The sequence below is a fragment of the Musa acuminata genome, chromosome BXJ2-3, assembly GCF_036884655.1.
Source record: "Musa acuminata AAA Group cultivar baxijiao chromosome BXJ2-3, Cavendish_Baxijiao_AAA, whole genome shotgun sequence".
NCBI classification, from domain to species: Eukaryota; Viridiplantae; Streptophyta; class Magnoliopsida; order Zingiberales; family Musaceae; genus Musa; species Musa acuminata.
In genome coordinates, this window is record NC_088340.1 from 12,963,193 (window position 1) to 13,024,140 (window position 60,948).

General features: G+C 37.1%; 6 protein-coding genes across 10 annotated transcripts; 4 read left to right on the plus strand and 2 right to left on the minus strand.

The window, feature by feature from the left end:
- The first annotated feature begins 4,870 nt into the window (after positions 1-4,870).
- Positions 4,871-16,407, plus strand: LOC103978262 (signal peptide peptidase-like 1). 3 transcript variants are annotated; one of them, XM_009393994.3, is made up of 5 exons: positions 4,871-5,011; positions 5,133-5,157; positions 5,512-6,345; positions 15,688-15,888; positions 15,990-16,407. In XM_009393994.3, the coding sequence occupies exons 3-5, from the start codon at positions 5,545-5,547 to the stop codon at positions 16,104-16,106; spliced, it is 1,119 nt and encodes a 372-aa protein (XP_009392269.2). In that variant the 5' UTR covers positions 4,871-5,011; positions 5,133-5,157; positions 5,512-5,544; the 3' UTR covers positions 16,107-16,407. The 3 variants fall into 3 exon arrangements, with proteins under 3 accessions (XP_009392269.2, XP_009392268.2, XP_009392267.2); XM_009393992.3 differs by having other exon boundaries at positions 4,872-5,011; positions 5,388-6,345; XM_009393993.3 differs by lacking the exon at positions 5,133-5,157 and having other exon boundaries at positions 5,388-6,345.
- Positions 16,408-17,468: 1,061 nt separating this feature from the next.
- On the plus strand, positions 17,469-22,263 carry LOC135607433 (uncharacterized). Its single transcript, XM_065099243.1, has 6 exons — positions 17,469-18,111; positions 19,419-19,669; positions 19,762-20,137; positions 20,264-20,395; positions 20,482-20,657; positions 21,914-22,263. Exons 1-6 carry the CDS (start codon positions 17,530-17,532, stop codon positions 22,035-22,037), a joined length of 1,641 nt encoding a protein of 546 aa, XP_064955315.1. The 5' UTR covers positions 17,469-17,529; the 3' UTR covers positions 22,038-22,263.
- A 905-nt stretch (positions 22,264-23,168) lies between these two features.
- Positions 23,169-24,972, minus strand: LOC135583563 (5-amino-6-(5-phospho-D-ribitylamino)uracil phosphatase, chloroplastic-like). Its single transcript, XM_065099244.1, has 2 exons — positions 24,816-24,972; positions 23,169-24,634 (listed from the first exon to the last, which is right to left on the minus strand). Exon 2 carries the CDS (start codon positions 24,521-24,523, stop codon positions 23,360-23,362), a length of 1,164 nt encoding a protein of 387 aa, XP_064955316.1. The 5' UTR covers positions 24,524-24,634; positions 24,816-24,972; the 3' UTR covers positions 23,169-23,359.
- Positions 24,973-29,257: 4,285 nt separating this feature from the next.
- LOC135583560 (protein REPRESSOR OF VERNALIZATION 1-like) lies at positions 29,258-36,253 on the plus strand. Of its 3 annotated transcripts, XM_065099245.1 has the most exons (8): positions 29,258-29,695; positions 29,777-29,839; positions 32,298-33,032; positions 33,461-33,595; positions 34,873-34,956; positions 35,106-35,165; positions 35,400-35,489; positions 35,790-36,253. In XM_065099245.1, the coding sequence occupies exons 1-8, from the start codon at positions 29,303-29,305 to the stop codon at positions 35,862-35,864; spliced, it is 1,635 nt and encodes a 544-aa protein (XP_064955317.1). In that variant the 5' UTR covers positions 29,258-29,302; the 3' UTR covers positions 35,865-36,253. The 3 variants fall into 3 exon arrangements, with proteins under 3 accessions (XP_064955317.1, XP_064955318.1, XP_064955319.1); XM_065099246.1 differs by lacking the exon at positions 33,461-33,595; XM_065099247.1 differs by lacking the exons at positions 35,106-35,165; positions 35,400-35,489; positions 35,790-36,253 and having other exon boundaries at positions 33,810-34,956.
- Positions 36,254-40,285: 4,032 nt separating this feature from the next.
- LOC103978259 (remorin) lies at positions 40,286-41,981 on the plus strand. The gene is made up of 5 exons (XM_065099250.1): positions 40,286-40,442; positions 40,552-40,596; positions 40,686-40,773; positions 41,380-41,461; positions 41,556-41,981. The coding sequence occupies exons 1-5, from the start codon at positions 40,367-40,369 to the stop codon at positions 41,757-41,759; spliced, it is 495 nt and encodes a 164-aa protein (XP_064955322.1). The 5' UTR covers positions 40,286-40,366; the 3' UTR covers positions 41,760-41,981.
- An 8,977-nt stretch (positions 41,982-50,958) lies between these two features.
- On the minus strand, positions 50,959-60,022 carry LOC135607434 (acetyl-coenzyme A carboxylase carboxyl transferase subunit alpha, chloroplastic-like). Its single transcript, XM_065099249.1, has 9 exons — positions 59,890-60,022; positions 59,702-59,821; positions 57,513-57,587; positions 55,970-56,077; positions 55,716-55,876; positions 54,207-54,321; positions 53,958-54,112; positions 53,187-53,238; positions 50,959-51,376 (listed from the first exon to the last, which is right to left on the minus strand). Exons 1-9 carry the CDS (start codon positions 59,989-59,991, stop codon positions 51,215-51,217), a joined length of 1,050 nt encoding a protein of 349 aa, XP_064955321.1. The 5' UTR covers positions 59,992-60,022; the 3' UTR covers positions 50,959-51,214.
- Between the last annotated feature and the right edge of the window lie 926 nt (positions 60,023-60,948).

The window sequence follows — 60,948 nt, forward strand, 5'->3', positions numbered from 1 at the left end:
GCAAGTCCTTGAATATGATCCTTGCCAACAAGGGTCACATTCATAAAAAAGACAGAATCGGATTTATAAGTAGTTCTCACCAAAATCAACCACCTTTGTTAGAGGCTCTATTTTGCATGTTTCATCCCGAAATAAATGCAACTTTTGTTTTAAATTTGGGCATATAGCTTATCATTGTCCATTCAAGAAATATCTACATAAATTGATTTGGGTTCCTAAAAGAACCTCAAATAACTCAATGCTACATAATAAGCTATGTAGATCGATTTTTGAGGTACTCAAGGTCAAATATATACCTAAAAATTATCCTTTTTTATAGAAAAATGTACCATCACAAGCTATAAGCAAGAGATGATACCTTGATAGTGAATGCTCAAGGTGTATGACCGGAGATCCATCTTAATTCTCTAAGCTCACTAGCATAGACGAAGGATATGTCACCTTCGGAGATAACAACAAGGGTAAAATCATTAGCAAAGGAACTATAAGTAATAAATCTAACGTCTTTATTGAAGATGTGTTATTGGTTGATGACTTAAAGCATAACCTCTTAAGCATTAGTCAATTATGTGATAAAGGATATATTGTTAAATTTGAATCTAATGCTTACATTATTGAAAAACTATACAAAAACACATCTTTGATTGCACTAAAACAAAATAACATATACACTATTGACATTAATAATCTTTGCAATGAAATATGTTTTTCGGTTTTGAATGATGATGCTTGGCTTTGGCATAGGAGATTGGGTCATGCTAGCATGAAACTAATCTCTCAAATCTCATCTAAAAAACTTGTAGGAGGAATTCCTCACATTAAATTCGTTAAAGACAATATATATGATGCATGTCAACTAGGAAATAAATAAAAGGTAGTTTCAAACTAAAGAATCAAATAAGCACCTCTAGATCATTGCAATTGATCCATATGGACTTGTTTGGACCAATTGCTATATCAAGCCTAGGAGGTAGCAAATATGCCTTTGTTATTGTTGACGATTATAGTAGATATACTTGGACTTACTTCTTAGTATACAAAAATAATTGCTTTAGGTATTTCTCTAAGTTTTGTAAACTTGTTCAAAATGAAAAAGGTTTTATGATTTCATCAACTCAAGGTGATCACGATGGTGAATTTCAAAACTATGATTTCCAAGAATTTTGTAAATCTAATGGATACAACCATAACTTCTCTACTCCAAGAAATCCTCAACAAAATGGAGTAGTAGAAAGAAAGAATAGAAACTTATAAGAAATGGCTAAAACCATGTTAAATGAACATAGCCTACCCAAATATTTTTAGGCCGAAGCCGTAAATACGACATGCTATGTTATGAATAGAGTTCTAGTAAGACCATTACTTTCCAAAACTCCTTATGAGTTGTGGAACAACAAAAAGCCCAACGTTTCATACTTTAAAGTTTTCGGGTATAAATATTTTATTTTGAATGAAAAAGATACCTTATGAAAGTTTGATGCAAAATCCAATGAAGGAATTTTTCTTAGTTATTCTTCTATTTCAAAGGCTTTTCGAATCTTCAATAAAAGAACTTTAGTTATAGAAGAATCTATTTATGTTGTTTTTAATGAAATTTTTAAAGTTAACAAAATGATTTTGATGATGATCTTAAATTTGATACTTTAAATTTAAATGAATCCTTTTCTGCATCTAGCAACTTGGAGGCATCTTCTTTCGAACCTTTTTTACTGAAGGAATGGAAGTATGTAGATGCTCATCCTAAGGAGCTAATTATATGAGACACATCGAAAGGGGTTCAAACTCATTCTTCTCTTAAGAATTTTTATGCCAATGCTGCTTTTCTCTCCCAGATTGAATCTAAATACATTGATAAAGTCATGAAAGGTGATTCATGGGTTATCGTAATGCAAGAAGAATTGAATCAATTTGAGAGAAATAAAGTGTGGAAGCTTGTTCCAAGGTCAAATGATCATTTAGTTATTAGTACTAAATGGGTCTTTAGAAACAAGCAAGATGAATTTGGTATCATGGTTAAAAACAAGGCTAGATTAGTAGCTAAGGTTTTCAACCAAGAAAAATGTATTGATTATAAAGAAACTTTCACTCCTATGGCATAATTAGAAGTCATAAAGATGCTCCTTGCCTATGATAGTAGTAATAATTTTAAGTTATTTCAAATGGATGTTAATGCTTTTCTTAATGGCTTTATCTCCAAAGAAGTTTATGTTGAACAACCTCCCAGATTTGAGAATGATAATTTTCCTAATCATGTGTTTAAATTGACTAAAGCTCTCTATGAATTGAAACAAGCCCCAAGGGCTTAGTATAAGAGACTTAGCTCATTTCTAATTTATAATAATTTCTCTAAATGCAAGGTCGATACTATATTGTTTATTAAAAATTTTAAAAATAATTTTTTTATTGTTCAAATTTATATTGATGATATTATTTTTTATTCTACAAATGAATCCTTATGTGAATCATTTGCCAAAAGTATAAGTCTAGAATTTGAAATGAGCCTAATGGGGGAACTAACCTTTTTTTTAAGCTTACAAATCAATTTAGCAATGATATTTTTCTTAATCAAATAAAGACTTGCTAAAAAGATTTAATATAGATAGTTCAAATGCTATCAACACTCCTATGAGTATCTCCACTAAGTTATACATTGATGTGAAGAAAGCTTTAATCAAAAAGCTTATAAGGGTATGATAGGTAATTTGCTTTACCTCACCATAACTAGACTGAACATCATGTTAAGCGTAGGACTTTATGCTAGATTTCAATCTAACCCTAAGCAATCTCATTTAAAAGTTGTTAAAAGAATATATAGATACCTAAAATGAACTCCTAAACTAAGTATACTAAATCTCATTTAAATTAAGATTATGGTATCCTAAATCTAAGAATTTTGAATTGCTCGGTTATGCTGATGTAGATTTTGCTATAGTTTAGATAGAAAAAGCACATCAGGAACGTGTCAATTGTTAGGACACGCACTCATTTCTTGATCTTCCAAGAAACAAAACTCGGTTACATTATCTACAACCGAAGCGGAGTACATAGCAGTTGGTGCATGTTGTGCTCAAGTTATATGGATGAAAAATACTTTAAAGGATTATGGAATTGACCTGAAAAACGTACCTATAAAATGTGATAACACTAGTGTAATATGCTTAGCAAAAAATCCTATTCAACACTCTAGAACTAAACACGTTAACATTAGGCATCACTTCATACAAGATCTTGTTAATAATCATGATGTAATATTAGAGTTTATTAATATGAAACATCAATTAGCCGATATATTTATAAAACCATTAATGAAGAACAATTTGATTTCATTAGAAGGGAATTAGGGATGTTAAATTGTCCAAATGCATGAATATTATTGAATTTTATTTTTGGACTTTCTCGATTTTTATTTTATAAAGTTCGCTCACTTGATTCATGAACTTATAGTATGCATTTTACGAGTTTTGTATGATGAATCAGGTATATATTTTATGAGTTTTATATGATGTTTTGATATGGATCTTCTCCTCTTATGATGTAAATTTTACATAATGATGTGTGTGAGTGTGTGTGCTTTATGAGCAGTGCTCACTACTTGTAGGCAGTGGCACCGCCCAGCTGGTGGTAGCACCGCCAGTTGTCACATGTTGTAGGCGGTAGCACCGCCCAGCCAACAGTGCCACCGCCTGCAACTTGCCCCCTTATAAACACAAGTTAGGATCGACGGTAGAACTGACCCCAACACATTTTACACTCCTCCAAACAGCTCCAAACATATTGCTCTCCCTCTAGTAACTCAAAAATCCCCACTTCCCACTAGATCAAGGATCAATCTCCGACATTCTTTTAAAGATCACTAGAAAAGGAGAACTACTAAGGTAATCTCTACACCAAATTGTTTCCCCTTTGTATTACTTATTCTTGCTCCTTATTTATCTTTATTATTGTAGTCTCAATGGGTTCTAGAAGATCCTCCAGGGACAAAGGGAAGAGGAGATTAGATGAAAATTACGACTCCCCGCTTTTCGATTCTAATCAACATGCCCTAAAATTTTCTTCCATAGAACCTAGACATATTTAAAGGGTAAATATATTGATTTAGATGAATTAAGTGATTTAGAACATATTCAATAGTTTACTAATCTATACATTCTCCCAATCCTTCAAATGAGTCAACCTATCTACCTTAGATTTGTTAGGCTATTTTATAATAATTTACATGTAGATGAAGACGAAAATGTATCTACCTATCTATTAGGACATCATATACCCATTACGGATAGAACCATTTGCAACATCATAGGAATTCTGATAATATTATATTTTTATACTTATAGTTAGTTGAATTTTTATAGATGTTATGAAAATATTATAGATGTTATTAAAATATTATTGATGTATTGAAAACATTATAGATGTTATTAAAATATTATAGATGATATTATCATTATTCGTAGAAAATTATAATATTATATTTTTATACTTATAGTTAGTTGAATTGAGGTTGGAATATTTTAATACTTATAGTTAGTTGAAAATTATAATATTATAGATGATATAGTTAGTAAAATTATAATATTATATTTTTATAATGATAATATTATCATTACTCATTTATAATATTTTAAATAGGTTTTACAGTATTTTGATTATCGTGATCAAAATACTATAATAAATAAAAAATTGAGGGACGAGTATTTTTAATTAAAAATATTATTTGAAAAAAAATAAAATAGGAGGTACCGATAAGGAAAATATCTAAGATAAGAATATTTTCTAAAAAATCATTCAATATTTTTTAATAGATCATTTTAATTTTATATTTTATATAAAAGGAAACGGCGGATTAAAGAGTCTGCGGTGGGTGGTGATATGGGCAGCTCATCGCCTCGGAACCCAAGTCAACCCCATTGCGGTGCTTGGTCGTGGGAACAGTTTCGGGAGTCTCCGCCTCGCGAGTCCTCTTCCGTGGCGGAAAGCCTTCAAAACCTGATCGATCGGAAGTCCTGATCAGGTTCTCTCGAAAACTCACTCGATGCCCTAAAATTCCCTCATATTCACAAACCCTAATCCAAAATCTGATCTCTGGCCCTCTTCTCCGCGACACCTCTTGGTTCGTCTTCTCCTCGTGGCAGAGGCAACGGATTTCTTCTTGCACAGGTAAATATCCGTGGATCCCTCTTCTTGTCCATCTAAAACATGCGCTCTGTGTCTTGTTTCTTCTATTCTTTGGATATGATTTCTCATCTCGGACTTCGTCTTGAACATTAGTTTAATACCGTCTTAATCTTCATCGATTCTCACGTAATTTAAAGGCCGAATATGTAAACTTTTCAATTTGATGTGACGATGTATGTAACTTAGGAGCGATAACCTTTTGATCTATCCAGGACATTCAGCTGTATCCACCAAGAAATTTTGGAGTATTCATATTGAAAAACATGAGACAAAGATCTGTACTTCTGATTACTGATTCATGGAAGTCCCATTGATGTGTCTATAGTGTGACAGCAGATAAAGACGGGATCTTGTGTTACTATTACTAAAATGGAGTCCCTGTGGAAGCTTGCTTACTTACTTGAACCGGCGTCCCTCACTCTCATTGCAACTGCGATCTTTGTGACTTTTGCATCAGCCTCCAGAGCTCTGGATCATGGCAAGGAAATGGCAAGGAACCTGGATTTTTCAGAGTCGTCGATCACATTAGACCGATCTCAAGCACTTATGATCCCCCTTGCTAGCTCTTGTAGCCTCTTATTGATGTTCTATCTCTTTTCATCAGTATCCCAGTTTATAACTGCCTTCACGGCTGTTGCTTCGGCATCTGCTCTCTATTTCTGTCTCTCCCCGTACATGGCCTTCATCAGATCGCAGTTTGGTTTAATGGACCCTCTTGTTTCTAGGTGCTGTCCCAAGCCGCTCACACGCAGCCAAGGAATTTTATTGCTGCTTTGTACAGGAACTGTGGCAGCTTGGCTAGTTACTGGAAATTGGATTCTGAACAATATCCTGGGGATTTGCATATGTATAGCTTTTGTCAGCCATGTGCGACTACCTAATATCAAGATATGTGCACTGCTTCTTGTTTGCTTGTTTTTGTATGATATTTTCTGGGTCTTCTTCTCGGAGAGGTTTTTTGGAGCAAATGTTATGGTCTCAGTTGCAACACAAAAGGCATCTAACCCTGTTCACAAAGTGGCAACTAGCTTGAGCCTTCCAGGATTACATCTAATCACAAAGAAGCTGGAGCTTCCTGTTAAGCTTGTGTTCCCAAGAAATTTGATCGGTGGGCAGGTAATTACTGGGAGCGGTCATGGAGAGTACATGATGCTCGGACTAGGCGACATGGTATGTTACATTTTGCACTTGACATTGTTATGACATTTATAAGTTAGCTTATTTTGTTATGAATGATAAGTGTTTAGAGTGCCCTGTGTAATTCAAATATTTTCAGTAATGGTAGCCAAGTAGTCACTTTATTATCTTTCTATTTTTGAAATGATATTCTAGACGTGGTAAACATTTTTGTGGTCATGATCTTCTCACTTTTCATAATGTATGCCAAATGTGATGATCTTTGGCACTGTTCTTATGAATTTGAAACTAGAAAGAGTTTGATAATGCTGAATGTTTATGGCGATCTAATGTCATATTAGAATAGATTTAATCTTCCATTAGAGTTGTTTGGCTTCAAAATCAGGTATTGGAGAGCTGCTGCACTGGACAGCAATGTTTAGCGTTTGGGGATTGGTAGATGAAGTAGCAGAATACTCGAGATAACGGACTGGACCATCTTCAGTCTTGTAATAATTGGAAGTTAAAATTATGGCTCAACTTCCCTGGGATGAGAACTATGATACATTGATATCTTCTTTTAAGAAAATGGTACCGATGACTGTGGATTGAGAATCAAATACTTGAACTAAAGGACTTGATATGAAAAGACTTAAGTGCAAAAGGTATCATAAGGCACCTAATTGGTTTAGTTGAAGGTCTAGGACTTGGTGTTAGTCGTGTTCTCATTTTATATTCCATATTTAGTTTTCTTTTAAGTTGGTTTCTATTAGTTGTTACAAATTCAGCTTAAGACATTCTAGAGTCAATCTCATCTTGACTTACGCCTAGTTTTGGTTTGGATTTATATTCAATTTAGAGTCCATTTATAGTTGAACCACCAGTCCTACTTAGGGTGCACAAGATTAGCTAATTACTGCATTGGAATAGGCATTTGGTTGGATTAGAAAAAGTCCTTGTTATAAATTTTAGGGTTGAGGTCCATTTTAGTCCTTCTGATTTTGACCATGGATCACTTAAGTCTTAAGTCCTTATGATTTACTTATGTCTAAAATAATCCCTATATTTTCAAAAAAATAGCATATAAGCTTCCCTCGTCAAGTCTATGTTAATAAACATTAGAGTCTGCTTACGTGGCATGTTAACTCATAATAAACTATTAATATGATGACATGTGTAATTTAAGTTTTTGAAAAAAATTCATTTTAGCCCTTGTGATTTTGGTCATGAATCACTTAAGCTCTTATGGTTTTACTTGTGTTTAAAATAACCTTTATATTTTCAAAAACATAGCATATAAGCCCCTTCTATCAAGTCTGAGTTAATAGACGTTGGAGTCTGCTTGCGTGGCATGCTGACTCACAATAAACCATTAATATGATAACACGTGTAATTTAAATTAAAAAAATTGAGACTACCATCAATGGCGGGAGGAGGCATTGTCATGGAAATGACCGCCACCAGCAGCATCAAGCCATTATAACCTAGCAGGGCGTTGTATGCACATGGCCTCTCCCACGCTGATGATAAGCTCAGGAGCTTTCTGTCCTACCTCAGGTGGATGTGCATCGACGGGTCTGATGCTAGGCATACAATAGTCTCTTGGTCCCTCTTACTCCTCTTGGGCGTCTTCGTCTCCATTGCCTCCCACTTCGTCCTCTCCTGCACCTTTAATCGTCACGCCTACGACGTGAGGTCCAGCTCTCCTTCACCTCTACCTCCGGCCTTTGCGACCTCTGCCTCTCCACCTTTGTTCATCACTACGGCCTCTGCCATTTCCTCTTCATCGTCAAGATAGATTTTTTTAAAAAAACTTAAATTACACATATCATTATATTAATGATTTATTGTGAGTCAGCAAGTTACGTAAGCAGACTCTAATGTCTGTTAACTCAGACTTGATGGGAGGAGCTTATATGCTATGTTTTTAAAAATGTATGGGTTATTTAAGATACAAACAAAACCATAAGGAATTAAGTGGTCCATGGCCAAAAGTATAGGAGCTAAAATGAATCTTTTTTTAAAATTTAAATTACACATGTCATTATATTAATAGTTTATTATGAGTCAACATGCCACATAAGCAAACTCTAAAGTCTGTTAACTCAGACTTAACGGGGGGGGGGGGGGGGGGTTTAAAATGTATGAGTTATTTTAGATACGAGTAAATCATAAGGGTTTAAGTGGTCCATGGTCAAAACCACATGGGCTAAAATAAACCTTAACCCTAAATTTTATTATAGTCTAGATATAAAAATATTTCACTCAATTCTTTTCTTCAGTTATTGTTGGTTAGGCAATGATATAAAATAACTGAGTCTTTATTTAGATTTATGTTTAGACTCGTGGTCTTGTATGATACTAAGATAGTTCTTGTATGCAAGGTTCGCAATACCGTATCGTACCGGTATTTCGACCTGGGCTCGGTACCGGTACGGTAGGTATACCGAGCGGTACACCCAGGTTTGCCGAGTACTGTAGCGCTGCTACAGTGCTACAGTGCACTCGGACCGGTAACAGGCGGTCTGCGTACCGACAACCTGTCGGACCGGTACGTACCGCCCGTACCGGGCGGTACGGTTCGATACGGCAGACCCTGCTTGTATGTACCTTTTCGATTAAAGAAGGTATACTAATTGATGTTGAAGCTTCTTTCTTTACCTCCTATATTCTTTTTCCTAATCTATTTTCTCTCTGTTACAGACATTACTAATCCTCATTGATATTTTCAATTTATTATCATTTGCCTACTCTATACTTGGATTTTGATGACATTGACTTGTTATTTTATTCCTGATGACAAATTTACAGACTTCTCTTTTCTAGATCTGTAATACCATACTAATACGAGTCCTTATAATGCAGCATGCATTTCCTTGTTGATCCTTTTCTATGTTGTCGTGTATAACTTGAGCCATACTTTTCTTCTAATGTGCCTTAGCTAGAGAGTGGTGGTGGATGTTATATGATCACTGTGCAATTCTAGTGGGTTTCTGTTATGTGCATGGTTCTTGTTGCTTTCAGTCCCACATGGTAAATGTATTTATGCATTCTACTCCTTTTCTGCTTTGACTTCCAGTTAAAATTTCTGGGCATGTTTTTAAGTGTTTTTATTTTTTAAAGTTTGGGCACAAAAATTGGCCTTGATCACTAAATTGCTGCTCTATATTCATAGAGATGGAGATTTTCTTCCACCTTTCTTCCACCACACTATATGTGGCCTGATCTTGATTCTGTTTTTCGATGGTGTAGCACCCACTTTGGTTCAGATCCCACACAATCCTTTTTTTTAAGACAAAGACATGTAGCTCTACCAGTATTCTAAATGAGACAAATGGCACAGGGAAGATCACTTTGTTGGTCTTTCTTTATTGTGTACAACTTGCCTTTTGAGAAATTTTACATAGCTCCACCATGTAGGAACACAGGATACACGAAGAGGAACTATTGGGTATTGATAAGAGAGATTCTGTTTTTAAATTTCTTCATTTAACTCCAAGAATGAGCTGATAGCCAATCTTTCTCTTGCTATAAGAAAAGATCATATTTGTTTAAGCTCAAGTTTGTAATGCCTTACTTTCATAGCTTATGAAGAACCAAAATTATGTTAGGACTCTAGCTAGGAGAGTCCTAATTTAGAGGGGCATTCATTTAAAATCTACTTAAGCCGACCCCTATTAAAGAGGTGAAGAGGCCGGCTAGGGTTTAGATGTTATTCCTTAAAGAAGAATTAGGAGTTGTAAAGGAATAGGAGTCTTGAGTATGAGTCCTATTAGGAGTCTTGAGTATGAGTCTTAATTGAGTAGGAGTCCTATTAGGATTTAGGGTTTAGAAATCCTATAAATAGCCATGTATTTATCCTCTTTTGATAAGCAATAGATGAATCTTTTCTGCAGCTTTTGAGCAGCAACTTAGAGGGAGGAACCCCTATAGAGTTCCAAGGAGGCCGATCGCCTAAAGAGATCAACCCCAAGTTTAGAATCTGCAAGGGTTCTAACACCTGGTATCAGAGTAGCATTCTTGGCGTCTCACTGTCATTCCACAGCCATCCATCAACCCTCCACAGTCGCTCAAAGCAATTCCCACAATTGCTTAAAAGATCGTCGTTAAATTCCGCCGTCATCTCCACCATCACGGATCATCCTTTGATCTCCCCGTGAATTGCAACAGGTTCTGATTTCCTACCTTACTACTGTTGCAATTTAGTTATCCTTATTCAAAAATCCAAAAAAAAATTGTTCCAAAATTGTTGCATAAACTTTTCATCGCAAAGTTTTTATCTCTACGACGAAAGATACATTGTAGAATTCCAGCCGCAAAGCACAGTCTGTTTGATCTTGCTACTACGTTTTTTCTATCCAAATCTCTATGAAATTTTTATGACAGCTTTGACACTTCCTAACAGCAGATTTCCCTTTGGTTTTGTCAAAAAATTCTCAATATAAACCATTGATCTTTTACGGCTAAACTGCTATACTTGAAAATCTGCACTGTAAAATTCCAACTGCATAGCACAGTTTGTTTAATCTTGCTACTATGTTTTTTCTGTCCAAATCTCTATGAAATTTTTATAATAGCTTTGACACTTCCTAATAGTGGATTCCCCTTTCGCTTCGACGAAAAGTTTTTAATATAAACCACTGATCTTTTACGTCCAATCTGCTATACTTGAAAATCTGCAAAAAATTTCAGCCTCATATTGTTGTCTTAACCGATCTATTTGCAATCATTTTTTAACGAAATTTCTTATACACTTTATAAATCATCTTGGCTTTCATCTAATATTGATCTATTAAGGAATTCATCTCTAAAAACGATTTTGTGTTGCTGCAAATTTTCGTCGCAAACTGCTGAAATTTTTTGACGAGAATTCTGTTATCGCAACTTGCACCAATTTCCTTGCTGCTATATTGCCAAAATTTTCTTGATTAAATTGGACATCCTTGCTGTCATATAAATTGAGATTTTGCTGTCGATTCCCTCCTCAAATCTCTAAGTTTTTTGTGGAAATTTCGTCGAGAAACCGTTGTTTCTTCGACGATAATTCTGCTCTTACAAGACAGCACATATTTGCAGCAACTTCCACTGATTTCTATCAAACCTTTGCTGTCATCTACCACAGATCCAAAACTTTTATCCACAGCCCTAAAACTCCACCAAACCACACCCTCAAACTGCACCCAAAACAGCCACAAAACAAGCCTAAACCGCAGCCTACATCCACCGATCCACCAACCCTTTCGACCATCACTTCTCTCAACCTATACATGCCTTTAACCCGACAACAAAAGAGAGATCTTAATATCACATATTGGGAGGCATATACTATGGTATCTGAGGAGGCAATTAATGCTAAATTCGAAGCCTTCGAGGCGCAAATGGAGGTTAAGATTCGGACGCTCTTTGTCGAACTCAGATTGGGCCGACCACTAAGCCCGAAGAAATCACATCAAGGAGAGAGCTTTGCCCAATCGTACCAAGCCTGAAGAGATGACTTCCAAGGGAGAGGAGGCTTTATGACCGACCCCAACTATCCACGCATGAGGGTGGACTTCCCTAGATGGGAAGAAGGAGACTCGATTTATTAGATCTCGCGCGCGGAGCGATATTTTCGGTACCACAAAACCACGGACGCATCTATGGTGAAAATTGCAGCTATACATCTTGAAGGGGATACCATACAATGGTTTGATTGGTTTGAACACACTCATGGAGTCCTCTTATGGCGACAATTCAAAGAAGGACTGCTGATCCGCTTCGGACCAACCGATTACGAGAACATTGACGGACAACTAACAAAGATCCGACAAACCTCCACCATTCAAGAGTACCAAACCAGGTTTGAAAGGTTATCTAATCAAACTCGTGATTGGTCTCAAAAACAGCTATTGGGGACCTTCATTGAGGGCTTGAAGTCGGAGATCCGGGGAGAAGTTAAAGCGTGACAATCGTACACGCTTATGGCGGCCATCTCTTTCGCACGACATCAAGAGGAGCAATTGAACCATGAAGCTCGGAGGACTAGGGTCGCTCCTCGACCAACAATACTGAAGCCCTCAGCCCCCCCTATTGTCGACCGAGTCCCTACACCAAAGAGGTTGACAAGAGAAGAGCTTCGGGAACGATATGCGAAGGGGTTATGTTGGCATTGTGACGAGCCGTGGAGCCATGAGCATCGTTGTAGTAAAAGGAGACTTCTTATGATTGAACCAGTAGAAGAAGAGGTCATTGAACATCCAGAAGAGAGCCTTGAACATGAAGAAGAAGATGCAGAAGAAGAGCCACAACCGATCGAAGTTACGGTACATGCACTAGCCGGCTACTCAAACCCGCAAATGATGAAAGTTGGAGGTCTTCTTAAACAACAACCGATCATTGTTCTCATCAACACGGGCAGTACTAATAACTTCATAAATAATAAGGTTGCTATCCGGATGGCCTTACCTATCATAAATAATATGGATTTTGAAGTATGATCGTAAGCGCCTGCGAGTGAAACTGTTGCTGCAGGACCAAGAGATAATTGCATATTTCTTCCTCCTCCCTCTTAATGATCATGAGGCCATACTCAGAATTAAATGGTTGACGATATTAGGTGATGTTTTTTTGAATTTTATGCAACTAATTATGAAATTTTACAGTAAGGAGAAACAAGTGATACTGCATGGGAAACGTGGGGACGACGTAACGATGATTTGCACACAACAAATTGAGAAGGTTTTGCATAAAGCATGCAGTGGCTTTTTGGTACAACTTGAGCAGCAAACTAAGGGAGAGGTAATAGAATTTAAAGATTCAAACCTACTCCCTTTGCTTGCTGAATTTTCAGATATATTTAACGAACCGCACAACCTACCTCTTTACCCGTTGGCATGATCATTATATAACGATTCTTCCAGGCAAACCTCCAACAAATACTCGGCCATATCAGTATCTACATCTCCAGAAGGATGAAATAGAAAGGATTATAAAAGAGATGCTTGAAACAGGAGTTATTCGGCCAAGTTGCAGCCTCTACTCTTCACCGGTGCTACTTGTACGCAAGGACGAAACAAGGCGAATATGTGTTGATTACCGAGCTCTCAATGGCATAACCATTAAGGATAAATACCCTATTCCAGTAGTAGATGAATTGCTAGATGAAAGGGAGCACAAATCTTCACAAAGCTGGACCTTCGATCCGGGTATCATCAAATACGAGTGTGCGAAAAAGACATACCGAAAACTGCCTTTCGAACACACAACGACCACTACGAATTTTTGCTTTCTTTAACAAAAGATGGAATATCTTGGGCATATCATATCAGAGGTAGGTGTGATGGTGGACCCCTCCAAAATAGAAGCAATGCAGAACTGGCTGACCCCGTGGAACATAAAATTGCTACATGGCTTTCTGGGTTTAACAGGCTACTACCGCAAGTTCGTGAAAAACTATGGAAAGATCAGTGCACCACTTCCTTTCTGAAAAATAATGTCTTCCAATGGTCGGACAAAGCCTCCGCTGCCTTCGACAAACTTAAGGCAGCCATGATGACGACGCCGATGCTAGCACTACTAGATTTCAGCCGACCCTTCATTATTGAGGCCGACGCATCTGGAGTCGGAATTGGAGCATTCTTATGCAAGATGGTCGACCACTCGCATACACTAACAAGGCATTATCTCCCTCCCATCAAGATATGTCAATATATGATAAGGAGATGCTCGTCATTGTGCACGCAGCAACGAGGTGGAGACCCTATTGATCGGTCGACGATTTCAAATTAAAACCGACCATAGAAGACTTAAGTACTTTTTGGAGCAAAAGATATCATCCCCTGAGCAGCAAAAATGGGTAACAAAACTTCTTGAATTGATTATGAAATAACATTACAAAAAGGGAAAAGAGAATGTTGTTGCAGATACGCTTTCGCGGCTACCCGAGCAAGCTGAATTTTTTATCGTTTCACTTCCGACCAATGACTTCCTTGAGGATATTAAGATGGAATGGCAGGAAGATTCGGAGACCAGTAAGATCATAAAAAAATTGAAGGAAACACCAAGCCCCGTGGCTCATTACAGTTGGGACTCAAAAGAATTGCGCTACAAGGGACGCATTGTGCTTGTGCCAAATTCTACTTGCATCTTCACGAGCAAATTTTGGACAAAGTTATTCCAGATGCAGGGCACTAAATTGAAAAGGAGTATGGCGTATCACCCACAAACTGACGGCCAGACGGAAATGGTGATCAGGTGCTTGGAGATAGCCCAAAGCCATCCACTAAATATAACTACCCAAGAAGAACTCTCGACCCAATCAAGTGCCATTATTGATCGATGAATCGTGACTCGACGACGACGACCCACTATTGAAGTGCTAATACAATGGGCGAACTTACCAGCAGAAGGTGCCACTTGGGAGAACTATGACGACTTGAAGATCAAATTCCCAGAATTCATGGATCGTTAGCCTCGAGGACAAGGCTGATTTGAAGAGGACGGGTCTGTTAGGACTCTAGCTATGAGAGTCCTAATTGAGAGGGGTATTTATGTAAAATCTACCTAAGTCGACCCCTATTAAAGAGGTGAAGAGGCCGGCTAGGGTTTGGAAATTATTTCTTAAAGAAGAATTAGAAGTTGTAAAGGAATAAGAGTCATGAGTAGGAGTCATATTAGGAGTCTTGAATAGGAGTCCTATTATGAGTTAGGCTTTAGAAACCCTATAAATAGTCATGTATTCATCTTCTTTTGATAAGCAATAGATGAATCTTTTCTGCAGCCTTTGAGCAGCAACTTAGAGAGAGGAACCCCTATAGAGTTCCACGGAGGCTGATCCCCTAAAGAGATCAACTCCAAGTTTAGAATCTGCAAGGGTTCTAGCAAATTACCGTTTTCTTTTGTCTAAAACAGATAAACATGTTCAATCACTTTGCTGTTCAAGTACTGTGCATGTCATAATCATTACCATCTGTGGAACATTTGTATGCTTATAAAATAATTTTTTGTCACATTGCTAACCTTGTATTATTTAGATCTTGCAGTTCTTCATGTTGAATAAGGTAACTCATATTTGGCTTTAATAAGATGGCACCTTGTTTTGGGATCATGTTATCCTTAAGAAATTGAAGATTGTTTTTCATTTTATTACCAATATCTGCATGTATGAGTGTCTTAAATTATAGGGTTTCAGGATTTCATTTTTGCCCATGGCATTACAATATTTAGCTGGAGACCCTCTAATTTTCATTTGCATGAGAAATGACAGTTGAATTGGCATTACTTAATACTGTTGAGCACTGTGAGACAGTGAGCCATTCCACAGCTCCTCGAAAATGTGCTAGTGAACCATATCTGTAAAAACCGATGATTATGATGCCCATTACAAAACCAATCACAGTGTGTTTGCTGATTCTGTAGGCTATCCCTGGTATGCTTCTAGCTTTGGTTCTCTGTTTTGACCATAGGAAGACTAGAGATATGGCTACTCCAATAGAAAAATCTCGGTCAAGCGGGGACAAATACTTATGGTGTTCACTCTCTGGATATGCAATTGGGTTGGTTAGTGCCTTGTCTGCTGGGATATTAACTCAGTCGCCTCAACCTGCTCTACTTTATCTGGTAAGATGAAACATCATACGGCATCTCACTTTAAGCTTTCTAAATTTTGATCAAGTAAAAGAAATTGTAAATTACTTTCTCACAAAGTGATGTTACTGCAGGTACCATCGACTCTGGGGCCTGTTATTTTCCTTTCTTGGAGAAGAAATGAGCTGAGGGAGTTGTGGGATGGAGCTTGCCCAGTCTCCAGTGAAAAGGCTCACTCTATGGAGGTCTAAATCCTGTCAGGCCCCGACTGTATTGCCAATCTTTTGTAATTTGATTTATGGCAACACAAATGTGATGCTTCTACTTGAGAGATATTTATGAAATTCCAGTATATATCTGCCAAATTAATCATTCGAGTTGCTGAATCATTCATTCTATATTCTTGATGGAGTTATCCAGCAACAGAGGCATTAAGGGAATGCTGGGTTCTTGTTGTAACAGCTGCAAGATAGGAGAGAAGATGAAAGCAGAGAAGAAATCATTGTAAATGGATTATTTTGCTACATAAATCATAAATATACTTGCAGTACATGAGTGAGGTGTCCGTGTATTATTTGCTACAATGACTTGCAAGTAGTGCATTCACAACAATCAAACACCACTTTTTAGTTCACAAAACTTTCGGTTTTACACTAATAAAATAATTTCCTTGATGGTAGAAATAAGAATTTCAAATATAGAGGAGAGAGAAATTAAAAATAGAAAGAAATAATACTCTATCATTGCCTAAATAATTCTTCTCAAGTTTTTCATAAATTCTTGGGCAATTTCCCTAGAAAAAATTGAAGTATTTGTCAATCGATGCCTTTTCTTTTTATTTTTTTTCAAATAATATCTCTAATTTTAAAAATAATCAAATCGTCATTCAAAAACTTTTTCATCTGTTACCGTGTTTTAGACTAATGTAGTGTTTTGATTACTACAATAAAATAACTATAAATGAGTCCATTGAATCAAAATATACTAAATATTATTTGATACATAATATTATGATTCACATAGGTATTTACAATATTTTATAAACAACATTACCTAAATAAAGATCAAGAATTAGTTTGTTATGACTACCACAATGAAAACATCATAAATGATTTAAATAAATTTATAATTTCAATTAAACAAATTATAAATTTAAAAATATTATATTGTAATAGTCTATAAGCAGATAATAAAACATCACTTATAGTATTTTTTTTTAATAGCATCAACAGTATTTTATTACCTCAATAAAAATACTGAAAATGCCAATGAAAAATACTATAGACGAGCTAAATAAAAACAGCATAACCATTAGAAAATACTAAAAACATGAATTTTTTTTATAAAAAAACAGCCCTAAAATATTGATAATTTTCAACATAATTCATCAATTCACATAACAGAAAAAAAAACAAAAACAAAAACAAAATACTCAGATAAAAAGGTTAGCCCATATAGTGCGACGATCCCCGGAGCGTGGTTGGGCGACAGGTGCGCATGAGCCGTCCATCTGATGGTTCCTTATGGTCGATCAGATCAACGGCTCTGATCCAATGTATCATACAATCTACCGTCATGATCAAGGGTGTTCCCGCCAAATGGTCCTGAAAAACCCTAAACCGAGCCCTCCTTTTCTCGCCGCCCACCGAAACGCTAACCTTCGCTGCCGGAGAGATGGAAACCGCCGTCAACTCGAGGACCGCCAACGGGGTCGCCACCTGCGGCGCAGGCAACCTCGTCCTCATCCTCGACTATGGCTCGCAGTACACGCACCTCATCACCCGTCGAATCCGGCAGCTCTCCGTCCTCTCCCTGTGTATCTCCGGCACCTCCACCCTCGATGCCATCGCCAAGCTGAAGCCCCGCGTCGTCATCCTCTCCGGCGGTCCCCACTCCGTCCACGCCGCGGGCGCGCCGTCGTTCCCGGACGGCTTCATCGAGTACGCCGAGGAGCACGGCGTGTTCGTGCTCGGAATATGCTACGGGATGCAGTTGATCGTCCAGAAGCTCGGGGGCGTGGTCGCTGTCGGGGAGAAACAGGAGTACGGGAAGATGGAAATAGCGGTGCCCGAGGGCGAGTGGGGATTTTATGGTCCGGAGGCCATCGGTGGGCATCAGACCGTGTGGATGAGCCATGGAGACGAGGCAGTGAAGTTGCCGGAGGGATTCACGGTGGTCGCGAGGAGCCTGCAAGGATCGGTGGCGGCAATTGAGAATCGCTCAAGAAGGTTTTACGGTCTTCAGTACCATCCCGAGGTGATTTTGGAATCCCTTCTCTGGTTTCCTTCTGTCTGTACATATCTTGTGTAGATCGTCATAGGCTTTTCATGGTATCAGTGAGTTATTTTTACTTCAGCATAATGAGGAGAAGGAACTGTGTCTTCTTATAGTACGCAATTCCACTATACTTGAAATTTAGAAGAACTTGTTACTGAGTAGCATTTGTTGTGAAGAATTTGCTATGATCATTAACAGATACTTGTCTTAAAAATTAATTCATGTTGCGGAACAAGTAGAATAACATTATGATTTGCTTGTGAGTTCGTACCTCAGCAACGTGTATTGTAAGTCAAGCTATGCATGTTTCGATGTATATCGATTCCTCTGCATTTCAGCATGGTCTGGCATCTAATAAGATCTGACTCCTTATGGCAACTCTAGGCGAGTTATCATAATTTTGATAGATGTTGCTGTCGATAGGCACCACAAGAACTATAATTTGCATATGGTTTTAATTATTTCTCTTTGTGCAATTACGTATGAGGAAATCATACTACTGCATGTTTTGTTCTGTTATCTGAGTTGTGTAATGTGTTCTTAGTAGTAAAGGTCTCCTTCCTTAAAGAACTCACTGTTTTGGCCTCTTGGGATAGTATGATGCATCTCCTCTCATCGGTTTGAAGAGTTATTTTGATTGAATTGAAGTACAGAAACAAATAAAATGAGGCAAGAAAAACGAGAATCTGTTCGTGTTGTCAATTCTAATAACTGAAATATTAACCTTTTCGCTTTGTAGTTGCTCCCCTCCTATAGCTGTTTGGTGCAACTTCCTATGTCTTTTCAGATGTAATTTTTAGCAGAGACCATGTGAATCGTCGTTTCTGTATCAAGCTGATATGGCTTTTCATGTTTCACTTAAGAATCTTAGTGTCTTCAGTAAAAATACTAAATTTTGTTAGGAGAAAACTGCATCCTGTTACATGTAAGCAATATCTTTCTTTTCTTATATTACTACGCACGACATCTTTTGCAAGTTATCCTATATCCTAATTTTGAAAGCTAGAGTCTGTACCAGGACTGGTCGACACAAAAATGATTAATTGTGTTGATTCATGAGGCAAACATATCTTTAAAGACGCAGATATATGTTGAACATGGTGTTTGCTTATTTATTTCTAGTATTCTTTTGTGTAATTTTTGGTCTTCCTCATGATTTTTTGAATGCTTAGTGTACGTTCTGCAATTGGTCAAGAATCATGTGTACAATCTTGGTACCATACAAAGTTGATTGTAGTGCAGTGTGTAGCTACATCGCTTGATTTTCTCTTCCAATCCGTCAATAGGTAACTCATTCAACACAAGGAATGGAGACACTGCAACATTTTCTTTTGGATGTTTGCGGGGTGACTGCTGACTGGAAGATGCAAGATGTACTTGAAGAAGAAATTAAGGTCATCAAAGGCTTGGTAGGGCCTGATGAGCATGTGATTTGTGCACTATCTGGAGGAGTTGATTCCACTGTTGCGGCCACTCTTGTTCACAAGGCAATTGGAGATAGGCTTCACTGCGTATTTGTTGACAATGGCTTATTGAGGTTGCCTGTCTTTCTTAGTATTAAGACATTATAGAAAATATATATTCTATCACAGTCATCTGACTGAATATTATGAACTTTCCATGCTCTAGGTATAAGGAAAGAGAGCGAGTCATGTCAACCTTTCAAAGTGATCTGCATTTACCAGTTACCTGTATAGATGCATCCGAGCAGTTTCTTAGTAAGCTAAAAGGTGTAAAAGATCCTGAGATGAAAAGAAAAATTATTGGACGAGAGTTCATATGCATTTTTGATTACTTTGCTGAAGAACTAGAGGAAAAGTTGGGAAAAAGGCCAACATTCTTGGTCCAGGGAACTCTCTATCCGGATGTTATTGAATCCTGTCCACCTCCTGGAAGTGGAATGACTCACTCTCATACAATCAAGAGCCATCATAATGTTGGAGGACTTCCAAAGGAAATGAAGCTAAAGCTCATTGAACCACTTAAACTCTTGTTTAAAGATGAGGTATAGCTTCGAGCATCATCATATGTTCATTGTAGACTTTTATGTGATTCTTTTCTAGCGCCTTTTATCATTTATCATCAATTATGCTACACTGCTTTTAATAATTTGACACTTTTGCTCGAAAAGGTACGAAAAATGGGGAACATTTTGAATGTTCCTGAATCATTTTTGAAGAGGCACCCATTCCCTGGACCTGGACTTGCTGTTCGGGTACTAGGAGATGTAACAGAAGGAAATGCATTGGAGATTCTTCGTCAGGTTTGCTTGTTATTTTATTTTAGTTCTTTATCTAATCATTGTGCTGGCAACATTGCTTTCACTTTGGACATTATTTTTATTATTAGGTGGATGAGATTTTCATTCAGTCCATCAAAGAGGCTGGTCTTTATGATTCCATCTGGCAAGCTTTTGCTGTTTTTCTACCAGTGCAATCGGTTGGTGTCCAGGGTGACCAAAGAACCCATTCTCATGTGGTTGTTCTTAGAGCAATTACCAGTGAAGATGGAATGACGGCAGACTGGTCAGTGACATTCCCCTTGTCAGAGTTTTACAACCTTTTTTAGTTTCGCATTCATTCATCAAATATAAAATGATGCCTTTAATTACAATGTAACGCAAAGGAATAGACTGGTAATAAATCAAGTTTAGCCATTGAAGTGTGCTTGGCCCAATGGCGACCTCGTCCAAAAAGTGCACTGTTGCTAACTGTATGCTTCCAGTTATATGCCCTTGAACTTAACTTACCTACTGAAACTTACAACGAGAACTGTACAAATATATACATCCAACCTCCATATAGTGATTCACACTAACTACCAAAACCTGCTAACACCATGTACCAACTAACTTCCAACCAATCACTACCATACGAAACACTCAACACGCTAGCTGCTTAACTACTAACTTTTGGACAACAACTACCAAATGAAACACTACAACACACTAACTTCTTAACTACTGTTGTTTAAACTAGACAGGCAATCCCTGAGATTCCGATAACTTCTAATCATCCGTAGTATCCTTAATCTCCTTTCCAATTAAAAATTGAAGTCACACTAATTCTTTGATCTTCTGTACAACTGTTTCTGCAGTAGAATTCTGCTCCTGAAATAAATCTGAAATTTATCTCTGACTAGATGCAGTATGCAGTGCCTGCAAACAACCCTTTCCTCGAATTTTGGACTAAAGAAGAGCCGGAGTACTTCCTATTCTAGATCACAGACGTTCTAACTGACACTTCTTTCAAAACATTAAAACCGTTGTCCAGATCCTACCTGTAATTTGACATCCAAAGAAAATATGTTTTATCTCCATGTTCATGACAGAAAAGATATCTCTAATCTCTAACTTTTGCTGAAATCTTTATTTGGATTAGGTAATGGTATGATCATCAGAATTCAAAGTGCAGCAACTGCTGACTGTATGTCCTTAACTATTTCAAACACAATCTGCAGGAAAAAAGTGATTAGTTATTATGGTTCTTCACTCAGTATTGGTGTTCAGAAAGCTATTGTGATTGCAGTTCCGCAATCAAGATGATAAACTTCTTAGTAGAAATGTGCAATTTAAAGTGCATAATGCTAAGAATCCATAGGCTGAATTTTTGTACCTTATATTCGTCCTCTTTTATTTTCATGCTTACATTCGCATTATTAGATTCTAGACTTGGATGGATGTTTTTTTCGGTTCATGAATTACCTTCACTGTGCTATGAATTTCCTAACCCCTTCTCCTTGCGTGCAAATCTCCCTTCTCCCTGCATGCAAATCTCTTCAGGTACTATTTTGACCACAAGTTCCTCGTCGATGTGGTTAGCAAGATCTGCAATAATGTCCGTGGCGTGAACCGGGTCTGTCAGGATATTACATCAAAACCACCAGCGACCGTGGAATGGGAATAAATATGTTGATTTGGCAGCTTGCTAGAGCACAAAATATGTTGCTGTTTATGACGACTGGCCTTAATCAAATTATCTTTATGATTCTCTAGGTCCGGCCGTAAGGAGGAAGGTCCAGGGCATATGATTCCATATATTTACTTATCAAGTTATGAAAACAAAACTCGAAAAGGCAAACAAATTGCTGATCGTTTTATAAAATTGCTTGATGTGAAGTGGTGTTTTGTTATCTTCTGTGTGTGTATGATATTTTCTTGTTTTTGGGTCCGAGTTTGAAAGGCATTGTGCTATTGATACTCCCACCATTCCACCCTACTGAAAACTCATCGCCTCTGCACCAAAATTATCCGAGTGTGGCCGTTTCAACGACCAAACACCTCTCTTCTTTGGGAGTATTTTGACCTTTATAAGCAATTTCCATCAATTCAAGAAGCAATCTTCCGAGTTCAATGCACCTGTTTGTTGGCTACGTTTTGTCACAGGAATGACACAATCCACACTTCGTCAAACCTACCTCTGGCAGCAAAAGAAGATATGATGGCAAATACAAAATGCACTACACCCTTGTGATATCAATTGATTCAGGTGTGCTCGGTCAATCCGATTCTGCCTTCTGCCGTGTCCACAAAAATAAATATCACACACGCTCTATGAATCATTCAAAAACAACGTAAAAATACTATATTAATATTAGTATGACATCGACCAGAGTTTGGAAGAACAACCACCCCTTGTGGCGAAAAAAATTCGATTCTTCCAAAGACAGCAACTTGTAACTTAGAAGCAATGAACAGGCAGAAGAAGGGGAAATGACACTAATGGAATGAGAGAGAGAATATATATATATATCTATCTATCTTCCTTGATCGGTTAGCTACAAATTTAAAGGACAAATACTTGTTGCTTGCGGCAACTATGGTTCCTCATCCAACAACTACTTGTTGTGTCAAACATAGACAGAATCGACAACTATGGTATCAACATTAGCTATGCTATCAAAGGGTGCACATCTGTTCTCGATAATGTCATCTAAAGATTTAGCATCCAACATGCTCTCGAAACAAATGATACATCGTTTCGAAAGAAACTAGTATTGCGAGTTATGCTATATATTTCAGCACATGATGAGCCCGATGAAGACCACCCAGCAACTGATTCATCCTCCTTATTTGCTTTTAGTTTGTACAATGTCTGAAGGATGCAGAATTACATGTGATAACTTTTTACAAAGCTAAGAGCTAAGAACCCAAATTTCCTGCTTAAATCATGAATTATATATTGACTGCAGGGATGGGAAAACAATAAGCTGTGCATCGGAATACATCTTACCAGAACAGATCATCAACACCCACCGAGCACGACGGAGATGGGTCATCCTCCTCCTCTTCCATTTCCACCTCTGGTTCTCCTGATTCAAACTCGGGAGAATCAATATCGGCGAGGTTCTTCAAGTCGACCACCGATAGCTCATCCAGCTGCCTCACCACGAGGTCAGCTGCACGGAGTTCATATACCGGGTGCTTGCTTGCCACCGCCACGCACTTCATTCGGGCATCATGTGCTGCCTCCACCGTCGAATTTGAATTCCCGAACACGATGCACCGCTGCGGTATGAAATTGAGGAGCTGTGCAGCATACAGAAACATCTCTGGATCAGGTTTTCCTCTGAACACATCTTCTGCTGCCACTATCACATCCAAGAAGCTCTGGACGCCAACACCCTCGACTGCCTCTTGGAGGACCTTCCGCGGTCGCGTGGATGCCACAGCAAGTGGAATCTTGTGGTTTGCAAGAGTGGTCATAAGCTCCTGAGATCCAGATCGAAGCTGATAGTATCCACCATTTTTCAGGCTCCGATATATTTCCTCCTTCCGAGAGGCCAATCGTCTGAGCTCCGTCGGGTCTCGCGACCAGCAGAGCACCTCAGAGATTGCTTGCTCATTCTTCATTCCCTCGATTCTCTTCAGAACGAAGGCCAACGGTGGCGAACGTCCCTCTTCTCGAGATAACACCAGCCAGGCCTGCCTTTGCAACTCGGAGTCATCTTCAACGATCACCCCTTCCATTTCAAAGATCACGGCAAACCACCCGCAACCCATTCTTTCTTGACGGAGCAGTGGGTTGTGAATCATGGGATCGTCGGCCTTGTTCGCAGGAGGCCACAATCTACCAGGACTCACGCCTGCTGTATCGCTCGTGTAACCGAGATCACGAGCGATCCTCCGCCAGTCCTCTTTCGAGGGGTTCTTTTCCTTTGTCAGCTCCATCGCCATCGACTTGATGGTCGAATCCACGAAACCATTGTATCTCTGCCTGGGGGTCACAACGGAAGTGGAAGGGCCAATCGGCAACCGCTGCCCCATAAACTCCGTGACGAGCAGCCGGCAGGAGCCAGTTCGCCGCTTAAAGTTGTCATCTTTACAACAGGGCCTTTGGTAGAGCAGGTGGTGACCGACGAGGGACGTGCTTGCGCCAATGGTATCGACCATAGTGGCAAATTGGATTCAGCAAATCTGATAAAAAATCTCTGTTTTCCCCCCCAAATAATCCACAGAAGCCAACCAATTTGGGGCTAAAGCCAATCCTAATCCAAATCCAACCTGCAAGAACATTGCTTTATGCTTTAAATCCTTCGATCCTCGTTAAATTCCTAATCTTGCTCTCTCTCTCTCTCTCTCTTTTCTCGAGAAACCATCAAAAATCAATTTGGGACAACAAGAACAAGAAACACAAAAATAAACGAGGGATCACCCCCACAAACATCAAACGGCGAGAAAGAACCTCGATTGTTCCGATCGAATAAATTGATTCCGATGGATCGCGAGCGTTGGGAGATCACCACGGAGAAGAGACGTACAGAAGCAGGGATTGGGGTTTCCCTGGCGTCCACCGCGCCGGTTATTATTCGTCTGCTGCCCGCGTCGCAGAGGCCACCGGCTGCGTCGGTCGTGTCGGCTAAATCAAACCGACACGCGTCCTGAGAGGAGAGGTGAAAGCGGCTTCCCTATCTTATCAACCTGTGGCGCAGCAAGCTTTTGCCAGTCTGTGGTGTTCTTCGCATCGTTCATACAAAATACTCCGAAATAAAACCAAATAATACAATCTAATAAATTAGTATCAAGTAAAACATAAATTTAATTTTCTGTTCATCGATAATGGTTCTAATAAAGTAATTGATGTATTGGTTCAAACCAGTCTCAAATCTCATCAGTCATATTCGCAGGAAGACACCAAGAGTGAGTACTCGTGTCTGAGGAACACACCCTCTTCTTGGCCTGCTTTGGTCGCCAGATTCAACTGATGGTCTCACTTCAGCGTCCGTGCTCGAATCATGGCCACCAGAACACACCCTCTTCCACCAGATTCATTGAGCTCCCGTCATTGCATAGTTCAGCAACCCTTGTCTGCGTTCCAAGACGCACGAGATCCTCTGCATGAGCTCGCGTCATTGCATAGTTCAGCAACCCTTGTCTGCGCCCCAAGAAGCATGAGAACCAGAGGATCTTGGAGGCGGCTCGAGGCGCACCTGCTGCAAGCTGACCATATCGTCCTCCTCCACGGCGACTTGCGTAGCGTGTCAGCTTTGGCTGCTCAATGGAAGCAGAGCTGCGATGACCGCCATTCATCAGCATGCATGTGTTTTCACAATGGCAGATTCCAAGCTTGCAATTCAGATAGAGCTGACAATATAAGTCAAAATCACCAAAAATTGATACCTAAAACTCACTGCAAATAGAGCATATAATTAAGGTGTTTCGATCGTAATGCCTTTTAGAATGGTGACACACATACTTCAAACTCAGTTTCAAGTGTATCAGCGGGATGATAGATAATAGTAATCCAAGAATGAAAGACATAGCACTCGTTTTAATTGGCGGCACTTTTACCTCCTCCTCCTCCTCCTCCTCCTCCTCCTTCATGCATACCCCCATCAATAGTCTACGTTTGCATCATATAGACTGACGTGATCAATATTTTGGGTCAAATATACTTGACACACATAAGCCGAAGAAAAAAAATTTTCAAATATTTTTCTTCACATTTAATAAAATATTTTTTTCTTAAGTTGGATCTTGCACTTGCTCGAGTGTTGGAATGACCTGTATTGAGATAATGCTCTTGATGTGAGAGACTCAAAGCAATCGTTTTTTTTTTTATGTTCAACCCAACGAAGATTTGATTCTCAAAACTTGTCGAGGTTTAGTAAATAGATCATATGGAATTGAGTCGATGACATGGATGGATGATCACTTCTAATACTAACATATACTAAGAAAATTTATTACTTTTGACTCAATCACGGGTAGAAAACGCTGTTCAGGATACCATAAAAATGGTGTAAAGCCAATCCAGCCTACATAATTACACAACCACACATTAATAGAACTTCTCTATGCATATCACGTTCAATTGTCTGACAAGATATATATATATATATATATTAAAAATTACTGTTTACAACTCTCATTTTACTATTTATAATCTTTTTAAAAAAATTTTAACTATCCTTTATATATATATATATATATATATATATATATATATATATATATATATATATATATATATATATATATATATATATATATATAAAATCTCTTCTTTTTACTCCTCTTTCGACGAGAAGACAATGTGCGAGGTCAAACAATGATGAGTAATATCGGTGGCAACAGTGAGCAGCACCAATGGTGACAATAAGTATTGATGGCAATGATGAATAATATGAGTTGCGAGAAAAAAAAAAGAAGATAAAATCGATAATATTAAGGTTATAAATCATAAAATAAATTTTATTATTATTTTTAAGTGATTATCAATAGTAAAAAAAGGGATTTTAAATAGTAAACTTCCTTTTATTTGGATTTTTTCCAAAAAAAATATCTTCTTTTTTTTTTTCAGTTAGCACTCTCCTTTTATTTATTCTTGCAAAGAACCTCTTATTCCCTAAAAGATAAATTTGCCCTTAGCCGTCTTGTTGCTTCATCTCGCCTCTCTTGCATATCATCATTGTTGTCATTTTAAGCATGCCCTCGCTCGTGCACCCTCGACGACTATAAAATCAAGGGAGGAAGATCTAAATGTTAGCATTCTATAAATCTCCATTACTACAACCTTTGCCATTAACATCTACAAAATCTTAGGAAACCTCCACATCACCTCCTCCTTGTTGGCATCAAGCCCCTTACCCCTATCGTTATTTGTTGTAATGGCAACTGCTCACCTAAGGGTCAGTAGATCGTTGATCTGGTCCAAGCAACATGGTCCCTCTCTCGAATCTACTGTAATTAATCACCTTAAATATTAACACAACTATCGCACCATGACCCTCACAATCTCGCCATTGCAAACCCTCACAATCATTGTACTCCAGTATCAATGAGGATGACAACGTGAGAGCAAGGATAATGATAAAAGAGAGAACATGTGAACAAGGACGATGATGAGGGTAAAGGGCATGTGAGCAAGGACGATGACGAAGGAAAGGGCATGCGAGAGAGGACGACAATGAAGACATATAAATAAATACATCGACAATGATGTGCAGGTAAGGATAATGACAAGGACGAGAGCGTGCAGGCAAGAATAATGGCATAGAGGTGATCACGATGGCAATTGATAATTCGAAGACCAAATATAAATTTATCTTTTTAGAAAATAATAAATGATGTACAAGAATAAAAAAAAAGGGTACTAATAGGGAAAAAAAAGTATTTTTTAAAAAAGTATGCATTTTTAATTTTTGATTTTAAAGCACACCTTTAAATCAATTGCATGGGCTATACTAGTAGAACTTGAACTCTCCTACTCTTCTCACGCCTCCCACAGCGCCAGTGATGAGGTCCCCGTGAAATCCGATTTGTACTTCGAGCCTGGGGAGCCATGGGGCGCGACCCAAGGAATCTCCTCCTTCGAAGCACCAACTGAAGGTTCTCCCGCAAACCCTTAGTCCCATCTCATCGCTTTTTCTTCACCATCCTTTCTTTCTCTCTCCGTCGTTCGTCCTGAATTGGTTGAGCTTCGACTTCGCCACTGCCCCGGATGAGATCTCCACCGACTCCCATGATCTGGTCGAGTCCCCGTCGGAGTTCGAGTAGCTCCATCGACGATTAACTAGAGGTGAGATCCATACATTAATGTGTTTGAAGATTTTGTTCCCGCCTGTCTCTTTGCTTTTCGTGCAAAGAAGGCACCGATCTCGCCGTCTCTTCTGCCCTCATTATCTAAAAAGCAATGGAGGTGAGAAATATGGAGATCACCGTGAAGAAGGGTAGCAGAGTAGGAGAATAAAGAGAAGGCGGAGGCAATCGATGGTGGATCGACTGCGATTGACTCTGCTCTTTGAAAAGAATAGAAGATAAGAAGAATTATTGAAAAAACTTTATTGAAGAAACTTGAATGCATTAACATGTCCTTGTTAAGAAAATCTTATCTGTTATCATACCCCGATGGTACTCCTGTCAAGGACACCAATGCAAAGCAAGTTGCAGTATAAGAGAAAGTAAACATGTCCCTATCCTATTTATATAGAGAATGATTTTCCTCAACAGAATAGAAGATTTTCTTCAACAAAATAATATATTTGAAAAATCTTATCTCGAGCGGTGTGGCTGATGAGCGGTTCCGGATCGGCTGCGAAGGAACCCTCCGCTTTGCCTTCTCCTACTTGAAGTCGAGTTTAAAACAACTGCGCGCGATCTCGAACGCAAAATTCTACGGAAGGAGATACGTTTCCTTCTCCCTTACGCCTTCTTTCTTTCAAACGGAAGAAGATGTTGGAACTCTAATGATTGCGATTGTTTTATATCCGTGACATTTTTTATATCTTCATTTCTATGATTCTGGAATTTACGATCAAAGCATCAGATAATATTAGTGATGATGATAATAATAACAATATTCGTATGCATTTGTCTTCCTTATATGGACCTTATTTCCTTTCTGGAGTCTTCTTCTTTGATATAGTAGTGGTAGTGGCAGTGGCAATTGCGTGAAACCTCTTCACCGACTCTGCACCGTCGGAGCCCACGTTTACAGGTACACATCGATAAGTAGCCCGCTTTTTCACCCTCATAAGACCGTCTCAGACCCACCATTACCATGTGAGAGTTGCAATCTCTTGTCTAGTAAGAATTCGCGTACGATGGAACAAACTCATGGCAGTTTTGTTATTTTCGTAACGAGAGGCTCCTTTTCCATAAAAGAGTTCCCTCCATACGTCGCACACTCCCGCCCAGATTTCACGTTGCCGTGCGGTGGTGGTCATCGGGATGGGGAAGCGCCGGGTCGCGTATGTCTCCGACGACGATGACGAGGATCCGAGTCGCCGAAACGATGCGGACAACGACCGCTACGGCGACGGTGACTGGAAGGACAAGTGGAAGAAGAAGCTTCGAGTCGACGAGGAGGACGCGGAGGAGGGGGAGATCGTTAGCGAGTCCAAGAAGGGCGGTGACGGTGGGGGCGGAGGGCGTGGAGGAGGAGAGGAGGACGCCCGCGTCGAAGAGCTGGAGGAGGAGGAGGAGGAGGATGAGGAGGAGGTGGCGATGGAGCGACAGGGGAACGCTAAGCCCATCGGCGACGTATTTAGGGTTTCCGGGAAGGGGCGGAGCAAGAAGATGCACTATTCATCTTTTGAGTTCGACGGAAACGTCTTCGAGCTCGTAAGATATTCGAAACCCGTATTCCAAGAGTTTAGTTGCTCCTAATTGCAATTTTTGAGGTTTTATTTGATATTGATGCAGGAGGATCCTGTTTTGCTAACACCAGAGGATTACAAGACGAAGCCGTATGTCGCCATCATTAAGGTGATTTACACAATTCAAATATCGATTTTCCTTTTTCCTAAATATATGAAGAACTTAAGTGAAGTTACAGGCTGAAACGCAAACTCAACACATGAGAAATTGAGAACTTAGTTCATGCACTCTCCTGCATGAAGGGCTCTGATGAAAAATCTGTGTGTGTTGCTTTTGTATGATTTATAATTGTTTCCTGTAGAAGTTTGGTATCTTCCTTTACTGATAACGCATTCAAAAAGTTATAATTTGCAACTGCTGTAAATGCATGAGGAACTTTTAATATCTTTTTTCTAAGTGCTACATTCTGGAGCTTTGCTTTTCCTTCCTGTTAGCTAGTTTCTTGACCTCTTTTTTTCTTTTTCCTTGTACAAACATCGAAAATGAACTGGTCGGGCACCATCACATTATACAATGCCCCAGACGCTCAAATATGGACTTGAACTTGAGACCCATTACTTGTTAAAAAAAAAATGGTTGGGCACCAAGCTGCATAATTTTTTAGAAGGGTACATTATTTTTTTGCTTGTAAATTGCTTGGTATCTAATACAATAGGCTAAGCGTTTTAGTGATACTGTGAAAATTTTGATGATAGAAGCACTCATCCTCAATCGTTAGATCATTTTCAGCATCGCAAAAAGGCTGTTAGTCGCTAGACGGCTGGCCAAGGAGGAGCCATGGTCGGCCAAGTTAGGGATCCAACTACCTCCATAAGGCGCAACCTACAGAATCAGACAGCCAAGGAGGGACTTCGAATACCATGTTAGTGACTACCATGGTGAACGCCTCCATGGAGATCAAGGTGAGAGAAAGAAGAAGGTGGGGAGGGGAGGGGGTGGGGGCTGGTGTACGGATCGTTATCATGCAACTTCTTGATGACGGGAGGTGCTCATCCTCTGTTGTCAGATCGTCATCGACACGTACAAGGCCTTAAGCTAGCCATCATATGGCCTCTAAGGGAGATCAATGGCTGGTTAAGCCAAGCACATGTTCATCCTTATAGTTTGTATCATGGGAAGCCTATTTTTCTTGGGCAACCAAGTGGAGGGGTCTGAGATGCTACATGAGCTCCTCTATCACCTGTCAACTTGTATTCATTTGATGAGTCTTTATCAATGTTTGACTAGTCAACTGATGGGCTTCAGCCTGGGTTAAGATTGGGCTATGAAATTCACCTAAAGTCGCCAAGGAGGACTTCTGATCAACTTAGAAGGAGATGGAAGGCGAGGTTAAGGTTTCGAAGAATCCCTTTCCAAAAAGGAGATGGTGAACTTGTGGTGCCCATGGCAAGGGGAGTTCAGTCCTTAGGTGTGCTGCTTTCCCCTTTTGGTCAGCTTCTAGCTCCTGTTGATAGGGGCCAGGTAGATGTAGTGCAGCAGCCCCAGTGGGGACTATGTTGGTATATTTTATTTCCTTAAATTGTAGTTGGATTACATGGAACTTTAGCTTTAGATGTCTACGAATACGATGATTGTAACTTTACGTCTCTTTCTTCTCTTGACTTTGTCTCTTTCATCCCCTACCTCATTCCTCTCTTTCTTTAGAGGATACCCTTTTACTTGAAAAAAAAAAAGGTACTGGATAGTAGGTGATAAACCTATCAGTTGGGAAATGATAATTTGTGTGGTTACAGATTGCCATAACTTGATTATTTTTGTTCTTATAAGCACGACTCTTAGATTATTGTTGTGTAACTTAATTAGACTAATATGCCTATCACATTCCCAATTTGCAGCTTTTGTATCTTATATAATTCTATAAAGATGGAACAAATGTTAATAAGGATCACATGGTGATACATTATAAAGTACGCCAATATCATCATATTACAGTTCCTTATTGTAATTATGTTGATGCCTGAAAAGGAGTGTCAAATGGATGCTTGAATACCAAAAAAATACTTTTTAATTTGTGAAAAATGATTTACATAATTTTGATTTTAGGGCCGTGTTGTGCTATTTGTTACTTGTTTTGAGGCATGTAGTTGCTGTCATATTCTAGCTTGTGGCCAATGTCGTATTGCTGAACTGTTTCTTGAGGTCATTTATAATTAATATTTCTATAATCGTGATGTCTGATTGATTATGCTACCTATCTGAATATGATTCTTTTCTTTTGTATATAAATCCATATATTATAATTACACATGTATGCATCTGTTTCCCCCTAATAGCATCAGCTTGCATCTGTGTTTCTGTGGCACAGTAAACCCAAGAAATTCGTGGTCAAGGTCATGGAATGTTACATGTGCAATCTTTATTCTTTCTTCTATCTTGCAGTCTTACTAAGAGGACATCACACAGGAAAATTTCTCAGCAGTTAGCTTGCTTACCATGGTGGGGGATATTATCTCCATATGGGAAGCTGAAGCTCCCAGTTTTGTGTCACTCGCTAATTTTGAACTCCCTCCTCCCGTAATGTGAAGCTAATGAAGTGGGCTTCTTTTCTTTCAAAAACAAAAAACAGGACATTGCACAAGATGTAGATGGCAACGTATGGGTCACCGGCCAGTGGTTTTACCGTCCTGAAGAGGCAGTGAAAAAAGGAGGTGGACATTGGAAAGCACATGATCACAGGGAACTCTTTTACAGTTTCCATCTTGATGAGGTGCCAGCGGAATCTGTGATGCACAAATGTGTCGTTCATTTTGTTCCTTTGAACAAGAAGTGGCCACTTCGTCAACAATTTCCAGGTTTTATAGTGCAAAATGTCTATGACACTGTTGAGAAAAAGCTCTGGAAGTTGACTACCAAAGACTATGAGGGCACTAAACAACATGAGATAGATCTCCTTGTTCAGAAGACACGAGAGTGCCTAGGGGAGCTATCAGATGTTGAGCTTGAAGAAACTTCTGCTTCCGCACCTGTTCCACTTGATCATTCTGATCAGTTAGCAAATAGGCGGATTTTCAGAAGAAAGGGCATGGACCCCATTGATGTCTCAAGATCTGATGATGCAACAAAAACTGAGAATCGGATAAGAGCAGAAACACCAGGAAGTTGTACAAGTCACGGTTCAGAGTGCAAAACCATTTTAGCAAAATGCAAAGCATTGACTGGTAATTCATACCGTGACAAGTGGTTGGATAAACTTCTACAAGGAATTAAAGTAGCATATTTTTCAAAAAATTCTGGGTTGGCTGTCATGAATGGTAATGGTGGATCAGGAACTACTATGGGATCCAACAAAAATAGCTCCGACGTAAGTGTTACTAGATTTTGCCAGTCATACTCTATGAAAACAGTTCAATTAATTTTAAATTTCTAATTAGCAGTTGGATCTGTTATGCTAGTTTTGTATAACAACTCATGAATTTATCGTAGGTACAGAAACTAGGTGTTGGTTGCAAAGATTGGATACAAACATGGTGCTTATTTGTAGTATGACATGCACTAACATGAGAGACTTCAGTTGTCCGTAACTTGCAGATATTATAATCTTCTATTTATTTTGTTGTAATTAATGCTTGGAGCACAGCATTCTTTTATCATTATAATGTAGCCTGGATCAATGATTTTTTCTTTTTAAACTTAGAGTTGTTTATACACCATAAATTTATCAAACTATGAACCTAAAATTTCAAAATTTCTGATTTGGAATTTTCCTCATATCCATTTATTGTTCTATAGACTGGAGAAAGCATTTCTTGGCCAGATTCAGCTGTCCAGGCTATAACTGCACTCGAGAGAGTTACATATGAAGCCCTTTGTTCTGACTTCCAGAAATATAATCAGAAAATGAGACAATTAGATTTTAATCTCAAGGTATAGAAAATTTTCATCTTGTTTTGCTTTAATTTTTACCATAGTCTTGGTGTTACACAAACACTAAAGAACAGTTATGTGGCTGATATGCTATGCATAATAGCATAAACATTGTTTATGCTTTTTATCACGTTTGGCCCGCTTTAGAAACATCTCTTCAAATATGTTTTGTGGCACTGTCTAATACCATACTTATGTTGCTACTTTCTTGAAGCTATTCCATTGTCAGATAAGTTTGGACCGGGATCGACTGGCTTGAGCAATCATATCTGAGGTTTAAGTTGCAAATGAGATGAAAGAAACAATTTAAAGTACAATTTAGAAAAAAAAATAAAAATAATGAGAATTACTCGCCTCATCTGCATTGTTGGAGAGGCACTCAAGGGCTCATCTCACCACTAGGAAAAGAATAAAACTTGGATCATCATACCAATTGGCCTGCCAATTAGTCTTGAGCCTATGAAGCGTATCATATCCACCAGATACTGTGGAGTATCTTGGAATGCTATGGTAAATTCCAATTTGAATTAGCCAATTTTTAAAGCCTTCTTTCTATGTTCCTTGCGATGTAGAGTCTGTATATATACATATATGTGTCTACGTGTATTCATATCTTGTACTTGAGCTATTGTGATTCAGCCATAAATGTGTGATTTCGTTACCTTTTTTTCTCAAGAATTTTCTGACTAGCCTTTACAAAGAGCGGTCACTAAATTGATCTTCAGAAAATTCCGGATGTGTTACAGAATCTGTTTTCCTCGGTATCTCTTGCTTAATAATGTTTTTTAAGGTTTGCAGCTAAAAATCAGCCAAGAGGCAGAATTATTTGAGCTTCAGTTTCTGTTCATGGGAGCTTGGAGGAGAAAAGAGAAGACAGTCATCTTATAGAGTTACTTGGGTTAAGCATAGTAATAGCTATTTTTTAGATGCATATATCATCTGTCAGATGTGTATTGTCTAGTTGATGTAGTTATTTTGAACATCAAGTGTTTTTGGAAAGTTCTACCAGAGCTTGGACTTACACGTATGGATAGGCAGGACAAGAGTGGTTTTTTCTCAAACGGGCCACACCCTGCCACTAAAAAAATGAACGACAGATTTGTCCCTATCATTATGCTGGTATTGCTTTCATGTTAATGATCCACAAATTTATCCACCCTGCATGGGATTGGCTTTTTTCTGCTATGCAATTCCCTATCCTTCTTTTTAGTATGATTTCAGAAAGCGTAACTTTTGTGCTTAAAATATAGTTTATACCTGCTCTTCTAATTCTGCAGAACAGCACTGTTTTAGCTAGACGTTTGCTGAACAAAGAGTTGGACCCAACGGAAATCTTGTTCATGTCTCCCAATGAACTAAAGGTTTTTTTTTTTTTTTTTTTGTCTTTTCCAAACAATTGTTTCTAAATTATTTTTGTTGTAAATGTTTCATGTGATGCATACTGCTTTTGGTCGTTAATGTTGTGCATATATGTAATGTCTGTTTATTGAATGCTGCTTGAGCATTTCAGGATGGTTTGACTGCAGAAAAAAAGGCACCAACGAGACCTGAAGCGTCAAAACACTTGCAGGTAAAACTTTCTTATAATTTTCTACTTCTTTGGCATACAAAATTATTCGAGAGAGACTCAGGATATGAAATTAATCCACATTAAAAGATTAGACAACTAGTGTGACCAAAGATTTCCAGTTCAAGTGAAGTTTTAGGCACAGTTGGATGTATAAAAATTATCCTCGGGCCATTAGTTCGTAAAGAACTGATCGTCTCACCTTTTAAGCTGTTTTTACTTTGTTCGGCCTCTCAGATGACTGATGCTCGATGTTCGCGGTGCACCGAGAAAAAAGTAGGTGTTGTGGACATTATACACGCTGGTGGCCATGGGGACCGATATCTGGTCAGTGACCGTATACTAGTTATTCGTTGGTTTTTTCCTTCACTTTTGCTCTATGCTTTTTTGCTTCTGACGGGATGAAACAAAAGTGGATCTGGCAATCTTTTTGATCCAAAATGAAGCTTACACTCTTGAATTATTTGCTTTTTAGATGCAAATTTAGGGTCAATTTTCAGTTGATTTCTGTATTCATTATCGATTTAAGAATGCATATACATATTTATTTTTCGCCGGGGACCTGTAATTAGATCCAAAAGCACCATTCTTTTGTTGCTTTAATCTCTCTATTTTAAAATGAATCAGCTGGAGTGCACTGCCTGCGGTTACACAAGGTATGCATCCCGAGACGTCATCTCATCTCCGACGATCGACGGCTGACGATCTCGATGCCCCAAGCGTTGCTGGAAATGTGGGTGCTGCTCCTTGAGCCCACCCCCCGAGAATCTGAGAAGCTGGCCACCGTTCTCTTTCAGAATTCAACTGCAGCTTACGTGCCCGTTCTTGGAACCCACAGATCAAGGACCGAAGATGGCTGGTTCCGCCTCTGCAGGTAACCGAAGATGACTCGACTCTAGGCACTCCGGTATCGCTGCAGTTGGCTTTTTTTTTTTTTTTTTGTTTGTAGGGTAAAAGTCATATCGACAGTTTCTTCCCTTTGAATGGATCACTTTTTTGTAAATGACCGTATGCGGGTGCCGTGGCACCTATGAAATCTTCTTCATAGTGATATCTACGGTTGGTCAAAGGTCAACCAAGTTTACTTCCAACGTAATTAAGGGAGTCTATGATAACTCAGTTCATGGGCTAGTTAACTTGGGAAGGGAAGGTCGACTAATTGTGTCGCTTTTTAGCGGGTAATATACTTATATTATATTATATTATTCTTCGACAAGAAAGCAACGTTCTCTACTAAAGCTTATATTATATTATTTTTAGCGGGTAATATACTTATATTATATTATATTATTCTTCGACAAGAAAGCAACGTTCTCTACTAAAGCTTATATTATATTATTTTTAGCGGGTAATATACTTTATATTATTATATTATTCTGATGATGAGTTTTCGGGACGGAATTCTGGCGATAAGGAACCGGGTCAAGCGTCGTCTGCGCAAGTCTAGGATTCTCGACGATGGCTTGGAGAGCCCCTTCCTCACCGCCCAAGTAAGTAAGCTTTCAGGAAGACAATGACAATTCCTCATGGCGTCCTCGGGAATATCCAAGAGCTAGCGAGAAGGCCGTATGGCCACCTCGGCTGTGCCCTGCCCGAGGCGAGCTGCAGAACGCCACTGCGGAGCAAGGATTGGAGGCCTCTCCGAAACCAGTCGGCAACCGTGGCTGCTGTGCTGACGTCTTCCTCTATCGCCGATGGGCAGACGGTGGGTATACATCTAACATATGAAACCATTGTTCTGGTCATCATCATGTGGTGGCTAATTAAGAAAGAAGCACTTGAAGCCGCTGGCGGTAGGCAGAGCTCAGTAGCGAGAAACCATGGACGAGGACGCTGACGTCTTTCCCTTGTCATTTCACCTCACCTCGTCAATCAATCCCTTCAATCCTCGTCAGTCAAATAATGCATGTAAGGCGCACATTCCTGAACATAGTGTTGTGTCAAATCTCTTGGAGTCAACTATATGCCGATGCTAAGATTCGTGACAGGAATCAACGTTGGATCCAAAAATTTGCTTCCAGTCTCCTCAACACAGCGGGCGATCAATCTATAACATCATCATTTCTTAGGTTATTAACTATAAAACGTGTAGCACAGTTAAATTTTCTTCCAACAATGTAATAAGCATCATAATTAAAAATCTCATTTAATATTGTGGTTGGATCCTAAGCAGCACTTTCACGGATGATCACAAGAAAGAGTACAGGTCTGTGTCCTAGGGATTCCAGTATAGAATCGTTTTTTTCAGATTTTCTAAGACTAACAAGGTTATATATTTTTGGGCTAATTACGTATTATTCTCTATACTTGGATCATATTAACATCGTAATCTTTGTATTTAAAAAATTTATATTAGAATATCTATAGTTTTAAAAATAAAATAAATAATCATATTTGTCCTAACATCGTTACCTCTATTAATGAAAAATACAATACATAATACCGTATATGGATTAATATAAAAATGATGGATAAAAAAGATAAAAAAGTGAAACACGTGGGATGTTGAAATTATTATTTTTTTAGATAAAATTACTGAAAACGAAAGAGATATTAAAATTATCTTTTTTTCATTACTTTCATATCGATTCGACGTATTTTGTTTTCCATCAATACAACTGACAAATAAGATTATTTATTTTATTTTTCAGAATTATAGATATTCGAATATAAATTTTTTAAGTACAAAAATTATAATGTTGATAGGAACAAAGTATATGGGATAATATGTAATTAACTTTAGTTTTATACAAATTGATGAAATAGATGTAAAACATAAAGAGGTTTAGGATAATTGGCTTGCAAAACCATGAAACCAGAATCACCTTATGAGCTGTTCAGAATTCTGATCAATAATAAACATGGTGAGTTAACGAATCCCAAACCTAATCTTTGCAAACGCCAAGATTATGTTGATTATTGTGTGTTGCAAGCAAAACGTGGGAAAAGAAAAGGTATCTTCCAACAAGCGAGAGAGAAAGAATAGAATTCTTTTGCATGGAAAACAGAAAAAGTCAAGAAAGAATCCATTTTTCACTGCAAGGAAAACCAATTTTTTAATGAAATCAAAACAATATAATTAGCAAATAGAATTTTAGACAAAATTAAGAGTCAATAACATTTAAAATATAGGTTTTCAACCATGCAAATTCATTAATTCTAAACCCAAAAGGATCTAAAGAAAAAAACATCAGATAAATAGATTATGATGGGAAATCTTGAACCCATTTACTTAGGACGACAAATTTGGCTCAACAATGTAAAAACCGATTATACATACTTGGTTTCTACATTCCTAAAAATCATATCCGCCATTCAAATGATCTTTATATAATTGTAAGATCTCAAACTTTTGTTTCTTGATAGATTATTATTGCGAAATGGAAACAAAAAAAAAAAGGAGAAAAATATGGTGCACTCTTTCGATGGCAACGCGGCTTTAAGATGATATTGGCCCACAATTATCAGTGAGGAGATGCCTCCATCAATTATTAGCAATAATGTGGACCAGTTTGGAAGGAACAAAGAACAAAGATAATAAGATATATCTGATCCCACTACTAACCTTTAGATATGATTCTATCGATATTACAAAGCAAAAAAAAGTTAAAGTGGTGATGTACTTACTAATCACTAAGCACTATTATGCTAATCATCAAGTTGAATTATTGCATATTTCAAACAAAATAAAAAAAAAACTATGTTAAGGAAAAAAAGGTAATGAACAAAAGATGCTATTGTCATTATTTAAATTATAGGAAAATCCGTAATTATATAGTTCAGAAATTAATTTTATGTAATAAATTGAATCCATGATTAGTTCCATGAAAATATGATTGTGTGTACCATCAAAGAAAATTAATGTACTAAAAGGAGCAGTATATTATCTCAAATCCATTCTATCGAAGAGTAACTGAGATGCCTTATCCAATAAATTATATATTAACATGGTGATAAATCAAACCAATTATTGAGTTAGAAACGAGCTTAAAATGTAATCTGATAATTTTTTATATTTGACGATATGGGATATCTATCACCACTCATTTATTTCAGGTTAGAGAGAATAAAATCTCATCGAATAAACGCCAATGCCTTAAATGTTTGTTTAGCGATGATATTTCATCCGTAATTTTTTTTCAAGATTTCATCAATTTTAAATAATAAAAATCTTTATTTTTAATGGTAAATAAATTTTTATTCTCTTCAATTACCTTTGAGAGAAGAAAAAAAAGGAGGGGGGGGGGGGGGGGAGAACATTTATGGTAGGCCAAAGTTATCATAAACAGTACTTTTAACTCAACCTTAAAAGGAGCAACAGAGATTTGATTTATGTATTGATTAGAATCCATCCGAAATCATATCATTCCGAAAGCAAATGATTGGTCTTCGCATAAAAATGACAGCAGTGGTTGAGATGTTAGTCAAGCATCATATTCTTGGCAAAGGAGTAGGCAATATGAACCTTTTTCTTTTCTTATTACTATTGTTCTTCTTCTCCTTATTCTTGTAAGCCTGAAAGTGACCTCCACAAGCCCTAATGTAGTATCTGACAGCAAACAATGCAGCATTAAATGAATCATCCTCTCCAGTTCATGGAGAACTGGATTCCTTCGGCTCTTGCATCTCGACCGTTCCTTGATCCTCATCCTGCATCACGATCGTTGAGGTGTGCGACGTTATAGATTCTTTGGACGGGTGAGATATTAGTTTCGCCGGTAGCTGACTTACGGCACGTGCATCACACTGATGTGTTATCCACCACGAAGGAATCGGATTACGCCGACAACCCCCGCGAGGACACCTTACACCTTACAGCTGTTGAACATATTCCTCGAGCAGCTGTCTTCGTGGCCTTTTGATGGCGGATCCGAAATACCCGTCTTTTAATTAGAAGCAGAGCGGGACCCACAAACGATACCTTGTTTATCGCCAATAGCGGGGCAGGTAAGTTTGAAGTAAGAGAACAATTGCAAGGACCGACGCCGGCATCTGACACCACCAAAAGAACGGACGGATGGGCGTCAACAGAGCACGGACGGCAGGATATGATCCTGCATATGAGCTTCTGTGGACACTCCAGTGGAAGAATCGCCGCGTCCTTTGCTCCCACAGCCACTGCATATATAATACGACCACCTTCCTCTGCAATCTCGGGTGCAGTTTGTGACACGAATCAGAGAGAGAGAGAGAGAGAGAGAGAGATGAAAAACGAGGTACAGTTGACTCCGGCGGCGGCGGAGAAGGTGGAGAGTTCGACGGAGGTGGCCCTCGTGGAGAGTAAGAACTCTGCTTTAGTCGTTGTGGTATTCTTGTCTGTGTAATTGGGGCTTGCAATGGTCCTCTTCTTATGACTTTTCACTGTTCTTCGTGGCTTGGCGGAGTTCAGAGTCTCCTTCACACCAGAAAAGCTCGAGGAAGCCTTCGGATAGAGGTGAGAATCGAATAACACGTTAAAATGCGGTTCCTTTTGTCTACATATAATGAATGATGAGAAGAAGCTTCTTGTGGTTGCATCTCAAGATCTTGAACTGGCACGGGTTGAGTCTGAAAAGAATCTGTCCTTCATCAAGGCATGGGAGGACAGCGAAAAGACCAAAGCTGATAACAAGTAAGATACCGGTCCTCCACAGAATGCCTTCCTCTTCTACTTGTTCGTTGGATATCTTATTTCTTACATCTCTCGGGAGATTTGCTTCCTTCTCATAGGGTTAAGTTTGAGAAAGTACATTAAATGGGCAGTGTACACCAACAGCCGAGACATGCATCCATCATATATATATATATATATATATATATATATATATATATATATATATATATATATATATATATATATATATATATATATATCACTCAAAACCCTTCACTTATGTGAGAAAGATGCTTACTGAAGAAACCCAATTAGCAGTTGCTCTGCAAGTCCACCATAAAACATGGAACCAATCATCTAGCTTTAAACAACAGTTCGGAACATATTCAATTCACACACAAAATCAACATGAATGCTCTGCAGTCCATCTAAGTTTTCTGATGGCTATTCTCATGTTCTATGGCTTGGCTTGCTTGTTTCTGAAACAACACATACATGTAAATAGCATCATAGTCAAAAGCTGGGTCACTTAAAAAAGGTCACCTGCTGTTATTATAGACTCTTCGAAAGTCTCTCCGTCTTATCTATCTTTGGTTAATCGACATCATTGGAATGTCGAAACAGAGCTCAAAAGAAGAAGTCATCTATCACTTCATGGGAGAACTCGAAGAAGGCATCTCTGCAATCACAGCTGCAAAAGATCGAGGTATATCTCCTTTCCTTGGTGTTTTGAGTATTTGACTCGGTACTCGCCCTGCATCTCCAACTCGTGTGACAATTGATTCAAAATGTGTGAGCAGCAAAATCTTGAGAACAAGAAGGCAGAAACGAAGGAGAAAATAAAGAACAAGATCGCCATGGTCCACAAAGCAGCAGAAGAGAAGCGAGCGATGGTGGAGGCGAAGCGTGGGGAAGAGCTCCTCAAGGTGGAAGAAGCCGCTGCCAAGTATCGTGCCACGGGCAAGCCTCCGAAGAAGAAGGGCTTCGGCTGCTTCGGCGCTTGACGAGTCTGAGAGAAGGATGGAGAAGACTCCCCACCAGAAGCATCTGTTCCCTGTTCCTGTGTTCTCTTGCTTGTGTTTGCTTCGCAGAGAAAGCATTCAGGTGTGTTGTGACCCAGCGTGTTTGTGTGACCGAGTTTAATGTTCCCTCCACCTGTATTCTTGAAACATCTGTTAGCTTTGATTGCAATCAAAGTAGATGCGTGTTGCCAAGCACTTTTACAACCCATTTCTAACCAAATATGCAACGCGTCTACATGAAGCAGTATCAATCAGACGCAAAGCATGAGAAACTTCATTTAGAGAAGATGGAAGTCCACACATGAACTGTTAACCGACAAGTGTAATCAATTCCAGTTCTATACTAACGGGATATTAAAACTCAATCAAAACACATACGACGACAACAGTAAAATACATATTTCATCCGAGCTTAGAACTCTCCACTTTTTCATCCGAGCTTAGAACTGACGGTGCTGTCAAAAGGCATGTAATTTGAAAATAAAAAAAAAACAAAATAAATGACAATAAAAGCGCAAAATCAGACCTTTTATTGTTCCTGCAAAATTATTCTATCAATCCCTCAAGCATCAAACATTAAAGAACACTGATGACACCAACAAGAGAAACAGATGCCCACCACTATTTTGATGAACTAATAAGAAAGAAAGAATAAATCTCTTGAATTACCTGAAACATGTGCTAGATGGCATTATACACAAGTCTAGCATGAATAACCGCCTCAACTTCAACTGTTACCGGCACCAACTGTTTCTTGTATGGGCAATCCCAAAGTATCTTCGACCTTTTCTTTCAGGTCCATCAAGCGGATGACAACAGCAATTTCATCCTTATCTCCCTTCTCAATTTCTTTACCTTTTCTCCGTCTGAACCATTTGCGATCTCTCCCTTCAGTTCCTCTATCTTCCATGCTAAACCTGCTTTCTCTACTGCCTTCTCTATTTCCTTCCGTACCACTGCATTTGCTTTCGTTAACTCCACCTCTGTTGGGGATGGAGGAGCAAGGAAACTATAAAAACAGAATATTATGATGCAATTAAAAAAAATCTTTTCGATCAAAAAAACTGAACCGACATAGCATTTAAAACAAGAGGATTGACAAATAACACTTACAAGATATTCCCAAGTGTTTTTGATTTTGTCTTGCTTCATAAACTATGGTCCTATTTATAGGACCTAGTGGTAACTACCTTATTCTACCATATCATTCATGATTGAGTAAGTTATAGGAACTACCCTATAACTTCTAGATCATGGGTCACTTCTTGAAACATGTCTAAAACTATCTAGCACATAGTAACTACCTAGATAACTACCATGAATCAATTTTCAACACTCTCCCTTGATTCATAGTTACATACACCGATTTGTGACATGAAATAAATATGCTTTTGAACTAGAAGCAACTTGGTGAGGATATCTACAACTTGTTCATCTGTTCCACAATACTTTATTGCTATGACTCCACTTGCTACAAGATCCCGGATGAAATAATAGCGTATCTCTATATGCTTCGTTCTTTCATAAAATGTTAGATTCTTTGTCATTGCAATTGTGACTTTGTTGTCACAAAATATTTCTGTTGTTTCTTTTTATTCTTGATGAAGATCTTCAAGAAATCTTCTGAGCCATATTGCTTGATAAGCTACTGATGTTACGACTACATATTCTGCTTCTGATGTCGATAACGTAGTTGTTGCTTACTTTTTTGAACCCCAAGATATAGCTCCTGATCCAAGGCTAAAAATATTACATGAAATAATCTTTCTATTATCTAAAACTCCCGCCCAATCACTATCAGTGAAACCAAATAATTTATATTTAAAATTATGAGAATACTAAATATCATAATCTGTAGTTCCAACAATATAACGTAGAATTCTTTTAACAACTCGAGATGATGTTTGCTTGGGCTATGCACAAACCTGGATACTACACCAATAGAGAAGGTAATATCTAGTCGAGTATGAGTTAGATAAATCAAACCTCCAACCAAACTTCTGTAATACCTTGCATTTGTCAAACATGTATCATCTTCAAGTTTCAATTTCTCATTTATATTCATGGGTGTTACTATAACTTTGCAATTAATCTTATTAGATTTTTTGAATAGATAGATTGTATACTTTCTTTGTGAAATAAAAGTTACATCTGATCCTTGCTTCACTTCCAACCTAAGAAAATAATATAGTAAACCTAGATCTGACATTTCAAACTTATTCATCGTACACTTTTTAAATTCTGCCACAAAAGAGTTAGATAAATCCATATAATATCATCAATATAGAGGCAAACCATTAGAATATTTTGTTCACCTTCTTTCTTTACATAAGAGTATGATCATTATTGTTTCTCTTAAATCCATTAAAAAAAAAATAATAATCAATTTTATTATACCATGCCTTTGGAGCTTGTTTAAGCCCATAAAGAGCTTTCCTTAGCTTATACACATTTTCTTCATGTCTTTTAACTAAAAAACCTTCGGGTTGAGTAATAAAAACCTCTTAGTGTAAATCTCTATTTAAAAACACAGATATCACATAAAATTAATAAACAAACCAACTCAAGTGAGCAGCTAAAGCTAAGAAAGTTCTTATGGTTTCGAATCTAGCAATTGGAGAAAAAGTATCATCAAAATCAATACCTTATTACTGTGAATATCCTTTTGCTATAAGCCTAGCCTTATGCTTTTGGATACTTCCATCTGCATTAAATTTTATTTTGAACACCCATTTTAATCCAATAGCTTTCTTTTCTTTCGGAAGATCCATTAGCTCCAAAGTTTCATTCTTCACAATTGACTTAATTTCCTCCTTCATTACTTTTCGTCATTCCTCTTTTTCAACTACTTCATCAAAAGTTATAGGATCTGAAATAAACAAAGCAAATGTTGAGTCATAAATTTCTGTTAGTGATCTGAAATTTCTTAGAGGGGTTTCATCTGAGGAATCAAAATTTGAAGTGTTACTAGGTGAGATTGACGATGAACTTGTTAGAGCAGGATCTGTCATTTGATTCTGTGGAGTGCCTAGTTCTGCTAGAATCTGAATTTGTGTTCCACCTTTATTGATCTCCCAATTCCAACTTGCCCTTTCATCAAACATAATATTTCTGTTAATAATAACTTTGCCACTAACAGGATTATATAATCGATATACTTTTGATTGTAAGGAATAACCAATTAAGATGCATTTTTCAGATTTTTCATCAAGGTTGTGATGATTTTGTGAATTCACCAAAGCATACGCAATACAACTAAAAATTCTTAGATGACTTACACTTGGTTTCATACCATACCAAGCCTAAAAAGGAGTTTGATTCATAACAACATTTGTTAGTGAAATATTCAACAAATAAACTGCTGTTGCAACTACTTCTGCCCAAAACTGATTTGGAAAGTGTTTTTCTTTAAACAAATTTTTTGCTATTTCAACGACAGTACAATTTTTACGTTCAACTATACCATTTTGCTACGGTGTATATGGTGCTGTCAATTCTCTATGAATACCATTTTCTTCACACAAAAAACTAAACTCATTAGATAAAAATTCACCACCTCTATCCGTCCGAAGTGTCTTTATGTATCTACTACTTTACCTTTCTACAAGTGCCTTGAATTTTTGAAAATTATCAAATGTTTCAGATTTTAATTTCAGAAAATATACCCAACTCATACGATTATAATCATCAGTAAACAATAGAAAATATTGACTTCCATCAAATGATTTTGTATTCATAGGTTCACATAAGTCAGCATTATCAATTCAAAACAATTAGATGCTCTCCATGTTTTTCCAACAGGAAATGATTTTTTACTTTGTTTGTCATAAATGCATCCTTCACATACATCAAGTGTATTAATTTTAGACAATTTGAAAATCATTCCTTTTTTATTTAACAACCTTAAACCCTTAATGTTAAGGTGTCCATATCTTAAATGCCATAAATTAGACTCATTCTTTTAAGTTGTAATAAGAGCATACTTTTTAATATTTGAAACATCAAGTGGAAACATCTTATTTTACGTCGTGCAAACATTTACCGTAATTAAACCAAATTTTTTATCTTTAATAGTGCATGAACCATCATCAAATATAACTGAATATCCATCATCTATCAACTGTCCAACATTCAACAAGTTATGCGATAAAGTAGGAACAAAGAAAATATTATCAAGGTATTTTATCTTCTCTTGATTTGTCTTCACCTCAATTGTTCCTTTTCTTTCCACTTGGATTTGCTTTTTATCTCCAAGTCTAACTTTCAACTTATGAGTTTCATCAATATCTCTAAACATTGATCTTATGCCTAATATATGATTAGAACATCCACTATCTAGAAATCAAATATCATTTGAGATATCATTAATTTGTGAATAAGTCATAAACAACTTACTATTTCCTTCATTTTCCTCCACATAGCTTGCTCTTTTCCAGCAATCTGTCTTCATGTGATCAAACTTTTTACAATAATGACATTGAATTCCACTCTTGTAATTTTTTTATCATAATTTGATTGCCTTTGTTCATCATGTCTATCAAAGTGTCATCTTCCTTTTCCTACTGATTTTTTGTCTTATTTTGAAATAGAAGACTCCCCCTTAACCTGAAATATTTTTTCTTCACTTTTCTCAAATGACCTGTTTAATCTTGCTTCATGTGCTTGCAAGGAACCCATTAGTTCATCAAATGAAAATATAGATAAATCTTTTGACTCCTCAATTGCGACAACAATATGATCAAATTTCGAAGTTAAACTTCTCAAAACTTTTGCAACAATTATATGATCAGGAAGATGTTCACCATAAGATTTCATTTGACTAACAATTTCAGTCACTCGAGAAAGAAAATCTTGCATTTATTCATTGCTTTTCATGAACAAAATTTCAAACTCACGACGAATGGTTTGAAGTTTTACCATAATCACCCTTGATGAGCCTTGAAATTTATTTTGAAATATCAACCAAGATTACTTTGAGGTTGTCGCTGCTGTAATTCTTGAGAAGATTATCTCATGTACAGCTTATTGAATGAAGAACAATGCCTTTGAGTCCTTCTTTCTATTTCCCCTCAGCTTGATTTCTTTATTTAGATCTGCGTATCCATTCTCTATTAAGTCCCAAAGATCTTAACTTGAACAGAGTCTTCATCTTGATACTCCAAAATTCATAGCATTTGTCCGAGAAGATGAGAATAAAGGATTACGACATGGAATTACCATTGAAAGTCATAATACCCAGTTCAGATTGAAACTAAGCTTTGATACCACAAATGTTGATGATGGAGGAGCAAGAAAACGATAAAAACATAATACTACGATGCAATTAAAAAGAATCTTTTCGATCAAGAAAATCGATGTAGTAATTAAAACAAGATGATTGACATAGAACACTTCCAAGATATTCCCAAGTGTTTTCTGATTCTGTCTTGCTTTATGAACTATGGTCCTATTTGTAGGACCTAGTGATTGAGTAAGTTATAGGAACTACCCTATAACTTCTAGATCATGAGTCACTTCTTGAAACATGCCTAAAACTACATAGAACATAGTAACTACCTAGATAACTACCCTGAATCAATTCTCAACAACCTCTAACCCTGGTAGAGCTGTTGGCACTGTTTTGTTACTCATCACCACCACCTCTAGTTTCACATATTTTAACATTTCCTTCAGCTCATTCTTGGCCTTCTATGCTTTCTCAATCTGATCTTCATCCAACTGCTCTCCCTTTGCCGCCTCACGTGCTTTTCTCAACACCTCCATCTTCACCTTCAGTTGCTCTTGGAGTTTTCTCATCCATCGCTTTCTTCGGTCTCTCGCCCTTCCCACTTTTCTCCTGCAACCTATGAATCTCTTCTAACATATCAAGCTTCTGCTTTAGTCCCATGAAAGATCCTGGGCGGTATAAATTATGTTTAAATTCCTGAACCAATCTCTCTATTTTATCCTTTAAAGTCGGACTGACTGTTTCATTAGGTGTATCAGGAGATTTGGATACTTCCAATTTAAGAGTTTTCAGCTTCTCTTGTAGACCCATAGAAATAAAAGCATTTGACATTTCCTTGTCCACTTCTTGCCTTAGTTTCTCTATTGTCTCAGTCGAGATGGTTGAGACTGGGGACTGCCTTTTGCTTCTTGTGCAACTTTCTTCAGGCTTTCAATTTCCGTCTCTATGTTGTTGATAAAAAGCAAATATAAGTGGAAGGAAAAGAAACAATTGAGATGAAGACAAATCAAGGGAAGGTAAAATACCTTGATAATGTTTCTTTATTCCTACTTTATCACATAACTTGTTGAGTGTTAGACAGTTGATAGATGATGGATATTCAGTTATATTTGATGATGGTTCATGCACTATTAAAGATAAAAAAATTTAGTTTAATTATGGTAAATATTTGCATGATGCAAAATAAGATGTTTCCACTTCATATTTCAAATATTGAAAAGCATGCTTTTCTTGCAACTCAAAAGAATGAGTCTAATTTATGGCATTTAACATATGGACACCTTAACATTAAGGGTTTAAAATTGTTAAATAAAAAAGAAATGATTTTCAGATTGTTTAAAATTAATATACTTGATGTATGTGAAGGATGCATTTATGACAAACAAAGTAAAAAACTATTTCCTGTTGGAGAAGCATAGAGAGCATCTAATTGTTCTGAATTAATAATGCTGACTTATGTGAACCTATGAATACAAAATCATTTGGTGGAAGTCAATATTTTCTATTGTTTACTGATGATTATAGTCGCATGAGTTGGGTATATTTTCTGAAACTGAAATCTGAAACATTTGATAATTTTTGAAAATTCAAGGCACTTGTAGAAAGACAAAATGGTAGATACATAAAGACACTTCGGACAGATAGAGATGATGAATTTTTATCTAATGAGTTTAGTTTTTTTTTTGAAGAAAATGGTATTCATAGAGAATTAACAGCATCATATACACCAGAGCAAAATGGTGTAGCTAAACGTAAAAATCAGACTATCGTTGAAATATCAAGAAATTTGCTTAAAGAAAAACACCTTCCAAATCAGTTTTGGGCAGAAGTAGTTGTAACAGCAGTTTATTTGTTGAATATTTCACCAACAAATGTTGTTATGAATCAAACTCCTTTTAAGGCTTGGTATGGTATGAAACCAAGTATAAGCCATCTAAGAATTTTTAGTTGTATTGCGTATACTTTGGTGAATTCACAAAATCATGACAAGCTTGATGAAAAATCTGAAAAATACATCTTAATTGGTTATTCCTTACAATCAAAAGCATATCGATTATATAATCCTGTTAGTAGCAAAGTTATTATTAACAGAAATATTGTGTTTGATGAAAGGACAAGTTGGAATTGAGAGATCAATAAAGGTGGAACACAAATTCAGATTCCAGCAGAATTAGACACTCCACATAATCAAATGACAGATCCTGCTCTAACAAGTTCATTGTCAATCTCACCTAGTAACACTTCAAATTTTGATTCCTCAGATGAAACCCCTCTAAGAAATTTCAGATCACTAACAGAAATTTATGACTCAACATTTGCTTTGTTTATTTCAGATCCTATAACTTTTGATGAAGTAGTTGAAAAAGAGGAATGACGAAAAGCAATGAAGGAGAAAATTAAGTCAATTATGAAGAATAAAACTTTGGAGCTAATGGATCTACCGAAAGAAAAGAAAGCTATTAGATTAAAATGGATGTTCAAAACAAAGCTTAATGTAGATGAAAGTATCTAAAAGCATAAGGCTCAGCTTATAGCAAAAGGATATTCACAACATATTGATTTTGATGATACTTTTTCTCCGGTTGCTAGATTCGAAATCGTGAGAACTTTCTTGGCTTTAGCTACTCACTTGAGTTGGCATGTTTATCAATTTGATGTGAAATCTATGTTTTTAAATAGAGATTTACACGAAGAGGTTTTTGTTACTCAACCCGAGGTTTTTTGGTTAAAGGACATGAAAAAATGGTGTATAAACAAAAGAAAGCTCTTTATGGGCTTAAACAAGCTCCAAGGGCATGGTTCAGTAAAATTGATTATTATTTTCTTCAAAATAGATTTAAGATGAGCAATAATGAACCTACTCTTTATATAAAGAAGGAAAGTGAATAAAATATTCTAATGGTTTGCCTCTATGTTAATGATATTATATATATGGATTCATCTAACTCTTTTATGGTAGAATTTAAAAAGTGTATGATGAATAAGTTTGAAATGTCAGATCTAGGTATACTACATTATTTTCTTAGGTTTGAAGTGAAGCAAGGATCAGATGTAATTTTTATTTCACAAATAAAGTATGCAATAGATCTACTCAAAAAATCTAATATGATTAATTGCAAAGCTGCAGCAACACCCATGAATGTAAATAAGAAATTAAAACTTGAAGATGGTACATGTATGACAAATGCAAGATATTACAGAAGTTTGGTTGGAGGTTTGATTTATCTAACTCATACTTGACCAGATATTACCTTCTCTGTTGGTGTAGTATCCAGGTTTATGTATAGCCCAAGCAAACATCATCTCAGAGCTGTTAAATGAATTCTACATTATATTGCTGGAACTACAGATTATGGTATTTGGTATTCTCATAATTTTAAATGTAAATTATTTAGTTTCACTGATAGTGATTGAGCAGGAGCTTTAGATGATAGAAAAAGTACTTCATTCAATATTTTTAGCCTCGAATCAAGAGCTATATCTTGGGGTTCAAAAAAGCAAGCAACAACTACGTTATCGACATCAGAAGCAGAATATGTAGCCGCAACATCAACAGCTTATCAAGCAATATGGCTTAGAAGATTTCTTGAAGATCTTCATCAAGAACAAAAAGAAGCAACAGAAATATTTTGTGACAACAAAGCCACAATGGCAATGACGAAGAATCCAACATTTTATGAAAGAACGAAGCATATAGAGATACGCTATCATTTCATTTGGGATCTTGTAGCAAGTGGAGTCATAACAATAAAGTATTGTAAAACAGATGAATAAGTTACGAATATCCTCACCAAGTCGCTTCTAGTTCAAAAGCATATTTATTTCATGTCTCAAATCGGTGTATATAACCATGAATTAAGGGGGAGTGTTGAGAATTGATTCATGGTAGTTATCTAGGTAGTTACTATGTTCTAGGTAGTTTTAGGCATGTTTCAAGAAGTGGCCCATGATCTAGAAGTTATAGGATAGTTTCTATTATAACTTACTCAATCATGGGTGACATGATGGAGTGAGGTAGTTATCACTAGGTCCTATAAATAGGACCATAATTCATGAAGCAAGATAGAGTCAGAAAACACTTGAGAATATCTTGTAAGTGTTCTATGTCAATCCTCTTGTTTTAAATACTACATCGATTTTCTTGATCGAAAAGATTCTTTTTAATTACATTGTAGTATTTTATTTTTATCGTTTCCTTCCTCCTCCATCCCTAACATATGTCAGCTGTAACTTGAGGAACATCAGCTTCCTTCTTTTTCATGTTAAGTTTGATCTCTGGTTCCACATGTTCACCTTCCACAAATCCCCCAAGTACCCAGAACTTCATATGTTGCATGTTAAGTAAACTATCCTTGTCCATTCCACCAAGCTCCTGAATTACACAATAAACTCATGATCTTTACAATATAAATGAAACAACAAAGTTAAATTTTAAATTTTAAAATATTTTAAAACAGACCAAAATGCAGCACTAAGGTTCTTCTGTTATCGAAAGATGCTAACATAATTATTAACTACACTTTCTTTCGAGAAACTGAATGTTATAAAACATATTGAGGAAAAAGAGTTTTATACTATCTACAAAAATCGGATGTCTTCTGATCAGGAGATGGTAGCCCCTACTTCTCAAATTAAAGATTTCAAGGTAAGGGGATTTCACTACAAATTTGTTACATTTAATTCCATATTACATTTGATTGAACAAGGTAAACTATTTCATAAAGCTTATATTGGTGGATTCTGTATATATCAAGTGCTACAAAAAGAATGCAATTGATTTTTTTTTTTTTTAAACAAGAGCTTCTTTTAATGATAACTACGTTCTATCCTCAACTAAGAATAGCTTATAGATGAGATTTCAGCATATCTTAAAGTTTTTGAATTTACAGGATATCACATTAAATGAGATTAATAATTGTAGCCATGCAAGAGAAATTGGTACAAGAAAAAGTAAGGGAATAATAAATAACTGCAGCCGTAGAGTAGAATTTTGCACAAACACGGTAAGGGAATAAAGAATATTTAATCATCAAGAAAAAGATGAACAAAATGAAGATAGTGTTTCCAATTATTTCATCAAGTAGGTCGTTTATTAACACCAGATTACACATGCAAAAAATTATAAACTACATATACCTCCATGGCTTTCATGATGGTAAATTTTCTCTTAGGAAGTCCAAAGTTGGATCAATATGTGCACCACCTAGTAGTTCCTTGATAGAACCATAGTGGATTCTAAGCTTGGGATTGATCTTTTTAGGGGATCGGTCTCCTTGGAATTCTATAAGGGTTTCTTCCTCCAAGTTGCTGCTCAAAGGCTAGGCTGCTAAAAAGATTTATCTATTTCTTATCAAAAGATGATGAATACATGACTATTTATAGATAGGACTTCTAAACCCTAACTCCTAATAGGACTCCTACTCAAGACTCATATTTCTAACCAACTCCTAATAAGACTCCTACTATAAGAAGTAACCTCCCAACTAACCCTAACCTTAGCCGGTCTCGTCACCTCTTTAATAGGGGTTGACTAGATAGATTTTATATGAATGTCTCTTTCAATAAAATTCAATTAGGATTCTCCTAACTAGAGTCCTAAGAGATAAATGATGACATCACATAAATCGAGATGTATGAACAAGTGCTAGCACAAGGTACATGGATTAACTGAATAAGGATAGCTTATCAAGTAAAGAACAATAGCAGAAACCAAAAAAGAAAAACAAGACCAAATTTACCAGAAGAGAAGTTAATTCACATAACTAATGGATACATGTAGAATAGAACATTTTGTATAACACATAAGCACAGAATTCCATAAACAAAGAGTTATAACCTTTAAATGGTCAGTATGCATGTGGTTCTGGAAAAAAAAAAAATGAGGAACTATAAGAAAATGCATATCATAAAGATCCTCTGTTACATATTATGCACGGTCTTCGTGTGTCCGAGATGATTATGGTTATTTATGCTAAAAAAAGAAGCACACTCATTCACATAAGAAAAAGGCTGCCTTACTGGAATGATCCAGTCAGCTATCTTTAAATTACACAGTTTGGTGGCTGTGTAATGGTGGCTGTGTTTTTTAGTTTCTCTGCTGCTTGACAAGTGATACAAATTATTAAACCATAAGAAAATATCTGCTGTTTAAAAAGGTTATGGAGCTCTCACAGAGCGTGTACCTTTGGAGCTTCTTGAGAGGTCTTCCACAAAATTGCAGCACATGCTTCTGGGCTGCACAAAACAGACCATATATAATAGGCATTACATGATACAGAAAACAAATCTTGTTAATAGCATACATAGTGACAATCACATCATGCTTACTTAATATTGTGTTTGATAGCAAAAGAATAGAAACAAAACAGAAACTCTAAAGTGCCACTATCAGTTGGGCAAACAGCTGAAAGGCCAATAACTTTGTAAGAAATATCTATTAAGGAGATTTTATCACATTTAACAATTAAATTATATATCAATTCCATACAACTGCGAACATTTTATATGTCACAACCCAGGCCTAACGAGCTAATTGACTCGTCCCTTAAGAGCTTGATGTGTCAAGGCCCAGCATAGCCCAATTTAAACCCTCATATGATGCATATAAGACGTAGTCGTAACTTCATTCATGGGTAGTCTTTTTCTACTCGATCCTATCAACTTCGTTGATCTAAACCAGTAGCCAAAATACTTAAACTGAAATTAATAATAATACACCTATCAAAACCTTATAAGTCAGTTTTAGTTTTAGTCCACTTCCGATGTGAGATTAATCAGGATCTAGTGCATTTCTTAGATTATATACTCTTTTTTGCTTTGCATACCATGTGGAATCATCAAATAGCCAGACCTAGTTAATTTTTACAGTATCTTCTTTGGTTGTGCTGGAGACAAGAAGTGTAACTGCTAGTATATAAATCTCCTCATGCAATTAAAAAGAAACTTAAGATCACCTGGCAACATAAAAGACAGAATTCTCCAACATGTATAACTTATTTGCACAGCCAATAGCAAGAGCTCCACCAGATCCACCTTCACCAATCACAACGGTAACAATTGGAATCTTTACGCCAAACATGGCCCTTAAATTGAAGGCAATTGCTTTTCCCTAAATTATTAAACATGTTATGAAAAATATATATTAACTACGAACATGAACAGGATACCTGACAATCTAGTTTAGAAGAAAAATAGAGTGATACCTGACCAAGTTCTTCAGATCTAAGATCAGAAAATGCCCCAGGTGTGTCAATAAATGTGATGATGGGAAATCCATGGTGGTCCGCATACTTCATCATGTGCAAGGTTTTCCAGTAGCTACACAGTGGCATATAAGCTTGTGAGCTAATCAATTTCATCACAATAATGGATCCAATGAAGCCAAATATATTTTTATCAATTGAATATTTAATATTAGTAACTATATACTCTAGACATAATTCTTTTTATAATTTATCTCAAATCATAAGATGATATCATGCAATTTGTGGTATTGGCTGATTCCGATACGACGTCCCTAAATATCTGTATCATCCAAGAGGAACCCTATTTTGACCAAATTTTTGGCCTTATCCTTCAAAATAATGTCAAAACTGTCTTAAACTCCAGTGAAGTTATTCAATTTTGATGATACCAAGAAAAAGGAAAAAAAAAATATGAAGGAAGGAGAAGGGGTGGGAAAGGAGAAGAAGAAATTTGAAATGGAGGAAAAACAAAAAAAATGTGACTATGACCGGAAAAGAGGCATTGTTACCATTGTGTTTGCTATCTATTGCAATTATTAAATTTGTCCAAATACCACTATTGTTGTTACAGTATTTAATGTATATTGTATAAGATAGAGAGAAAAGAATGTTAAGGACAGGGAAACATAGTAAATAAATTCATAAATTGGAGAAGGATGTATCATGCTCTTTTTAAATGAAGTTTTTTATATATTTGTCTTTACACAACTCCATGGTAATTTGTTAAGCACTGTAACAACAGCGAGACTAATTGCTTTTCTTAAAGCTACAAGTACATAAATTTTAGAGCTTTTCTGACATATATAATAGTTATGCACTACTTTCAAATTGTCTTCAAATAAATATGTATTTTTTTAAATGAATTACTCTTTTCTTTTTATTGCTATCTTTTATATTATATTTTAATCTTTCATAATTTAGTTTTATATGCTTGTTTAAGTTCAATATTTTATGAAATATGAAAGAAATGTTTGACCATATAATGTTTGTCTTTACAATTTTATTTTAAATATTTCCTATTTTAGCTAGTTTGTGAATTCTTATTTTTTATTTATAGAGTTATTTTCTCAGGCAATCCCAATCACATTGATCTAGTGATTCTGATCCATACAATTTTGTGCTGATTTTTAAAACCATGCATTGTGAAACTAATGAGTACATAGTATGATAGTAAATAGGCGTACACTGTGTTAAGTTGTTGGCCTACATATAATAATTCATAATTCACCACATTTTCAAAGAAAACAAATAAACACACATTAGCATACTGCAAGCCTGTCAGAAAAACATATCAACCACAGTTATATTTACTTATTACATATGTAGAGTCAGTATTCGTGTTAAATTCCTGATCTATAAACATTATGAAATCACTGCATTGTCCAAGATATCAAAAATCATGCATAACCAGATATTCAAGACTCTCAGAAAGAAAAAATATCAAGAACATTCATATTTATTCATTACCCATGTGGAGTCAGCATTCCAAAGTTACGCTGAATATGTTCCTTAGTGTTCCTGCCTTTCCGGTGACCAATTAACATATAGCTTTTTCCATCTATACTTTCTATACCTAGAACAATAGCAGGATCATCATAAGCTGCACAGCCTCCATGGAGCTCAACCCACTGCAAGAAATGAACAGTAACCATGAGGCAAAGTTGATGTGGAAACAACGGCAGAAAAAGGTACTGATTAGAGAATATATTGCAACAGAATACCTTGTCGGTGATGTTCAAAACATGGTCGAGGAATGTTGGTCTGTTGGGATGACAAGCAATATGCAATAGTTGAACTGGAGTTAATTGTGTGTACAGATCTTTCACCGCCTGAAAGTTTCCAATATAAGAAATAGAAACTAATTGACTAAAAATCTTTGTTTTATTCTATACAAGAGAGTATACATATTCCAATAAAATGTCAATAGAATGAATAGCACTTTTGACATGTGAAAATAGAATACTTTCACTAATATCAACATCACAACCATAAATTACCAAGGACAGCATGCTAAATATCATTGGGTAAAAAAAGATTATTGAGCTTCACATATGTTTTGCTAGTTTAAACTTGAAATCAGGACCTGGTGCTTGACCCAAACAAACTAACTGGATGGAGATAATTAACTTCACAAGAGAAATAAAGACTTCAAGATATCTACTGAAACAACTTGATTTGCCAGATCTAGCATATTTTTCTCTTCTCTGATTTCACATTTGAGCCGACCAGTAATCTACTTAGCACCAGGCATCTGCTTGTAATTACAAATTGCAAATGGATGTTAATGTGACAAGCAAACTCTTTCATGACTGAAATCCTTGAGGCTTCCAGGTTGTAGCATCAAATCACAGTATTTGGTGATAAAGGTCTGAGTAGATTGACGCAAGAAATTTGTTTTGTTTATTTATCATTTCTCAAAGAACACAGATGCATATAACTTGTCAAATTACTGCAATTTGTCAGATAAGGATACATCACATTCCCTTAACAAATATTAAAGAGTGAAACACATCAAACACAGAATATAGTCTGCCACCAATCTGTGTGAAAAAAATAAAATAAAATAAATGATTTTATCTGTAAAGTATGTTATATATATTGGCCTAAGGGACACAGGTGAACAAATACATGGCCCAAGATCAAGATGAAGTAGTGATCATGAGAAATACAAAATTTCAGAAGATTGAAGAATCACAATCAACCAATGCAGGAAGCATGTATAAATGTTGATAATCTCATGAATATACAACAGACTGAAATGGCTCCAACTTGTTTCAAGGATGCCTTTCTATTCAAACTGTACTAGTTAAAAACTCACGTGTTAAAATCAAACAGATGCAAGTAAACTGGATAGAGAAATTAGCATATTCTACACATCACAGGAAATTTTATTTGTGAAATTCATCAATAAAGTAATCCTCTAGAAAGGTTTATACTTAAGATTAACAGTCTTCAGACGTATTTGTTAAGAATCCAGATGAAGTAGCAGAAGACCTTATACATGGGCTGAATATGTAAACAATATTAATCATGACATATCTCCCATGATATGGTAAATTATCGAGCTCTTATGGTTTCACATCTTTCAATTATCCAATTATTATTTATAAAACTCATGTTAATCTACCACCAGATCATGTACTCTGTACTAAATGTAGCACATAAAGATTTCAAACCCTAATTAATCTTGTTTTTTTCCTGTATGCAAACAGGTTGTTATTTCATACTGAGGATGTGGTATTAAAAAGGTATTCAAAATTTAACCTTCTGGTATTTGCTTTCCAATAGATTAATTTGATCAGTGAAGTCCATAATAATCTCATCAGCCACTTTATGCACCTGTATAGCAACGAAAGAATAATAATTAGGCACGATGCGATAACACATAGCACCTAAAATCATTGCAAGATAGCTAAAAAAGTAGCTAGCATGAATAATAAAAGTAAGTAAATGTCCAGAAAGAAAACATGATCATGAATACTGCCAAAAAACAAAATATAACTCGAGCGTTCATAAGAGAATGCTTGCAGTATTATTTAGGAAGGACGGCCCTTTTAAGTAAAGGATAATAGGATGGATATTATACACTGTGAATTTAAACAACTGTAACTATCATTTTCAGATAAATGAGTAGCAGGACAAAGTTCATCATGCAAAGAAGGAATAAAATATTATACTTGAACAAGAATTGATAACAGAATTTAGTGATTCACAGAGTAAGACTACCCAAGTATAACATAGAGCTAATTTAAAAGCATCGATAAGAAGGGTCACTAAATGACAGTAATGACTTTTCTTGCAGCTGTCACCTCATAATTTAACTCAAATTTATAACCAGAATTAATTAACATTAGAACAGCAAAAACAGAACATTAATGCAAGCTATCACTCTTCTGCCTAACATCAATTCTAAAAGAAAGGATAATATCCACTTCGAGGAAATCAGGAAGTTTGAAGATGCAAGATTCGTTCTTGAAGAAGGATAAAATTGCAGTAAAAAAACACCAAATTGGTGACAAAATGTAAGCTATCAGGCGTCCCAGTCGAGCAGACAAAATGATATAATCACCAGAGACTGAGATCTCCGGCCCAGAAATCAACAAAATCTATCATACCTCACGAATTCACTACGCTAATCAAAGCCAAAGCGAGAAACCATAGGCGACATTGCAAAAACTTGGAACGACTCTCATGCACAAAGAGATCTTCCTAAAAAAATCCGTAAACTAGAACACTTACCTGGTATTTTCGATCCACCAGCTTGTCACTGCTGATCCAAAGAGCAAGAGGACTAAAGGCTCAGAGATATACGGTTAGGTTCCGGGAGCTGATATCTCGGACTTGTTCGAGGGAGGAAACAATGGCATCCATTAAACAAAGCTCAGGTGAGTAGTCAGGGCGACGGGTAGGAAGGGGAAGCGGGCGTGATGCGAGCTCGGGCGAAAGCCACGAAGCGAAGAGAGGATCCCAGGCGGGACGCTTCCCGGGACCCACAGGTTCGGCCTTTACCTCACTTGCTTCATGATTCGTGCCACTGGTACGCCTTCGAAACTGGGCCCGCAACGTGGACGGTCGAGATGTGAGAATTGACGTAGCTGGGTGGTCAGGATTGGTTAGAACCGTGATTCATGGTGCTTTCCAAATGTTCGCAAATGATGTTTTGCCTGTGCACACTCGGATTGCAACTGTACCACCGTATGTGAAGATTTACGCACCAGTGTCGTTGCGTAACGCATTTGATGAAATATGTGTTCAGGGGAAATATGTCTGCTCGATGTAACGGGCCACGCCCAGTCCGTTGACATCGCAGCATATCACTGCCTATTCGGAAGGCAGTGTTACGGTATCTCGTTATAATCGTTTTGAAGCCTTCCTCAGTTTCGGATGCGAAGGAAACGGGTTTGCGATTCAAAGTATTAGCATAAAATATATAATCCTGCTATCAGTAATACAAAAAATTTTGATGTCAGGATTAAAATCAAATAAAATTAAATCTAATAATATATTACGATACGTACTTTTTTTTATTGTTGTGATCTACAAGCGCTCTACAAGCGCTACTAAATTCTTCTTTTTTCTTCCTAGATCACCTAGATTGATGGATTAAGAAGGAGATTGAGAGATCACCCCTTTTTAACCCCTAGTAAATTATGGAGATTGGATTAGGAAGATTAAGAGAAAAACTTTAATCTCTCAATGCTTCCCATTAGTCAGGGTCTAGATAAGTTATTCCGATTTTATCACATAAGGAATTCTATTTTAACTAAACTTCTTTTCTATTAACCATTAACTATTATCATAATCCATTCGTATCTATAATATATCTTATTTAATTAAATAAATTAAATAGATACACGTACAAGAGGAAGCGAGATCGGACTCGTCTGCGCAGAGGAAGCAGAAAAATCAGGGGGTATGAGATGTTCGAACAAAACTTAGGGTTCCAGTCTCACCTCCGGTGGATCTACGACGGTGATACTCTCCTCCGGCGAGGACTCGAGCAGATCGTGGAATTCGGAGAGGATATCCTCCGGAACCGCGGAGAAATCGCAGCTCAAGCGCTTCGGGACGATCTACGGAGAGAGGGTTAAGAAACGCGATGGATGGAGCAAAGGGAAGGATGGGGGTTTTACGGGAGAACCTTAGGGCGGTACTTCGAAGGAGGAGGGGTTTCCTTGGGTCGCCCCCCATGACTCGCCGGGCTCGGAGCACGTCTCGGGGTTTGGAGCACGGAGTGCTTCATTGCTGGCGTCGGCGGGCGCGAAATGTGACTTGGGGGAGCGGTATTTATAGCCCCTTACTACAAGGCTCCAGTAGCGTGAGTTGTACTACGTCGGCCCAACTCAAGCCCACTTCACCCAATCCCACTGTTAGGTACTAGGTTTTTAAGCAAAATATTCCTCATGACTCAGAGAGCTCATTCTAATAATAAATTAATTTTATCATTTTATAATTTATATAATAAAATAATAGTAATAGCTTAGATTACAATGTATTATCACATAAGTATGGTCAATGTATTTATATTTATGTTGAGATATCCGAATTGGTCATTGTATTATCACATAAGTAATATATTTTCAAGTTTGAATCTACGGTATGTAAATATTTTCAGCTGGAAAGCTTCTTAGTGGAAAAGTCCATTTGATCATAGATCACATCAGGGAATACAACATCCAATCGAATCCATGTACTGGAATCTGTCCCATAGCATCAGGTTGTTCTTCCATCTTCCCATGCTTGCATGCATGCTTCACTATACATATTGATGTTCATCATTGGCTCATTTAATAACTACCTCAATCATGATCTAAATTATAGGGTGATTTTAATAACTACCTCAATCACGATCTAGTAGTTATAAGGTAGTTTCAATAACTACCTCAATCATGAGTGACATGGGAAGTGAGATAGTTAAGTGTGTACACTTGGAAATATTTTGTAAGTATCGAAATGATTCCTTTTAATTACATTGTAGTATTCTGTTTTATCATTTTCTTGCTCCTCCATCCCTAACATTTATGATATCAGAGCTTAGTCTAACTGGGCATTATGACTTTCAATGGTAATTCCATATCTCAACCCCTTATTCTCATCTTCTCAAGCAAATGTAATGAATTTTAGAGTATCAAGATGAAGACTTTATTCAAGTCTCAAGATCTTTGGGACTTAATAAAGAATAGATATATGGATCCGGATG

What these genes read in the sequence shown, in the direction of transcription:
- LOC103978262 (XM_009393994.3), top strand. Translation starts at nt 5,545, where the DNA reads ATGGAGTCCCTGTGGAAGCTTGCTTACTTACTTGAACCGGCGTCCCTC. An exon ending in TGCTCGGACTAGGCGACATG is followed by an intron (nt 6,346 to 15,687) that starts GTATGTTACATT and finishes CTGATTCTGTAG; the next exon opens with GCTATCCCTGGTATGCTTCT. An exon ending in AACCTGCTCTACTTTATCTG is followed by an intron (nt 15,889 to 15,989) that starts GTAAGATGAAAC and finishes ATGTTACTGCAG; the next exon opens with GTACCATCGACTCTGGGGCC.
- LOC135607433 (XM_065099243.1), top strand. Translation starts at nt 17,530, where the DNA reads ATGGAAACCGCCGTCAACTCGAGGACCGCCAACGGGGTCGCCACCTGC. An exon ending in GTCTTCAGTACCATCCCGAG is followed by an intron (nt 18,112 to 19,418) that starts GTGATTTTGGAA and finishes ATCCGTCAATAG; the next exon opens with GTAACTCATTCAACACAAGG. An exon ending in AACTCTTGTTTAAAGATGAG is followed by an intron (nt 20,138 to 20,263) that starts GTATAGCTTCGA and finishes TTGCTCGAAAAG; the next exon opens with GTACGAAAAATGGGGAACAT.
- LOC135583563 (XM_065099244.1), bottom strand. Translation starts at nt 24,523, where the DNA reads ATGGTCGATACCATTGGCGCAAGCACGTCCCTCGTCGGTCACCACCTG.
- LOC135583560 (XM_065099245.1), top strand. Translation starts at nt 29,303, where the DNA reads ATGGGGAAGCGCCGGGTCGCGTATGTCTCCGACGACGATGACGAGGAT. An exon ending in ACGGAAACGTCTTCGAGCTC is followed by an intron (nt 29,696 to 29,776) that starts GTAAGATATTCG and finishes ATATTGATGCAG; the next exon opens with GAGGATCCTGTTTTGCTAAC. An exon ending in CCAACAAAAATAGCTCCGAC is followed by an intron (nt 33,033 to 33,460) that starts GTAAGTGTTACT and finishes ATTGTTCTATAG; the next exon opens with ACTGGAGAAAGCATTTCTTG.
- LOC103978259 (XM_065099250.1), top strand. Translation starts at nt 40,367, where the DNA reads ATGAAAAACGAGGTACAGTTGACTCCGGCGGCGGCGGAGAAGGTGGAG. An exon ending in GGAGGTGGCCCTCGTGGAGA is followed by an intron (nt 40,443 to 40,551) that starts GTAAGAACTCTG and finishes GGCGGAGTTCAG; the next exon opens with AGTCTCCTTCACACCAGAAA. An exon ending in CACAGCTGCAAAAGATCGAG is followed by an intron (nt 41,462 to 41,555) that starts GTATATCTCCTT and finishes ATGTGTGAGCAG; the next exon opens with CAAAATCTTGAGAACAAGAA.
- LOC135607434 (XM_065099249.1), bottom strand. Translation starts at nt 59,991, where the DNA reads ATGAAGCACTCCGTGCTCCAAACCCCGAGACGTGCTCCGAGCCCGGCG. An exon ending in GGAATGCTGACTCCACATGG is followed by an intron (nt 54,322 to 55,715) that starts GTAATGAATAAA and finishes GCCACTGTGTAG; the next exon opens with CTACTGGAAAACCTTGCACA. An exon ending in CCTCTCAAGAAGCTCCAAAG is followed by an intron (nt 51,377 to 53,186) that starts GTACACGCTCTG and finishes TGTGTAATTCAG; the next exon opens with GAGCTTGGTGGAATGGACAA.